Below are 71,338 nucleotides of genomic sequence, written 5' to 3'. Positions count from 1 at the left end.
GAATGGAATAGACGTATCCTCTGGATAGAATTGATTTTTCTTTATTTTGAAGGCTAGGAGAATCTCGTTGAGTTCTCAAATAATTTGTGTATTCACGATCATTTCTTTGAGCCATCATTGCTGGATCCATGTCCTTGTAGGAATTCTCTGGTTAGAAAATCTGGTAAAGAATTATTTTCTCCTTTAATAAATTCTATATCAAAATCAAATACAGATAAAATAGCTTGCCATCTAGCAAATATTTGTTTTGAAATAATATTTTGAACATCTTTTTGTAGAATTTCTTTTGCAGATTTGCAGTCTATTCTAATTAAAAATTTCTTATTGTATAAGTCATCCTGAAATTTTGATATACACAAAACTATAGATAGAATTTCTTTTTTAATAGTTGAGTAATTCTTTTGAGGATCTGACCAGGTTCCTGAATGAAATCTAACTAATTCTTCTTTTGAATTATCTATTTTTTGTTTTAATATTCCTCCGTATCCTAATTCTGAAGCATCTGTTTCAACTATCATGAATGCTTTAGGATGGGGTAGGCACAAACATGGTAATGATTCTATTTTTGCTTTTAAATATTTTATTTTTTGAGTATGTTCTTCTGTCCAAGGTTTTGGGTTTTTCTTTAATCTATTAAATAATATAGAACATTCTTGTCTTAATTTAGGAAAGAAATCTGCTATATAATTTAAGCATCCTAAAAATCTTTGTAATTGATTTTTCTCTTTTATCTCATCTGGAAATTTAGTAGCGAATTCTAAAGTTCTATTTATTGGCTTTATTGTTCCTTGATATATATTATGTCCTAAAAATCTTATTTTTGTTTGAAATAATTTCATTTTTGGAGCAGAAATAACTAATCCATTTTTCTTAACTATTTTTAGAAATATACTTAAATGTTTAAAATGTTGTTCTAATGATTCTGAAAATATTAATACATCATCTATATAGACTATGCTGAATGAACTATAAGGATTGAAAATATCATTCATTATATTTTGAAATTCTGACAAAGATTTTTAGGATGCTTAAATTATATAGCAGATTTCTTTCCTAAATTAAGACAAGAATGTTCTATATTATTTAATAGATTAAAGAAAAACCCAAAACCTTGGACAGAAGAACATACTCAAAAAATAAAATATTTAAAAGCAAAAATAGAATCATTACCATGTTTGTGCCTACCCCATCCTAAAGCATTCATGATAGTTGAAACAGATGCTTCAGAATTAGGATACGGAGGAATATTAAAACAAAAAATAGATAATTCAAAAGAAGAATTAGTTAGATTTCATTCAGGAACCTGGTCAGATCCTCAAAAGAATTACTCAACTATTAAAAAAGAAATTCTATCTATAGTTTTGTGTATATCAAAATTTCAGGATGACTTATACAATAAGAAATTTTTAATTAGAATAGACTGCAAATCTGCAAAAGAAATTCTACAAAAAGATGTTCAAAATATTATTTCAAAACAAATATTTGCTAGATGGCAAGCTATTTTATCTGTATTTGATTTTGATATAGAATTTATTAAAGGAGAAAATAATTCTTTACCAGATTTTCTAACCAGAGAATTCCTACAAGGACATGGATCCAGCAATGATGGCTCAAAGAAATGATCGTGAATACACAAATTATTTGAGAACTCAACGAGATTCTCCTAGCCTTCAAAATAAAGAAAAATCAATTCTATCCAGAGGATACGTCTATTCCATTCAGACTCCGAATGGAAGACAATTTATTCCAGCCTACCAAATTCCTAAATATGATGAAATATATATTCATAAAAGTCCATATGCAACCAGTACTCCAAAAGAAAGAGCCTTTATTCTACAAAGACAAATTCAGAAAAACACCCTTCGACTTCTTACTCATCAGAGATTAAGCAGAAGTGGAGATTTTCTTCACAACGAATTTATTCAGCACTATCAAGAACAAAACAGACAATTAACTGACCAACTTAAAGATGTTGTTTATTAATTTTGCAGGAACATGGATTCAAAAGCAGGAAGTTCCCGGCCAAAGACTCCTCAGGATTATGAGATGAGTCTTACCCCTGTAACTCAAAATAGATTTCAACTTTTATCAGATTTCCCAGCATTGACTTACAGTCAGGCTGCTACTCCAATTACTTCTCCAATTAGACCCATTCAACAACTGGTAAAATCCCCAGAAAAATCTCAAGGAAATACTTATTTTACAAAGCCATTTACTCAACATATTACTTTAACTAGATTCCAAGAAATACCCATATACTCTACTCTTCATCAAGTTACTCAAAGGATCTTTCCTCCAAAATGCTATTGGCAACCAGATGACCCTTCAAAAAATCTAGATTATTATGAATTAATCCTTACAGATACTCAATCTGTAGAGATTTACCCCATTCCAGATAAAAAGAATCCAAATATTATTAGTCATTCCAAGTGTATTATAAAGAAAGTTTGTTCTCCTAATGAATGGACTTCTCTTTATTCCAAAAAATCCTTTTCAGTAAACTTTATTCCAGATGGATTTACATATCAAGATTACAAAATGGCATGGTATCGTGCTTTCCTTTTTAGACCATTCAACCATTCCTGGTTCTTCACATTCAAAGATAGTTGCAGCAAAGAATTCCCAATTTGGTTCAATCACTGGTGGAAATGGTTTGGACCCCAACCAGAGATTCTACCTCCAAATGTTCTCATGGGATTTCAAACATATCTAAAAAGAGCAAAGGGGGAAGAATATACAAGACCAATTTCATTCCACATGGAATTCAAAGTGCCATGGATATTTTGCTGGAGTTTCAAAATTCATCAAGAACTGGAAAAACCTCTGCCAATGTCATTGGTAAGAGAATTCAAAATAAAATGGTGGACTGGATTCAATCAAGAATTTGGCGATCAAACTAATGTGATCAGATTCCTGACCACTGGAGACAAATTAAAGTGGACAGCTACTACCACTACTCAAAAGGAGACAAGACAGTCAACAATCATTCCAACCACTACACCAACTCCACTCACTCCAAAAAGAGACAAAGAAAAGGTGACGGAAATGGCATCCGAAGAAACAGCCAGTAACTTTTTAATAAAGCAAATCATGCAGAATCCCGAGATGCTGAAAGAATATCTGAATTATTTACAAAAGCCAAAAGAAGAAGACAAAATAGAGGAGCCAGCAGGATCATCAGAATCTACTTTTGATCCTTTTGATGACCCCATCGGTGGACAAAATCCAAACGACTTTTGAAAAAGAATGTCGGCCACAACAAATGAAAGCAAAATTGAAATGAAGATGAAATGCAGAACCGAGCCTCTATAAATAGATTCAAGATTCAGAAGACAGGCATCGGCGAAAAAATATCAGAAGTTGTAATAGACTTGTCTTAAGTTTTCCTACTACTCCCACTTACTCTTAGTTCTCCTACTATTCCCACTCACTCTAAAATAACCATTGTACTCAAAGTCTTTGTAGAAGTGGATTTCATCATTACAATAAAGTCTTCAAGGTTGGAATTCATTACAAGCTTCCGTTAGTCACTCAACAATCAAAAGTAAGTCCAACTACTTATGTTTATTGCATTTCAATACCTGAGGTCAAATTCTCTTGACTAATTCCAAATAATTGGGCAATCGCGATGTGTTGCTAGACACTGCTCGTGATTTATAATTATGGATTAATTATTTATTATAAGTATCCTAAAACCCTACTTTTAGTACATCATACGTAAAATCTAGGGTGATTCCTGGATGGTTTTAGGGAAAATTTTTTATTTTTCCGCTGCGTAGTATCCCTAAAATCCAACACAAACATCCTCAAACTGGATACCTGCAGAGTCTACTTCAGATTGGGTACCCAATGAAACAATCTCAAATCAATTCCTAGCAATTGATGAGACTTCAACAATAAACTGGATTCAGGAAACTGAAGAGGAAGAAAATCCATTTCTAATTCCTGAAGATCCTACAACTCAATCCTTCGAAGTCAAACTCAGAGATGATGCATTCTCGCTCCTCTGGACAGAATATCACTATTTGGAAAACGAGCACAAAGAATCCAGAATCAGAAACTTTGATAGTATATTCTTTAACCAAGACACCGGTGAAAGAATTCCTATCTACCATATACACAAATACAATCACGTTGGAGTAAAAGAATCAAATTACTCCATACAAACTTTGAAGGAACAATGCTTCATGCAGAGAAGATACATACAAAGAATGGTTCTCAACAAGTATTTACTCGAGAAACGAAGAGTAAATACACGACATTACAAACAATGGATCAAAGAAGCATTAGAAGATTTATCAGCAATGATTTGCTGAACAAATGCTTCTAGAAACATTCAAGCCGGCTCAATCGGAACAAAATTCAGAAAAAAATCATTTTTACTGTAGCACGGGAAGCACTGTAGCAATCCGGCAAGTTACTGTGCAAACACGGCAACAAAAGACAAACGTTGCACTGTAGCGGTACTGTAGCGACACTGTAGCAAATTCTTGGAATCTAGTTAAAGTAATATGTTGAGTAAATGGCTTTGTAAAATAAGTATTTCCTTGAGATTTTTCTGGGGATTTTACCAGTTGTTGAATGGGTCTAATTGGAGAAGTAATTGGAGTAGCAGCCTGACTGTAAGTCAATGCTGGGAAATCTGATAAAAGTTGAAATCTATTTTGAGTTACAGGGGTAAGACTCATCTCATAATCCTGAGGAGTCTTTGGCCGGGAACTTCCTGCTTTTGAATCCATGTTCCTGCAAAATTAATAAACAACATCTTTAAGTTGGTCAGTTAATTGTCTGTTTTGTTCTTGATAGTGCTGAATAAATTCGTTGTGAAGAAAATCTCCACTTCTGCTTAATCTCTGATGAGTAAGAAGTCGAAGGGTGTTTTTCTGAATTTGTCTTTGTAGAATAAAGGCTCTTTCTTTTGGAGTACTGGTTGCATAGGGACTTTTATGAATATATATTTCATCATATTTAGGAATTTGGTAGGCTGGAATAAATTGTCTTCCATTCGGAGTCTGAATGGAATAGACGTATCCTCTGGATAGAATTGATTTTTCTTTATTTTGAAGGCTAGGAGAATCTCGTTGAGTTCTCAAATAATTTGTGTATTCACGATCATTTCTTTGAGCCATCATTGCTGGATCCATGTCCTTGTAGGAATTCTCTGGTTAGAAAATCTGGTAAAGAATTATTTTCTCCTTTAATAAATTCTATATCAAAATCAAATACAGATAAAATAGCTTGCCATCTAGCAAATATTTGTTTTGAAATAATATTTTGAACATCTTTTTGTAGAATTTCTTTTGCAGATTTGCAGTCTATTCTAATTAAAAATTTCTTATTGTATAAGTCATCCTGAAATTTTGATATACACAAAACTATAGATAGAATTTCTTTTTTAATAGTTGAGTAATTCTTTTGAGGATCTGACCAGGTTCCTGAATGAAATCTAACTAATTCTTCTTTTGAATTATCTATTTTTTGTTTTAATATTCCTCCGTATCCTAATTCTGAAGCATCTGTTTCAACTATCATGAATGCTTTAGGATGGGGTAGGCACAAACATGGTAATGATTCTATTTTTGCTTTTAAATATTTTATTTTTTGAGTATGTTCTTCTGTCCAAGGTTTTGGGTTTTTCTTTAATCTATTAAATAATATAGAACATTCTTGTCTTAATTTAGGAAAGAAATCTGCTATATAATTTAAGCATCCTAAAAATCTTTGTAATTGATTTTTCTCTTTTATCTCATCTGGAAATTTAGTAGCGAATTCTAAAGCTCTATTTATTGGCTTTATTGTTCCTTGATATATATTATGTCCTAAAAATCTTATTTTTGTTTGAAATAATTTCATTTTTGGAGCAGAAATAACTAATCCATTTTTCTTAACTATTTTTAGAAATATACTTAAATGTTTAAAATGTTGTTCTAATGATTCTGAAAATATTAATACATCATCTATATAGACTATGCTGAATGAACTATAAGGATTGAAAATATCATTCATTATATTTTGAAATTCTGATGGTGCATTTTTTAATCCAAATGGCATAACTTTCCATTCATAATGTCCAAAAGGTGTTGTAAATGCTGTTTTGTATCTATCTTTTGGATCTATTAATATTTGCCAATATCCTGATTTCATATCAAATTTTGAGAATATTTTTGCATTAAATAATCTATTAAGCAAATCTTTTTTGTTGGGAATAGGATATCTAATCCATTGTAAAACTTTGTTTAAAGGTTTATAATTTATTACTAATCTTGGAACTCCTCTTTCTTTTTCAGCTTGATTCATTACATAGAATGCAACACAACTCCAAGGTGATTTTGAAGGTGTTATTAATCCTTTATCTATTAATATTTTTATTTCTTTTTTACAAAATTCTAGTAGCTCAGCATTCATTTGTATTGGTCTAGCTTTTGTTGGAATATTTTTTTCATTAAAATCTTTTTCATAAGGTAATTCTATCATATGTTGTTTTCTATCCCAAAAAGCATTAGGAATGTCTGCACAAATTTCTTTTTTAAATAATTCTTCTAATTCTGATATTCTTTTTTGTATTTTAATATCATTTAGTTGTTCCTCAATTTTTAAATAAGATTTTTCTTCTTTAATATAGTTTATTTGTTGTTGTACTTTAGTAATGGTATTTATTGTTTTATATATTGAAGATGTTTGTAAGGTTTGTAATTCTCTTTGTCTTATTGGAGTTAAGAATTTAAAGGTAATGATTTTTCCCATTATATTTACTGAAATTCCTTCATTGCTTACTAAAAATGGATAAATTTGAATTAAAAAAGGTGTTCCTAATATAACATCATGATTTATATTGTTTACAATTATGAAATTATGTCTAATGCAATATTCATTATTACATATTGATCCTTTTGTAAATTTATATTTTACTTCTAAATCTTCTCCATTTGCTGCCATTAGTTTTTCTTTTGTTCTTTCACAATATTTAGTTGGAATTATTCCTTCTTTAATACAACTTGTGTCAGCTCCACTATCAATTAGAGCTACAAATGTTTCTTTGAAATCTTCAACTGTGATAGTTACTAAAGCGAACCATTTTTGAAAAGTCATTTTTTCTATAGTATTTATATATTGGTCTTCTCTTACTGGGTTTTCTGCTATTAATATTTCATTCGTTTCAGTATTAGAAGTTGAAGGTTGATTGTTATTTATTAATGTTATTTTTGATTCTATTTCCAAATCTTTTAGTTTTAATTCTATGATTTCTTGTTGTAATTGTTTTACTTGTATTTTTAAATTATTAATTTCGGATTGAAGATCCTTAGTAGTTTCTTTTTTCATTATATTTATATTTGGATATTTATCTATTAATTTTGAAATGCTAAAGGGTTCTATTATCTTTGGCATTTTATCTTCTTGAATAATTAAGCTTTTTAATCTTTCTAAATATTCTTTTTTAGCTATTGGGTCTTCAATTTTTTCTATTATATCTAATAAAAATTCTTTATCTTCTTTTTTAGTTATAACATTTATATATTTTGGATTACAGTTACAATCTTCTTCACTTTCGGAACTAGTAATATCATCATAATAGTCTTCTTCAGAACTTTTATCTTTTTCATTTATTAACAAATTTATTAATTTATTTTTAATTTCTTCGTCATTTACACAGATTTCTGTAATTTTTTCTTTTAATCTACATTTGTTTGCTTTATGTCCTATTTTACCACATTTGTAACAAACAATTTTCTTTTTAATGAATTTCTTTCTTTTAGTTGGTTCATTTTCCTTAGATTTTATATATCTTGGTTTCTTGGAATATTTTTTAATTCTCTTTTTATATGCTGATGGTGATTTGATTCGTTTAATTCCAAATGCATCACAGAATGATCCTACTTCTTTTTGTTTTGATCCATATTTTATTTGTAATCTTAATTCTGAACATAATATTAATCCTTCTTTTTTCACAAAAGCAAATAATTGTCCAAAAGTAATATTTTCGAATGAAATTACATCTGTTCCCATTTCCTTTTGTAAATTATCCATTATCCTTTGAGAAAATAAACTTGGTAATCCTGTTATGAATCTTTCTTTCCAGAATGAAGCATTACAATCTGGTCTTCTTAATACATTTGTTAAAAACATATCTTTATACCATCTAAAATCTGATAATGTTGGGCATCTTAAATTTGTTAAGAATGTTTTATTTGAATTTAATTCTTCTTTAGGATTTCCTATAAAATACATTACTATTGTTACTATTAAAAATTCTGCAGCATCTGACTGTATTTGAATATTTCCTTGATCATCTTCTATTTCTTGTGTATGATCTAATATTGATAATTTATCTTGTAATGTTAAAGCATTATCCCACCAATTCTTTAATTGTCCAGTAAATCCTGAGACTAATAAAGTTGCAATATTTCTTTCTTGAATATTTTTAATTTTATAGGCTAATCTCGCCATTCCCATTTCTTGCAAATTGTTTAATACTTCATATTCTGCTTTGCCATCTATGTTCCATTCATATATTGAGTCTCCATCATATTTAGTTGTTCTAAATTTTGATCTTTCTTCATATTGAATATCTGGAGGACTTGGTCTAGGATAATAATTTTTTGAACTTACCATTTTCCAATTTTTATTATTACTATAGTTCTTTCTTTTTATTCTATTTATTTGATTATTTTCTTCTTCAAATTGATTTTCTATTGGTAAAAGTATATTTTCTTCTATGTCTGAATTTGCTGATTCTTCTGATAAATCTTCTAATTCTTCAGTAGAGTTTTCTTCTATTATTTGGTCTAAGGTATTTATTTTGGGTGTTGTTGGTTTTGAATCTGTAGTTAGATTTTGTAATGCATTAGATATTTTATTTAATAAATTATCTGTATTACTTATCTTTTGAGTACTAATACTTTGTACTAAATCTTGTTCTTTTTCTCTTGTCAGACTTCTAGGTTGAAAATGAGGTGCTGATATATCATTTGGGAATTTTAAATCTGGTTTCTTTAGTGTATCAATTTTTGTATTTAATACTTCCATATGTTGAGATATTGTATGAAGAATTTGATTTGTATAATTATTTTGTTGATAAACTTTTTTAAGATCTTCAAGATTTATTGAATTATTTGTACTTGATTCAGCTTCTCTTCCCTTTTTAAAAGGTGAGGCTATTACTTCTCCTTTTCCTAGATTAATTTTTACTTCTTGTAATGGAGGGTGTATTGATGTTAATATTTGATCATCTTTCAATTTCCATTTTTTATATAAATTAGTTTGAACATTTATTTGTGGAATATTATAAACATCACTTATTCCTAATTTTGATGTGTAAAATGTTAACCATGTAAAGAAAGGAAAGTCAAACTTTTGTTTTTCTATTTCTATTTTCCATTCTAATATTAATTTTTCTTTATATTCTGATTCTAATTGAAAAAACCAAATTCTTTTTTCTGTGTTTTCTTCATCATCAAAATCTTCTTGTAAATATTTATGATTTATTTTATATGGTCTATTTATAACATTTATTTCTCCTTGCATTTGAGAATGTGTTGGGGAATAGTCAGATTTATTTTGATTTACAACTTCTGGAATAGGAGTTTTATATTTAAAATTTGATGTACTTTCCATAGGGAAATTAATTTCAGATGACTCATAATTTGAACGTCTAGCTGGTAACCATGAATAAGATGATTCTGGTCTTTCTCTTAATGATGTAAATCTTATTAAAGTACTTCCATCCGATTTTTCTATAATATCTTCTGCAGTAGTTTGTTCTATATTTCTTGCTACTTGTGGATTTTTAATTTCAAATTCACTAGGTATAGTAATTTCATTCCATTTTAATCTTTTTGGAATATATGTAGTAGGTCGATCTGCATCTACTTGTAATAAAGTTGTTTCGTCTTTAAGAGTTGGAGTCATTATGAATTTTGGATTTAAATGTGAAGATAAAGGTCTATAATATATTCTGTATATTATTGCAAAATTCTTTGTATGTTTTTCAAATTCATTTCCTTGTAGATGAATATCTAGTATAACTGAATTTAATATATGAGGGTCTGTTAAATCTATTGAAAAATTTGGAGCACAGTTAAAATATATTGGTCCGTTGCAAACATTAGTTTGAATCATTGATAATAAAGATGTTTTATATCTTTTGAGTCTAGTGTCTCTTAAAGCTAGGTATATTGGAGCATCAACTCCTAAATGGAATAAGGGCTTTACAGCAATTTGTATTAATCCAATATGAATATAACGATATCCTTTACTTAAATATTTTTGAATTGTACTATGATTTAATAATTGTATAGTTTGATATTCTTCTTGAATAGATATTGTTTCTTCATGGGTTTTGACTGATAAAGCAGTTTTGAAATCTAAAGGGCCAATTCTATAAATGTGTTCAATTTTTTCTTCTGGGATTGTCCAATCTGAATTGTTTATAGGCATATGATATTCATGACTTTGTACTACATTTTCTTGCTTTGAATTAGATCCTATTTTTAATTGTCTAAGAAATGCAGCCATGCTTAATATTTAATTAAATTTTACTTAGACGGGAACAACCGAGCCTATGCCTGGAACATCCTATCCTGGACTTACCAACGGTCTAACAAAGCATCAAGTCTTACCAACGTTTTCAGTAAAGTTTAATAAAATATGTAACATAAATGCATGAAATAGCCAAGTTAAAATAGAAATGTAATTCAAATAAAGTAAATGTAAATGCAAAGTTTAAATATGCGTATGCAAATTAAACAAAGGTGTGGCTCTGATACCACTTCTACCCCAGGTATTGAAATGCAATAAACATAAGTAGTTGGACTTACTTTTGATTGTTGAGTGACTAACGGAAGCTTGTAATGAATTCCAACCTTGAAGACTTTATTGTAATGATGAAATCCACTTCTACAAAGACTTTGAGTACAATGGTTATTTTAGAGTGAGTGGGAATAGTAGGAGAACTAAGAGTAAGTGGGAGTAGTAGGAAAACTTAAGACAAGTCTATTACAACTTCTGATATTTTTTCGCCGATGCCTGTCTTCTGAATCTTGAATCTATTTATAGAGGCTCGGTTCTGCATTTCATCTTCATTTCAATTTTGCTTTCATTTGTTGTGGCCGACATTCTTTTTCAAAAGTCGTTTGGATTTTGTCCACCGATGGGGTCATCAAAAGGATCAAAAGTAGATTCTGATGATCCTGCTGGCTCCTCTATTTTGTCTTCTTCTTTTGGCTTTTGTAAATAATTCAGATATTCTTTCAGCATCTCGGGATTCTGCATGATTTGCTTTATTAAAAAGTTACTGGCTGTTTCTTCGGATGCCATTTCCGTCACCTTTTCTTTGTCTCTTTTTGGAGTGAGTGGAGTTGGTGTAGTGGTTGGAATGATTGTTGACTGTCTTGTCTCCTTTTGAGTAGTGGTAGTAGCTGTCCACTTTAATTTGTCTCCAGTGGTCAGGAATCTGATCACATTAGTTTGATCGCCAAATTCTTGATTGAATCCAGTCCACCATTTTATTTTGAATTCTCTTACCAATGACATTGGCAGAGGTTTTTCCAGTTCTTGATGAATTTTGAAACTCCAGCAAAATATCCATGGCACTTTGAATTCCATGTGGAATGAAATTGGTCTTGTATATTCTTCCCCCTTTGCTCTTTTTAGATATGTTTGAAATCCCATGAGAACATTTGGAGGTAGAATCTCTGGTTGGGGTCCAAACCATTTCCACCAGTGATTGAACCAAATTGGGAATTCTTTGCTGCAACTATCTTTGAATGTGAAGAACCAGGAATGGTTGAATGGTCTAAAAAGGAAAGCACGATACCATGCCATTTTGTAATCTTGATATGTAAATCCATCTGGAATAAAGTTTACTGAAAAGGATTTTTTGGAATAAAGAGAAGTCCATTCATTAGGAGAACAAACTTTCTTTATAATACACTTGGAATGACTAATAATATTTGGATTCTTTTTATCTGGAATGGGGTAAATCTCTACAGATTGAGTATCTGTAAGGATTAATTCATAATAATCTAGATTTTTTGAAGGGTCATCTGGTTGCCAATAGCATTTTGGAGGAAAGATCCTTTGAGTAACTTGATGAAGAGTAGAGTATATGGGTATTTCTTGGAATCTAGTTAAAGTAATATGTTGAGTAAATGGCTTTGTAAAATAAGTATTTCCTTGAGATTTTTCTGGGGATTTTACCAGTTGTTGAATGGGTCTAATTGGAGAAGTAATTGGAGTAGCAGCCTGACTGTAAGTCAATGCTGGGAAATCTGATAAAAGTTGAAATCTATTTTGAGTTACAGGGGTAAGACTCATCTCATAATCCTGAGGAGTCTTTGGCCGGGAACTTCCTGCTTTTGAATCCATGTTCCTGCAAAATTAATAAACAACATCTTTAAGTTGGTCAGTTAATTGTCTGTTTTGTTCTTGATAGTGCTGAATAAATTCGTTGTGAAGAAAATCTCCACTTCTGCTTAATCTCTGATGAGTAAGAAGTCGAAGGGTGTTTTTCTGAATTTGTCTTTGTAGAATAAAGGCTCTTTCTTTTGGAGTACTGGTTGCATATGGACTTTTATGAATATATATTTCATCATATTTAGGAATTTGGTAGGCTGGAATAAATTGTCTTCCATTCGGAGTCTGAATGGAATAGACGTATCCTCTGGATAGAATTGATTTTTCTTTATTTTGAAGGCTAGGAGAATCTCGTTGAGTTCTCAAATAATTTGTGTATTCACGATCATTTCTTTGAGCCATCATTGCTGGATCCATGTCCTTGTAGGAATTCTCTGGTTAGAAAATCTGGTAAAGAATTATTTTCTCCTTTAATAAATTCTATATCAAAATCAAATACAGATAAAATAGCTTGCCATCTAGCAAATATTTGTTTTGAAATAATATTTTGAACATCTTTTTGTAGAATTTCTTTTGCAGATTTGCAGTCTATTCTAATTAAAAATTTCTTATTGTATAAGTCATCCTGAAATTTTGATATACACAAAACTATAGATAGAATTTCTTTTTTAATAGTTGAGTAATTCTTTTGAGGATCTGACCAGGTTCCTGAATGAAATCTAACTAATTCTTCTTTTGAATTATCTATTTTTTGTTTTAATATTCCTCCGTATCCTAATTCTGAAGCATCTGTTTCAACTATCATGAATGCTTTAGGATGGGGTAGGCACAAACATGGTAATGATTCTATTTTTGCTTTTAAATATTTTATTTTTTGAGTATGTTCTTCTGTCCAAGGTTTTGGGTTTTTCTTTAATCTATTAAATAATATAGAACATTCTTGTCTTAATTTAGGAAAGAAATCTGCTATATAATTTAAGCATCCTAAAAATCTTTGTAATTGATTTTTCTCTTTTATCTCATCTGGAAATTTAGTAGCGAATTCTAAAGTTCTATTTATTGGCTTTATTGTTCCTTGATATATATTATGTCCTAAAAATCTTATTTTTGTTTGAAATAATTTCATTTTTGGAGCAGAAATAACTAATCCATTTTTCTTAACTATTTTTAGAAATATACTTAAATGTTTAAAATGTTGTTCTAATGATTCTGAAAATATTAATACATCATCTATATAGACTATGCTGAATGAACTATAAGGATTGAAAATATCATTCATTATATTTTGAAATTCTGATGGTGCATTTTTTAATCCAAATGGCATAACTTTCCATTCATAATGTCCAAAAGGTGTTGTAAATGCTGTTTTGTATCTATCTTTTGGATCTATTAATATTTGCCAATATCCTGATTTCATATCAAATTTTGAGAATATTTTTGCATTAAATAATCTATTAAATATTTGCCAATATGTTGTCTCGCGATCGAGTGCAGAGTCAGAATATAGAGTTATGGCACAATGAATATATGAAATCATATGGATAAATCAACTTCTAACTGTGGTAGGTCTCAAAACTTCAATGCCTGCAAAATTGTGGTGTGATAATCAAGCGGCTCCTCATATTGCATCCAATCCTGTATTTCATGAGTTAACAAAACACATCGAAATAGATTGTCATTTGTTCATGAGAAAATACAACAGAGCTTGATTTCTACAGGATTTGTAAGGACTGGAAAATAGTTGGGAGATCTCTGTATGAAGGCTCTACATGGGGTTCGAGTTGATTACCTTTGTAACAAGTTGGGCATGAGTAACATCTATATTTCAGCTTGAGGGGGAGTCTTACAGAATTAATATAGGAATTTATTATGAATAGCTTGACTATAGGGATAGCTTAATTATAGGACTCTAGCTGATTGACAGTTAACTTTCCTAACATAGAGGTGTTAGTTCGTGTATATATATATGTAACATTTTCTCTCAATAAAGGAGAGAGATATATATTCTATCCAAAATTATGTTTTCAGTACTTAAGCTATCTAAGGCACAAAAAGAAAAAAAAAGGAATCTTCCAAAATACTATTTACCTATCCATCTTTTATAAAACTTAATCATAAAAAATTACAGCGAAAACAATCAAAACAAAATACACTTATTGACTGTTATAAGCATAATAGTTCAATCTGATTTGTATAAAAACATAACCTTTTTCAACTTCTCATTTCAAATTATCACGATTAATATCTCACATATAAGTAAGCAATTCATAAATCCAAAAAAAAACTTAGACCTTAAATCAACTAAAAGCGTTAAGAACCACATCTTTTTCCAACTATTTGTTAATTTCGACAACCAACCAGCTATAGTACAGAAACAAGAATCCCAAAAATTACCATTTTACAACCCATGTACGTACAAATGAGTAATCAATTCGAAAAACTCATCAAAACCCAGAAATAAAATCCACCAAAAATCATAAATATGTGAGGATCAACAAAATTCATATAATAAAAGTACAACCATGGCCTTGACATACTCAGCAAAGGTGTTGCAGTCTGAGCAGAGAGCCAGACCAGTGAATCCCAGACTCTCACACTCTTTAGTGCTAAGTTGCTGCTCCTCTTCTCTTCTCATTGAAATCGCCCAAGCAATGCTAGCAACATCACGACGTAGATCAGTAACTTGCCCATTGTGGTGAATTTGCAAAAACATGCACTCACATAGTCCTTGCCTGGAAGGGAAAATCGAGGAAATACAAGAACAAAGTCGGTCAACGAAGGCCATTTGTCCCACATGTTTTACCCTTTTGGGACCACAAATCAGCAACAGGGATTAGTAGTTGACCCAGTAATTTGTGCAACTGCAAGTATCACAGCAAAACTTTAAAAAAAAACTAACAGAAAGGGAAAACAATAAAAAAGCTGATAGAAAATAAAATGCAAAAAACTAAGCTCATACCACAAGAAGGAGAGGAAAGAACAACACGATGCAACCCAACAGAAAGACATGGCTGAATAGGAGAAACTACATACATAGATGACATTAAAATGGCAAAGGCTGAAGGGAAAACAATAAAAAAAAAGCTAACATAATATAAAATGTAAAAAACTAAGCTTATACCATCAGAATGAGAGGAAAGAACAACACAATGCAACCCAGTAAAAAGACATGGCTGAATAGGAAATCTATCCCAACACTAAAAGCATTAAAAAGCTAATCTAATAAATCAGCATTCGTGGCATTATGCCTATCAAGGCCAGGAAGACCTATACTACTATCAGAGTGTGCTATATTGTGACACCATTATCTACAATCCTCACTATTACCATCTGAGAAAGGAACATCTCTCTGCACACAAGCAAGTGAAGATGAAGTAACACATTCCATATTTTTTTCTATTTTTCACAGGAGGCTCATTTGATGCAGAAAGTCTTTTTTTTTTTTTTTTACAGCATTAGCCTCACACCGACAACACAAAAGATCAGCTTTCTCATTCTCTGGCATTTCTGCTTATCATTCGCAATGTCTTGCATTTCTATCCATATTCTTAGGACAAAACACTAAAAAGCGTAAAATAAAGCAAACAACTGCAGGAGGGAAAAAGAATAACTGAAGACCATCCAAAAGAAACAAATCATAAAATAACAAACAAAGGAAAAACGAAAGTAAACAGTCCTAAAAGACTGCACTAAAGACTCCAATGATACGTAAAAACAATAAATAAATGAAGTAAGCATAAAAGGGAAAAAATTATAATAATGCAATCTAAACAGCCTATAACCTGTATAAATCATCAACAATAAAAAAACAGTTCCAATGACACTACAAACAGTCCAAACCATAAAAGTATCCAAACTACAAACAAGAATTACAAAATGAAACTTATAATGCAACTACTTACAAAGGCTCTAAAGAAACATTCTAACAAGCAGGCAGAGCACAGGAAAAAGAATTGGTATAAGAATAAAACCTGTAAAAATTTAGCTCAGCTATGATCAGTCGAAGGCTGGACAAACAAGCCTTCCAAGCAGAAGGAAAAGAAACAGCAACTTGCATAGCACGAACGCTGCCTGCCAGTAACTACATCAATAAAAAAGTAAAGGCACCTTCAGAAGTTTCAATGGTACTGAAACAGTAACTCATAGGCAAACGGGTAAATACGTAGCTGAATAAAACATTACAGCAAAAAGAATGCTAAGCAGAAACAGAACAAAAACACAACTATCACACTCAAAAAATACAAAATTCCATCTAAGCAACAAACAAAGCATCTAAAATACAAACAAAAAACCACAAAAAAGGAGGCAGGGATAAGAAGAAATGAACGAACAAGCAATAAGGTGAGCAAGTAAAGAATTTCCGCAATGCAATTCACTGACCAGGAAGCACAAAGAGCAGCCAGGACAAAAAATCTGAATGGGAAATGAAAAGAAAGGAAAGCAAATGGAACAAAAAGTAAACATCACCAAAAGGCTACACCATATATCCACCGGGCAAAACGAAATTACCTGTCATGATCGTACCAAGAAAGTAGAGGAAACAATGTGCTGTCGAGTGGACAAAGAAAGAAGCCAATTTCTCGGCTGGAACCAAAAGTGGTGGCAAGTGTTCCTAACAAACATGCCCATTCACCCAACATTTATTACAGAAAGCGGGTGACACAAAATATACAGCAAATATTTAGGAACATGAGGGCAAATCAGTCTTTTTAACCCAAAAATAATCTTAATAGCCACAACTACTACTGTGATGGAACATCAATATCAACGTCAATGTAATAATGGGTCTGGATCACTCCCATCAGGTTAGAATCTCCACCATAAAAATTAAAAAAAAAAAACAAAGGGCCCAGCACCAGCTCCACCTCGACACTTGCCAATCTCCAGCCGCCATGTGGCAGACGATCATGCTGAGATGTGAGGAAGCTGTTCATGCTTATACTATATGTTTAATAAGTTAAAAGAACATAACAAAGTTAAAGTAAATTTTATATATACTGATAGTGTATACACTATCACCGTTGAATCCATGAAATATGTGTAAATGTTGAATTTTAAATTCAAATTTTATATATTTGGCATTCATCCAACACTAACATTGTATATATTGTTAGTGTAAGAAAAATTAATCCATAAAATTATCACACATGTTGTACAAATGGATAGCTGATAGAAAGGATTGGTTCAAGATTAACACCGACTCATTACTAAACTAGAAAGCAAATAGAGCTGGCTGGGGAATTGTTGCTAGAGATTGGAAAGACAAGATCGATGGTAGCTTCATGGGCATATCCTTCATTTACCTGCTTCTGCTTCGAATCAAAACTGGATTGCCATTTACTGCCATGATGAAAGCAGTGTTTGAAGAATGGCCCAAAATGACTATAGAGTTGGATTGTAAATCCGTGATGGATAAAGCTAGAAGATGGAACTGATGATGATTAACCTCTATTGTATTACTGGACATTAGACTAATCAATTACAATTTTGATGAATGTTGTTTTTCCTTTTCTAGGAGGGAAAACAACTTTGTTAGCCACAAATTAGCAAAGTTTACTTTAAACTTAAAAGTTGTAACTAAGTGGAAAACTAATTTTCCAGTTTAGATGCTTGAGATAGCTCAAACAGATTTTATAGAGCAGTTGCTCTAGATTATGTAACTTGCTTATGCTCATATTAATGAAAGGTTGGTGTTTTGACAAACAAAGAAGGAAAAGCATAATACCTCTTGTAGTAAGGGAAGTCTAATCGATACGAAAAGTGCAAGTAAAATTTAATACATAACTGAGTCAAGCATGCACCCCAATTACTTTTGAAAGAAACTAATCTACAATCGTGATGATTGGCTTAAAAACTAAAAAGTGGTAGCTGTTTTTGGCTTACTTTGAGTTGCATCTCCAGCATCTAGCTCATGCAACATAGTACATGGGATTTAGTAGCTTGAAAGTCCAGTCACCAACATTGGACCTAAGTATATCAATCCATTGGTCTCCTATGTTTCCAACAATCATTTTTCCTGTTCTACCAGCTTATCCCTCTCCTGAGATTTATAAACTAGTGATGTTGTAGCGTTTGCAAATAGGACCAGCTGCAATTGAGAGCTAAAAAAGTTCTCTTGGGATCAAGACTCAACTGAAAAGCCCAAATTACTAACTAAAATGTATATATCCTAAAATGCATTTGCAGCTTATATATACAATTATTCACCACATAAAACTTCTTATCAGTAGGTAATATAACTTATCTTTTATCTTTTTCAGGTTCATTTTTTTGTAAATAGTGATGCATCAAAAATAAAATTAAGTCTACAAAATAATTTAATACAGTCATCTTTGGGATAGTAACACCTCTTAAATCATCCAAAAGAAATATGAGAACAAAATTAGGGCAAGATTCAAAATGTTGTATGAACATTATTGCCTCCTCCCCACTTAGCTAGTGTGGCTATGCATTTGTTTGCTTCGCGGTAGTTATGGTAGAAACATACTTGCTGGAATGTAGTCAATAGCTCCCTACAATCACATAGTTCAAGTAAGGAAACAATCAGCATAGAATCCAATTCAACTTCAAGAAAGGGAATGTTGAGGTCTTTTGCTAGTTGTAGACCATCTCTAAGTGCCCAACATTCAGCAATTGGCCAAGAATAGGAACCCAAGTTTCTTGTGAAACCAGCTATCCAGAATCCATTTGAGTCACAGATGATGCCTTTCACACTTGCTTTATTTGAAGGGCTGGTCACTAAGGCATCAGTGCTAAGTTTGGCCTAATTAGGTGCAGGGAGGATCTATGTCATGAACTTTTTCCTACTTTGAAACTCTTCTAGGGATAACAAGACCCAGTAAACAGAATTCGTGTTCAAGATTCAGACATAGTTTGACTGGATTTTCAGCTTGGGAACTGGTGCTAAAGAGTCTGGTGTTGCGAGAATGCCAAAGACTCCAACATCTATAGCTGAATGTGGTGCCCAAAGATATATGATTGTAGCAGGAAATGATGCAGGAAGTACAGCCTCTTTTGAGTCACTCATGGAATTCGATATTATGTCAGTTTAAGAAAGGGGTAGAGAGATTCTGGTCTGGAAGTTGGAAGCCAGATTGCAAGTTTTGTGGACATAGTCAATGTTCTTGGAATCATAATTACAGGAGGGCTAAGAAGCTTCAGTAAGGATTTTATAATGGGAGAAATATTCCTTAGAAGATAGCCTTTCTTGATTAGCAAGCCAAAGCAAGTGTTCGACTTTGGAAGAAGTGACTACTTTCCAAACCTATGAATAGTTATTGGAGGAGTCATTTGGGTTTGGAATGAGCCACAAGTATTATAGGCTAACTTAGAAGTGAAGCTTCCATTGTTGGAATAGAACCTTGGTGTATTTGGATTGAAAATTATTTGAGATATTTTTTGATATAATTACTGTAACACTTTTTGTGATGTGATATATATGAGATAAAAAGGTTGTTAGGAAGATAAAAAATTGACTGAAAATTGTAACTATAATGCAAGCATAATAATATTTGGATAAAATATGACAATCCAAATACACTCAGAGTCATGAAAAGATGACAACTCTTGTTGGAAGTGCCATGAATTTCTTCCAGCATATGAGTAGGCAGAGGAAATGATCGATGGCTATGTTTGGATAGCAAATTCTTTCAAAAAAAAATTTTCGCTTGCATCATAAACACATTTTTCAATCCATCTTTTTATATTTTCAACTACTCTTTTATCTCACAAACATCACATCACAAAAAGTGCTACATTAATTATTTCAAATAATTATTTGGAATAATACTCTATCCAAACAAAGCCAAGACCCCATGAAAAAGAGTTGAGGAAAAGGTCAAAGACCCTTAAGTCATCTTCTCATTCTTTAAGTGGTCCCTGAATTTTGCTTCTGAGTGTTCCAGATTTGAACCATTTGTCTTCCCAGACTCTCACTATTTGCCCATTTTTAATGGACCATATAATGCCCTTGTTGAAGGTTTTAAGTCCAAGTTGTTAGCTTTTTCTACTGATAGAGCCTTTTGTGAGATTCAATTGAAGCTTTCTAGAAGCAATAGATTGATATTCACCGATGTATCTATGTCTGAGAATTTTCACCCAAGGTTTACAGCTTTCCTGAGATATGTTCTAGAATAGTTTCATCTTTGCAAGTTGGTTGAGCAAGGCTGCTTGTTTCAACCCAAGGCCTCCCAAATTTTTTACCTTTGTGATAGAATGCTAGCCAACTAGATGCAGTTTTTTCTTCTCGGGTATATATCCCCAAAGGAATCTCTTTTGTTCTGTCTATGTCTTGATAGATTTTTTGAGATAGTGGGAGGCATTGGGAGTGGTAGGATAGGATTACAGCAATGGGTTATTGTACAATTATTTTCCTACCAGCAAGTGATAGGAGTTTGCCTTCCTATCCTTAATATTTCGCTTGAACCTTTTCCAGGATACATTTGTGGCTTTTTGTATAGAATTCCTATTTTCTAGACGGTGGTGGTAAGTTATATGAGTATCTATCCACTAGGGAACTTCAAAGACTTCTTTCCAGGTTTCATTGGATATTTCAGTGATAGGCAAGTAGGTAAGTCATGGTTGGATTGGGATATGGATTTTTCGAAAATGCTTGAATTTGAACAAAGAAGTTGTTTTTGTAAAGTTTTGATGAGGGGAATTGGTTGTTTAAGAAGGAATGGTAGTAGAAAGTATAAAAACCATTTGGTCAGAGGTACCAAAAGTATCATAGGCCAAGGTAGCAACTCTTTCTTTTTCCTGCAGGAAGGTTGATGCCATTTTGGTGTAAGGTTTCCTCTTTGACCGTAGAGTTAGAAGAGAAGGTTGCATTGAAAATGGGTTTTGGCATGGGAAAGGTCGTTGCAATTTGAGAAGGGAGTATAAAGAGAGCACAATTCGATGTAATTGAGGTTTAACAAATTTATGTTTTGGACTTCTTGTGCATTGACTGAGAAGGTTTGTTGGAGTATGGGCTAGTTTCTTGAAATTTGAAACTTTTCTAGGAGGAGGAAAAGTCCTGTTATTAGTAGCCTAAGAAGCCAATTTTTGTCCAGTAGGTCAAATTGTAACTTTCTCAGGCTTAGCTGGAGTTTGGGGAGGACACCAACCAGAAACAATATCGTTATGGCTGATAGCAAGGATGGGCTTGTCCAAACAGGAGGCTAATCATTTACTTTCATCATGGCCTAAGGCCCTATAAGTAAAGCAAAAATTCAGGCCCTCGTAGAGGAGTGGTTGAATGAAATGATCTATCCTGATCATGGATTGAAGAGGTTTGGCCAAGGTTGATTTGGATGTAAAGCCTAGCATAACCTCCACATTCAGGGTTTACCATATGGGCATCAATTTGAATGAGTTTTCCCAAGGAATTTCCAATTTGGCTTAGGACTCCAATTTCCTAATACCCATTGGAAATTGTAGGAGACAAATCTAGCTAGTTGAGATGTAGAAAATGCCCTATTTAACAATGAATTGGTTTCCAGATACGTACAGTAATGAATGTTTTATTAATATGCCATGGTCTTCTCGTGATTGCTTTGTGACAATCGGTCTAGTCCGAGAACTTCGGTATGAATTAGTAGCCTCCAAGATCTATAATGTCCAATTTTCCTATTGGCTTCCAAAGAATTCTGATTCTATTATAGCATGGTTCCAATCCAATAGCTTTTGATTCTAGATTTGACTCTGTCAGAGAGGAGGATGGGCATGGGGACGTCAATTTCAGAAGTATTTGTAACAGAAGATCTGGCTGTGTGGAAAAGAGGGTGGTTATAGAGATTTGCTAATTAAGGATATTAGGGAAGTTTTGAGACATTCTTTGTAAGAGAGACGGATGAAAGTTGCTTATTGATGATATAGAGGCTGGGAGGGGTAGAAAATAATTAGAAGCATTGCTAGGAATTGATGTGGTTAGGAGAGGGGAATCGGTGAATAGGTAGGTTGATCAGTGGCTACTGCACTTGATTCCTCTTCGGCTGTTTCATTTGTGTCAGCTCTAATATAAATAGTTGCAATAAACCCATGATATCGAAAAAAGATAGAATCCCACCCCCACGAGTTGTCCAACTGATTCTGTAGTTTGGTAGTTATCAGTAAGTCCCATGATCGACCCTTGTGTGCTGCCTCACTGTGTTTGTTGGGACAAGATTTTATACAGCCGAGGCAAGGCTCTACACAGCCTTAGGGAATCAGTCCGACCAAAAAGTTGGAATACCCTTAAGTGAAAAAAAAAAAGAAAAAAGGTAGAATCCCACTTGGAATTTTGACTAACTTATGTACCAACTACCAATTACTCTTGAACACAGTGCTTACTCGTTTGGCTAGGCAAAGGAATTAGTAGTTGAATAATAATAAAAAGATCGAAAGATTTCAATAGACATTGATAAAGATAGCCACAGGTAGGGATGTAATTGAATCGAATCGAACTCGAGTATGGCACAAGTAGAGCTGTTAAACGAACCGAGCTGTTCGGTAGCTCGGTTCGTTTCGACTCGTTCGTGTTCGTGAAAGGCTCGTTCGAAATCTTAAACGAACTGAGTTCGAACGAATATTTTTGTTCGATTAATAATCGAGCGAACACGAGCATGTTCGCGAGTTTTAACGAACGTTCGCGAACATGTTAAACGAACGTTCGCGAACACGAGTATGTTCGCGAGTTTTAACGAACGTTCGCGAACATGGACATAATTATCATTTGATAAATTTTAGGGTTAATTTTATGGCTGGACTTTTATATTTGGAGGGCAAATTGCTTTGTTTTATTTGTTATTTTTATGTTAATGTTAGTTATATAGTTAATGAATAATAGAATTTAGTCACTTAGTGCTTTAATTGTTTTTGAGAATGGTTAATAATTTGCATGGCATATTTAAGGCTTAAAATAATTTGGATTCGAGCATTTCGAGCATGTTCGCGAACGGCTCATTTATGTTAAACGAGTCGAACACGAACTCGAACTCGAACACGAATTTTGCTTAACGAGCCGAACGCGAACACAAGTTTGGAGTTCGAAAATTAACGAACGAACACGAACGTTGTTCGAACTGCTTAACGAACAGAGCTCAAACATGAGATACTCGGTTCGATTCGGTTCGTTTACAGCTCTAGGCACAAGAAAGATGCTCGAACTTGAGTTCGACTCGCATTGGCTCGAGTCAATACGAGCCTTATCGAGCTCGAGTCAGAAAATTTCATTTTCTTGATAATTTTTGAGCGAAAAGACATTATTGCCCTTTAAAAATTTTTATATGATCTGAAACATTTCATAAATTCAACAACTCATTTGGGTATAAGGGTAATTTCATAATAATAATATATTAAACAATTAAAATTAAAAAACTCGATAAGGCTCGACGAGCCTTCGAGCATTACATCTGGATACTCAAACTCGACTTGCTTGGCTTATCGAGCTACTCGAACTTGTCTCGAATTCAGTCAACTCGAATCTGAGTCAAGATTTTGACCGAACTGCTCAAGAAAAGTTCGGTTTGATTACAGCTCTAGCCACAGGTAGTTGTTTTCTTTTTGGTACATGTGTAGTACACGTATACATTAACTATCAAATCTATCTAAAATCAAAACTAGTAGAAAAATAGGTTAAAAAAACTAGTTTAAACCTGCAGGAAAAGTTGGGCTACAGCACAGCTAAAAGACAGACCAGTAAAACAGCTCAAACTAAACCCAATACCAAATGTACCAAAAGTTTAAATAATACCTTCCACTAGTTATCAAATTACCAAAACTCACAAGTTCGGAGACTGACGAAAGGTTCTTCAACTTGAGGCAAATTTGTTTTTATTATCTATGCAAGAAAGTATAACATACATAGTTATCAAAACCCAGATCAATCCAATAGTTCAAACAGTCAACCTGATGAATTAACCACTTTTACTAGGTTGTAAGTTGGACCTGATAGGAAGTAACCTATTGAAAATTCAATGACTCGTTGGTTTAATCGGTGAAAATCATGTATTGGGGTAATGTTTGTGTAACTCGACGGTTTTCAAATAAATTTAAAGTATTGGGATTGTAAGTTTCGGACATGCAATCTCTAAATTAGTTAGTACGCTAAAACGTATAAAGTAAGTAGTAATTGTTGGACCACAAGCAAGCCTCACATGATTTGTTTACAAGTTTTACAAGATTTGTAGATATATTGGTGACATCTAGGATCGTCAATGGGGCCGAGCCAGCCTGAACTCAGCTTGCTTGGCTTGAGAAAAAGCCCAATGAACCCGATCATTTAGTATGCCGATATGAGTTTGAACCTAAAAATTAGACTCGAATTAAATATGAGTTGAGCTCGGGGCTCATTGGGCCTAAACTCGATATAGGTCCAGTCCTTTAATTACTTTTTATATTTAATGATATATATATAATATTTATATTTTGATATTGTGTATAATTATATATCCAAATATATTATTACTAAATACTAAATATATACAAATTATAAAATACAAAAATACATCTGAAAACTCCTTTACTAGCTTTCTCGAGAGCTAATATTGGTAATACATAACTGAAGTTCTAACTTTAGTAAATTTTTGTGTTTACATAATATTGGTTGATTTCTTTTTTATCTAGAATTTCTTGCATAAATACAAATCATCAAGCATGTTTGGATTCAAGTCACAACTATGAAGAAATTCCAATCTCTGAAAATGTATTCGCTTATGACCGCATGCTTTATTATCATTTTCCATGTACTGTGAATGAATTAAATATAAATATTGTTGAAAAATTCTTGATTTATGTACTTTTTAAGAACTATTATTTATTCATATTTAGTTTTAATGTTGTAGTCCTGTGAATGTTAAATTAGTTTGACAACTTCATAGTTATAACAATTATATTAAGAAAATTGAGGAGTAATAAGTGAGTTTGGACTAAACTCAAATAAGTCTTAAAATCTAAATATTTTATGAGTTGAGTATGATCTTCATATTTATTTACCCAAATCTCGTGGCCCGAACCCTAAAAGTATTACAAATTAAATGAATTGAACTCTGAACTTGTGAAAGTCCGACTTATATGCCCCAATTGACATACCTAGTGACATCCTTAAAATTTTCTTAGATTGGGTTTCAAGCATGGAAGATATCTATCTTGTTCATATTTTTTGTTGGACTAGTGAAATTTTTTTTCATATTGGTCCAATTATCAAATATTTTGAAATAAAATTCATGAAATTGGTCATAATTATCTCTCCCCCACACCTTCTCACAAAATCATTTTTGCGTTGTGGGTAGTTGTCACAGAAGTTAGTTTTGAAGAAAAAAAAAAGCATTGCGAAGGGTCAATGAAGATTGAGTTCAAGCTCAATAAGCGATCAAGTCGAATTCAAGCTTTTCATTCAATATATCGACGAACTTGAGTTTGAGTTAAAGTAAGGAAAGTTGTAATGAGCTTGAGTTTCGAACATAGTGATATTGAAGTTTGACTTGACTTGATTTCAATCCTACATGATCAGGTTCTATGGTCCTTATAGTGTTAGTTTCAAAACTTTCGATTTCAGTTTCGATGCCTTCTAATTACAAATTTGGTTCCTGTTGGTTACAATTACGGCTACAAATTAATTTTAAAGAAATAATTAGAAAACAAAAACAAAGATAACGAAAAATCTATGAAAAAGTATCTTAATTATATTATTGATTCTTCTCAATTTGTTTTAAGAAAAAGACATAATTTTCTTGTTTTTTGCTAGTTGATTATTGAAAAACTATTGAAAAATATACATCAAATACATCAAACCTAGTACAAAGAGCATAATTTACAACTGTTAAAATTTGAAGAAGTTTTTGACAATGGTAAAAAGTTAGTGAGAAATGATGAGAAACTAGCCTAGACTTTAATTTGTTTTGTACGTATTTCTTTTTTTTCCCCTTTCCTTCGATTAAAATCGTGCAGAAGAAACAACCAGTTCCGGTTCCAATTCCCAAATGAAGAACCGGAATCGTGAACCTTGTCCTGTCACAATTCCGGTTCTAAGATCGATCTGTTTCCGGTTCTATTCCTAGTTCGATCTCCGGTTTGAACCGCACTGAAACACTGGCCTATGAAATGGATTGACACATGAGTGGCCCGTTTCTGTTGGGCTCCGATTGATTTTTTCAGTGTTGCCCAAGAGAACGATTTATATGTGGCTTACGACTTCTTTCTTCGCCACGGTGGCGAAAACGTTGAAAGGCAATTGTCAGATACAGTTAAACTGGCTCTCGTCCGTCTCTTTCCGTCGTCCGTCGTCTAACTCTGCATTTCAAGGTCCCGCGAAGGGCTAAAATTAATTCTTGTGCAAAACCCAGAAATGTTTACGGGGCTTAGCCATTTATCCAGCAGCTGAAATCTATATCTTTGTGTTTTTTTTCCTCTCAGGTATTATAACAAATACTTAGTAGGCTTCAAGTTTACTCCGTCTTTTATACCCAAATATTGTGTGAAGAATATATCTTTTCATTCTCTAAAATTCATCATGTATTGCTTTGGTTGTTTTCTTCTTGTTTAACAGCATTTGATTTGCTTCTGTAGTGTGTTTTGTTAATGTACAAACGAAAGAATGAAAAAAAAAGATGTGAATTTTCATCTTGTAGATGGCTTAAGATGCCTTTCTATTCTTGGGTTGCCTTTTAGTCTAATGGGCTTTCAGTTATTTTGACTTTTGAGTTTTGATTGGAGAATTTGGACCTGCAATTTGAAGACCTAAATTTAAGGGCGTAAACATTTAATTGAGACCTTATCGTGATAAGATTCTACTGTATGCAGTTGTTCTCAAGCGGGTTAGTTAGAGTTTGTTGGTCTATGGAAGTTGGTTGTGTAATTCTGTGATTAATACTCATTATTTGAGTATTTCAGTTCAGCAGGTATTTTTGGTTGGAAAATTGTGTTGGATATAGACTTGGTAAAATATGGAACATACACTCAGAAGCTACTTGATATTGCCTGATGAGACCCTCAAAAGTATCTGTTGCTTTTTGATTATTTGTATATCCTCTTTGGCTCTGTTAACTTCATTTCAGGACACCATTTTTATTTTGTTCATTTTTTTTATAGTTATTTTACCAATTTTCTATGTTTTCAAGCTCCTTTGTGAAAGTCTACTGATATTAAGAGTGGCAAATATAGAATTATTGGTAGTTTGGGCAACATAACTGTTTGTTGTTTGGGTTCTTTTGAGATGATCTTAATGTACTATAAACTGAAATCTTTTGTTTTCTTTTATTGATGAGAAGTTATGTGGTTATATTCCCCTTATTTTTTCTGTGAATCTGAATTTCTGATGTCCCTCTAAATAAAGAGCTGTGGCTTTGTAGGAGTATCTATTTATTCTAGACGCTGTTGCTAGCAGCTCTGATGACCAATGCCTGTATCACTAGATTCAATAGCTTTCACAAGGCAACGGTGGCAATCCCTCGAAGAAGAAAGTTTGGAATTGTTTTTCTTAGATCATTTTGCACGTGTGCATCAGCATGTCTCTCTCAGAGTGTCCCCCTTTTTCATCACCCTTCATTATTCTTGACTGCACACCTCAAGGCCTCAGATGCTCCACAGCGTTCTGATGAATGGTTTGCACTTCGCAAGGACAAGTTAACTACAAGCACATTCAGCACTGCTCTGGGATTCTGGAAAGGGAATCGTCGGTACGAGCTCTGGTATGAGAAAGTGTTTTCACCAGATGAGCAACTAGTGGAAGCTTCTAGAAGGTATGCCATGGACTGGGGTGTTCTGAACGAAGCAGCAGCTATAGAGCGCTACAGAAGCATCACTGGTCGTGATGTTAGCTCCCTTGGTTTCGCTATCCATTCAGAGGAGCGCTTTGAATGGATTGGTGCCTCCCCAGATGGACTTCTCGGTCACTTCCCAGGAGGTGGGATTTTGGAAGTGAAGTGCCCGTATAATAAAGGAAAGCCAGAGACATGTCTGCCTTGGAAAAGAATGCCCTACTATTACATGCCTCAAGTGCAGGGTCAAATGGAGGTAATGGATAGGGAGTGGGTTGATTTGTATTGTTGGACTCCTAATGGGAGCACAGTATTTCGGGTATGCAGAGATCGTAAGTATTGGGAATTGATACATGGCATCTTATGGGAATTTTGGTGGGGAAATGTGGTTCCAGCAAGGGAAGCTCTTTCATTGGGAAGGGAGGAGGAAGCCATGTCACACAAGCCAACACCAACGCATAGACAAACAGGTCTTGTAATTAGTAGAAGCTTGAAGTTGGCTGGTGAGGTGAAGTTGTTGTGCAGGGAAATAGGAGGCCATGTTGAGTTTTATCGATGATGGGCTTTTGTGTTATGCAAAAATGATTAACATCTTCATGAGGATAGTTGTCCCTTAATATGGCACCTCAATTGGTAACTTAATTGTATATCAAGGTTATAAAATATGGTGTAATAGGAGGTGACACTTGATTTGCCAGAGTACCATGTAATATCAAATTTATTGATTCTTCCATGCAGTTGTCTTAATCTAAGCATTTTTATCTGAATATGCACTTAAATTTAGTCTTCAACGACAAAAAAATAACAGTTAATGTTTTCTTTAGACCAAAAAGAAAAAAAAAAACTTTAAAGAGTCCCGACTCTAGAGTCTAGACTGCCTGCCTAGTGGGGGCATTAATTCCAGGGTAATGAAGAGAATTTAAATCATCAAGGGACTGGTTTTATTTGTTGGAAATGTTTTTAGGCTTGTAATTTGTGACACTTATTGGAAATATTCATCAGGAATGATCATTCCCCTGATTTTAGACCTGCTCTTGGAGAAGAGTGAAAGTTTTTGTAATCAACCTGTAACTATCCTGTATAGGCAATGCGCAAACTGCTAAAAGTGGAAGTCTGAGGAGACTGAAGAAGAATGAATGTACATTCATTGGGGACCTGTGTTGGGCTGACAAGCAGATGTTATACCTTTTGGGGAACCTTTCTTGGGCTGGAGAAGGCCTTTCTGACAACCAGAAGATTGGAAAATTTGACCATCAGCAGGATTGATAACATTGCGAGAAATACTTTTCCCAGCTTTTTAGCAATTTTGTACTAATTATGGCATTGTCACTTTTCAGTGGCCATAGAATTTGAAAAATCGTGCAATCCAATTTTTTCATTGCGTGCTTGCGTGTGTGATTTCTTTCTTCTTCTTCTTCTTTTTTTTTTTCCTTTTGTTTTTAGTTTGGTTGCTTGTATTGATTTCCTTTGCTTTGTTGAGGTCATCGACAACTGGGAATTCAGTTTTATTACGGATGTTAAGAACTTACATTAGATGACAGATATATTCTTGCGGAAAATAAAACATTTTTTCCCATGATTGTACGTCATTATTTTTGTTGTTTTCTATACTTGTTTGTCAAGATTAAGGCCCACGTGATGGGGTCATGGTATACCTTCAAGACAAATGTTTCTCTAACAGGCCATATGTGCCGAAACAACATGTTAATTTGAAATGCGTTTAAATGTTATGCATCTAAACTTGTTAGTGCTAAAAAAGTATTTTCCATTTATAGTGGGAAATAATAAATCCATTCTTTGTAAACTAGTCTTGTTTGATAATTTAATTCAGCATTTAAATTTAATAGATTCGGATTTTAACATGTTTAAACGCGTTTGATACCAAAAATTGAACATCTGAATTAATTAAGTGGTACTAAATTTTCTAAACAAAACTTGCTTCCAAAAATAAGTGATAAGCTATTCATTTATTATTGAATGTGATATACACTCAAATGTATTACATTTAATACTTAACAATTTAATAACTTAATATATTCAAATTTCAGATTTTAGATTTTAAATTTTAAATTTCAGCTTTATCAAATGCACCCTTAGCGTTATCACATGGAATAAGGGGAGAAATGGAGATTTATTGAAAAATTCATTGAGACAATGCTAAATCATTTCTTGCTTCAATGCTTTATCATCATGATGCACATGTATAATTCGTTATTTAACTGGAAATGAAATCTCACCATACTATTGACAGGTAGATACGTTCCTAGTTGTTAAGAATTTTAGTTTTTCGTTTCAGATAATGATTCACATTCTTTAAGATTCTATGTTAAAAAAAGAAAGAAAGAAAGAAAGTAAAAAACAACAACCAATGAGTTTTGAGTGGAATGATAGATTTCCTAATAAAAGTCATGACTGTTTTATTCACTCTTTTATTGCAAACTTGCACACGAAATTTTACTTCTGAAAAAGTTTTCGTCCTCTATGGAGTGAACTTATTCAGATTGGAAGAGAAATCTCAAATTTTATATTCTTTTGACATGACATGTTATTCCAAGTTCTTGTAACAAAAAGGAAATTCCAGCCTCTTAACGAGGACTTCAACACGGCACAAATTGGTAGTTGACCATCAAGTGACCTTGAGCATTGCCCCTTCCATCAGTATCAAGTCTTTTAAAGACAGCAGCATCCAAATCCAGCCCTCCATTGCTGCATTGATCAACAATTCTTGCAGTAACTTGAGCTCCTGTTGCTCTATTTGTGACCTGCAATTTACAATATTGAGAAGGATTGCATCAATTTGTTTCTTACTCATTAGGCTCCTCTCCATTTATTGGAGAAAATTTCCATTGATCACACTCTGGTACGTATAATTTTATAATCATATGCACATAAATTAAACCCTTCATAATATAATTTATCACCAATTTTAGGTATGCACATAAAGTGATATTAAATTGATTATATTCCGCCTTTTGATTAATAAATATAATTTCTCCATGATATTGGCCCATCCTACACCGTCCAAATATTTCGTGCAAATGGAGTGATGAAGTGTAGTTAGATGGATTTGATTTTTAAGTGTGTTAATGTACTCATCAATATAAAGATAATGAAATCACCCAATAATTATTAATTTTGGTTAGTTGAGTGTAAGCAAATATATGGATGATTAAAGTTAAAAGTAATAGAGGAGCTTGATATCTACGATTAGGAGTACATCCATGAAGTTCAAATATTGAAAGAGTGTATATGTTCTATATATAAACATATTAATGATGATTTTAGAAAAATTAACTTATATTCAAAACAAATTAATCCACAATTAATTTGTGTTGAGCGCCATGCGCTATTTGCTTTTATGTAGCCATGGAAGTCTCCCACAAATTTTGGGAGCCCAATGTGATTAAATTAGTCCAGTTTGTTCGTGATTATTTTTGGCTAAATCATGCAGGCTGCTCTCTGGTTATACATTCAGCTACTTTGTTATTAATCGTTAGATCAACCAATAACTGAAGTTACAAAAAAATGGGAAGCTTCTCAGAAAAAAAAAAAAAAAAAAAGAAGTTCATACCCTTAAGCACCTCCCACAAGCAGCTTGACCATGAGGTCCAACCGGTCCACAAAAAGCTGTCCATCCATATTTTTTCCTCCATGCCAGGGGTTTATTGGCATCCCATGTTGAACAATATGCACTAACTGCATTCAGATTCCATCCATTTTGTGCAGGATTATAGAAATGGTATGTGGCTCGAACATTTGAGGCACTTTGTGCAGCAGCAAAGCTCAGAAAACACAGGAAGATAGCAAGGAAAAGTGTTAGGTTTATCCTTTCCATTTTTGAGTTGGAAGAAATATGTTGGCAGTGCAAAAAGTAGTTGAGATGATTTCTATTTATAGCGGGGAAAGGTTGCTATAGTTTTAGTTCCTGGAGTTATCTGCAACTAGTATTATAATGATTATAGACTAAATATAGAAGTCAAACAGACAAATATACACCAAGTCAAGATAATGCAGCAACGTAAATTAAGGAAGCTTAAGTCCACAAGTAAACCAACCAAATTAGGATATAAATAGTTTTTGTTTTTGTAGACAAAGAATACCTATTTGTGCATCAGCTGGCCACACATGTTGACTTGCTCAATCTTTCCTCCAAAATATCAACAGTATATATTGGCTTGAAGTATTTTTTTCAGATTGTGACTGTCCCAAACAAATGACGGTAACAATTCTAGCACATTTTCAGAAATCTATCAACAGTTAACTTAGTACATGCATACTCATTTCTAAAATGCTTGTGTGCGTAATGTTTGAACATAAATTTTGACTATGAAAGCTTAAATGTAACGAGATCTTCTCGGTACAAACAACGAAGTAGATAATAGCTTCAAACAGTTGCCTGTCCGAAATTGTTCGAAGTCTTTCACAACAGTAAAGAGGTGAATTTTATAGATTCTTCTTGTATAGATGTATTTTATAGATTAAACTTGCATGCATTGATAGTGTATAATACTAATATTCTTAAAATGCATGACAGATATATAAAAAATAAAGTTCAAATTCAAATCAAAATTAAATAGTATCATTCAATAGTGCTAATGTCTACACTGTTAGTTAGTGTATATAAAAATGATCTATACTCTATAGGGTGAAACTTAACAAATTGAGTATCAACGCATGTTGGTTTAATTAGTAAGAATGATTGTGCGTTCGAATTTAACTACTGCTATGAGAAATATATTGCCAAGTAATCAGTAAGTATTTCCATAAACGACTTGTAGTCTCGAGACGTACCTTAGTCACCGGTGATGGTGACTAGTTCCCAAAAGTATCAACAAGCAGTATGGTAATGACGTGAACAGAATAATTCCAGTCAAATAAACCAACATTCTACTTTGTCCGCTGGTGGTCATGGTTTTTTAAGTCTATGTACTGGTGGATACGTCAACATATGCAGCTCTTAATATTTCATACTCATACTCTTGGCAGCTAGCCAAGGCTCTTAATTCTTCGTGCTCATAATTTAGTACTATTTTCACGTAGTCGAGGAAAAGATAGCTACTTTTACCGGGTCATTGGCCTCCGAAAAAGACAACTGATAGGAAAAATGGCTTCGCCTACAATTATAGTTTAGAAGCAAAGAATTTTTTCCCAGTAGCAAAAGATTTATAGATGAAGTGTAATAAAATATGATTGCTGCTACCAAGCTTTGCCTATAAGGACACAGAGGATTTAGAATGCCTGCTTAGACCGGATCAAATCAAAATAATTTGCACATTTTTTTATTTGAATTTTTAGTCCAATTGGGACCATAATGGCCTCGATCATATCTAGATCATAATAGCTTCATACGAGTGCACCTACAACATTTAGGCTTAGATATTTGAACGATTTTGAAGTCTGTTCGCTTAGGATGTGTTTGATAAAATTGAAATTTGAAAAATGAGATATTTAAAATCTGAAATTTGAAGTCTAAATTCATTAAGTTGTTGAATTGTTAAGTATTAAATTTGATACATTTGAGTGTGCATCATATTAAGTGATAAGTGCATAGTTTATTACTTATTTTTGGGAGCAAGTTTTGTTTAGAAATTCAATATTCTTTAATTAATTCAAATGTTCAATTTTTGATTATCAAACGCATCTGAACATATTAAGATTTGAATTCATTAAATTTAAGTATTGAATTGGATTATCAAATAGGACCTTAGTTATTACCTAATCAGAAAGCTACGACGACGGAGGCTTAGCTATTCATTGATTCCAAAATTTTTTTTTTTTTTTGTGATTTCTCAAATGAACCAGCTGCCTTATTATTGTATGTAAAAGAGGGCTACAACAATGATGACTCTTAGGACATCACAATAGAAAAAGGATTAAAGAATTTTGATCTTAACGAACACTTAAATGCATAGGAGGTTTACAATCTGTGTGAAAACTCAAGTTCGTAAGATATATGTTAAGAAAAGAATAATCCTTCATCCTCTAAAGTAGTCAAATTTTATTAAAATATGTAAAAGTCGTTAAATAAAGCATCCACTTTATTCTTGTATGTTAAAGATTTGGAGACAAGAATGGTGATTCCCAGGATTTTTTTTCCTAAAGAAAAGGATAAATGATGTTTAAGCTTAGTTAAAATTCAAATTTGTTGGGTATTTGTAAAGAAATGGATTAGTTAAAACTTGAGATTAAATTTTTAGGTCATATTTAAAGGAAAGGGATAATCTTTTATCCTCTAAAGTCAAAGAGTTTTCTGTTTGTGTTGTCGAATAAACCAACCACATTATTGTTGTGTGTAAAAGAGTTGCAATGACGCTGACAATCCAAGATTTATATTATTAGTTTAAACATAAATTTATAGGATTTTTTTAATCTTCCAACCTTTCTTCACATCCTTTTCATCCCCAACGGTCAGGATTCAAACTCTGAATCTGATACTAGAAAAGATTACAATAACCTTTTCCTAACCACTGGGTCGACCACAATGGCCAAGGATATTTGTAAGGAAAACAATAATCTTTCATCCCTCTAAAGTCGTAAAACATTTTTTTCTTTTTTTTATTATTTGTGTTGTAAAAAAAAAAAAAAACAGTTTTATTCTTGATGTAAAAGGGTTGGCAACTAGAATGATGATTTATAGGGTTTTTGTAAAGAAAAGGATAAAAGATGACTAGTTACTTAAAACTAAAGTTCGTAGGGTATTTGTTAAGAAAAGTATGAAAGCCTTGTAGTCTTAGTTAAAGCCTGAATTCCTAGGGCATTTGTAAAGAAAAGAATCATCTTAAGCCTTAACGTCCTCAAGCTGAGTCAAGCATTTTACTTTCTGTGTTGTCAAGTAAACTAAATACATTATTCTTGTACTTAAAACACTTAACTACAGTTTTTGGTTTAGAATTTAATGTGATTGACCCAACCATTTTACTGGTTTAAACAAACAAATTTCTGGTTGTAAATGCTTTACCATGATTAATGGGAATCAAATCAAGATTACTGAACTAGATACTTTGCCATAACAATTAACAACACAATTGGGATTTATTTTGAGTTAATGCAAAGAACAACTATTAAGTCCATTTCTTATCTGTATTTGGCATCAATCCTAAGTTAATCACAATTCTCACTCACATGGGTAATTCCTAGGCGGAAAATTTTTTTAAGCCTCTATTTAATTTGAACACTTTTTTCTCTTATATTTCAGAAAAGATCAAAAGTGGAACTCCAATTACTAAATTTTATCTATGACTCATAAGTCAAAAGGGAAACGTCTTACTAATTAAACCATTGAAAAAAAGAAAAAAACTTTTTTTCCATTCTAAGATTTTCCAGCCTTCGCACCACACAATTAAAAGATCTAAAATTACGTCCAAATTTGATGGCAATGCAATAGTATGTAGACATATAGGACACCTTGGGTATAAATTATATAGTTCCTTTTTATTTTTACCAAAGGTATAATCTTGTACTTTTAATGGCGATTGAAGGCAAATCCTAAGCTAAGTTGGGATGTTACTGACGATCTCAGATATTGAAATAAATTACATGGGAAAACAGATTTTTACTTCTTCTTCTTTCCTTTTTATCATTTTTTTAGTATGTTCTCATATTCTTCAGCTTTTCAGAAAGCCGAGGAATTAGGACTTTAGTTTAGGAGGCAAACAATCAAAAACATAAAAATAACAATAAATAAAAAAAAGTTTTAAGTTCAAAACTTACAATACAATAAGTAGTATTCAAATGCTTTAAAATGCATGTTCTTAACGTTAGCATTATCTAGGTAACAACTTATTAACGTTTAAAGTCTCTATTCATTTGGGCGGAACATAGCATTTCTTTTGATCGGTTACTATTTCAAAATTTTTTTGATTATATTATAAACATGTTTTTCAATCACCTATTCATCTTTTAAACAAATTTTTTTATTTCATATATACCAATCCAAAATTTTTTTCAAATAATTCTCCATCCGAATATAACGATGCTTATTAAACTTGGCCCCCTGATAGTTGAACCCTGCCATAGCCACGATTCCAAAATCGTCGATTTCGGTGATAGGGTGTTAATTGTTAGTAATTTTATTGTTAATTCTCCTCTTTATCCTTGCCAAATATTGCTTTAATTGTCAATATATATTTATATTTGGTATTTGGATATACTTTCAGAAAGTGGAGCAGAAACCTTCTTGAGAAGATTATTGTGAAACTCTATACAATTGGCCCATATGCATGGTGTAAACCAACGTCCATTTCTTTCTATAATGAAAAGGAATTGAATTGCATTTGGCTGGCCAACATCTCAATTAGGTGGGGACCGCGAAGACTTGACCATTGTGTAAAGACCATTTCCTTTCTTGATTCACGGTGCCTTTGTGGAAAGTAGCCTTTGCTTTTGTTTTCGGTGGAGTTGATTAGGTAGGGAAAGGAATGTTTTCTTTGGTGAGCGTAGAGTGAAGTTTGGAATTGGCTTGTTTTATGGGGAGAGCCGCACATTTGGCCAGAGTGAGTTTTTCTTCTTCTCTTCCGTCTAGGCAGAGAAGTTTTTAGTTTTGGGGTGAAGATTTCTTGCGTGTCTTGTTTTCTTCCGTCTCTTCCATGAGACTATTTTTATTGTATTAGACTACAGAGAATACAATTCTTATTTTTAATTATTAGTAAGAGATAAATGTCTTTGAGTTCAATTAAATTGCGTGGGAATTTTCTTATGAGGCGTGGCTAATTTTCTCATCTAGTCAAGGATCAACGCGAAGACGCAGTCCCAAATATCTGTGAGATCTAATTAATTTTACGTGTTCCTTAATTTGTTAATATTTGCATGTTTTCTATTTTAATTTCCATGGGATTATTTTGTTAATTGGATATCAAGGGCCCGATGTGCAATTTGACTTATTAATCTCCTGTCAAATTAATCAATTAAATCCGTAATTGTTTAGTCGGTTAATATTAGTGACAACTAGTATTTTCACATACTAGGGGGACATGCAATCTGATTTAAATAACCCTCGTAGCGTGTTATTAATTTGGGTTAGGCTTTTCTAGTTTTTAATGCAATTAGGAAATTAATTCCTACGGTCGTACCTAGGAGTATTTCCTGGTTAGGGGTAATCAACGGTCGTACCTTGATTATCAATAAATTAAGGAAAAGTTGGTCGTTAGAGTTTATCGGCGACTATAACTAACCTGTTAATAAAATTAAGTGAACCTTCTTTGCATCAATGATCGGATGAATGGACTGTGTCTGCGTAGTTGTATCCTTGGCTAGAATTTATTTATTATTTATTTGATTGCTATTTAAATTTGTATTAATTAATTAATTATTTTTAGTTAAATTGTTTAATTATTTTTAGTTTATTTCTGATAAAAATCCCCCGTGTCCCGAACTTGAAAAGAATCGAATTTTTCCCAGTCCCTGTGGATTCGACCCTACTCACTACTATACATAGAAAATTCATTTTTCTCGAGTAGGTATTTATTATTGCACAGGCTCGACACCTGTCAATTTTTGGCGCCGTTGTCGGGGACTGGCGTTAATCATTTGTTTCTTTTTAAGTTCATTTTTTTTTCTCTGGTATTTTTCTAGTTTATGCCTCGCTCTTCTCGTACAGGCGAATTAATTTTCGACCCTGAAGTAGAGAAGACCGCGCGTAGAACGAGAAAAGAAACCAGGCGGCTCAGGGAGGAGCAATACGATATTGCTCCTCAGGAACTTGATCCAGAGGTTGAGCCGACAAATTTGTCTGGTGACAATTCAAGTGATTCAGACCAAGAGGAAGTCACTATGGCAAATGCACGAACACTAAGGGAGTTGGCTGCTCCTGATTTAAATCAGCAGCCCTTGTGCATTACTTTTCCACATTTAAATGATGACACTCCCTTTGAACTAAAATCTGGTCTAATTCATCTCTTGCCATCTTTCCATGGTCTACCAGGTGAGGAGCCCTACAAGCACTTGCAAGAGTTCGACGTCGTTTGCAACAGTATGAAGCCTCCGGGAATTACAGAAGAGCAAATAAAGATGAGGGCTTTCCCCTTCTCTTTGAAGGACTCTGCAAAAGACTTGCTCTACTACCTACCGCCTGGTAGTATCACCACGTGGGATCAATTGAAGAAAAAATTTCTGGACAAGTACTTTCCAGCGTCTCGAGCTGCGAGCCTGAGGAAAGAGATATGTGGTATCAAACAACACCCTAGCGAGTCTCTCTATGAGTACTGGGAGAGATTTAAGAAACTGTGCACCAAATGCCCTCAGCATCAGATAAGTGAGCAACTGCTCATTCAATATTTCTATGAGGGGTTGCTTTTCAGGGACAGAAGCATAATCGATGCTGCAAGTGGAGGGGCGTTGGTGAACAAAACCCCTCGAGGAGCATGGGAGTTGATTGAAGGGATGGCTGAGAACTCACAGTAGTTTGGTTCAAGAGAGGACATCCCGACGCGTAGGGTGAATGAGGTGGAAACGTCCTCTATCCAACAGCAGATCTCCGAATTAACATCTTTCGTAAGACAATTAGCTGTGGGGAGTGCTTCACATGTCAAAGTGTGTGGGGTATGCACTGCCGTGGGTCATCCTACGGAAATGTGTCCACTGGTTCAAGAAGAAACTGCAGAACAGGTGAACATGGCTGGCCACGCGCCCGCGCCAAGAAAGCAGTACGACCCGTACTCAAGCACCTACAATCCTGGTTGGAGAGATCACCCCAACCTTAGCTATGGAGGAAATAGGCAGTCTAACTTTGTGCCAAATAGACAGCAAGGACACCAACAGCAGTACCATCCTCGCCCACCACCACCACTTCCTTCAAACTCAAGTCCGTCCATGGAAGAGATGATGAAGCAATTACTTGCTAATCAACAAAAGACGGATTCAGACCTGCAAAGCATGAGAAATCAACTGGGACAGGTGCAATCATTGCAAAATCAAATGAATCAAATGGCTATAACAATCAACCGTTTGGAGTCCCAAGTTCAAGGAAAATTGCCATCTCAACCTGAGGCAAATCCAAAGAATGTAAGTGCAATGACTTTAAGGAGTGGCAAGGAAGTTCAAGGACCCGAACCGGTGATTCCTAAAGACAAGGACGAGGAACGGATTGAGAAAGAATTGGAAGAGGAGGGCACAGACAACAAAAATGCAAAGGTACCCTCGAACCCAATTCCTACAGCTAAAACTAATCCACCTCCCTTTCCTAGCAGGTTAGAGAAACCAAAGAAGCAAGACAAGGAAAAAGAGGTCCTGGAGATCTTTCGCAAGGTGGAGATCAACATACCCCTACTGGATGCGATTAAACAAGTACCCAGGTACGCAAAATTTTTGAGGGACCTGTGTGCCAACCGCAAGCGGTTGAAGGGGGATGAACGAGTTATAGTTGGGGAGAATGTTTCAGCAATTCTACAAAGAAAGCTTCCACCGAAATGCGGAGATCCAGGTATGTTTACTATTCCTTGTAGGATAGGTAATACTTTGATTGGAAAGGCCATGTTAGACCTGGGAGCCTCAATTAATGTCATGCCAAAGTCCATTTATGCTTCCTTAAACTTAGGCCCTTTGAAAGAGACTGGGATAATAATTCAATTAGCTGACAGGACCAATGCATACCCTGACGGGTTGATTGAAGATGTTTTGGTAAAAATTAATGAATTGGTTTTTCCAGCTGATTTTTATGTGCTCGACATGGAGGATGAACACTCCCGTGATCCGTCACCTTTGTTGTTAGGTAGACCCTTTTTGAGCACAGCCCGAACCAAAATTGATGTTAATAAGGGTACTTTGTCTATGGAATTTGATGGTGAGATTGTTCACTTTAACATCTTTGAGACCATGAAATATCCATCCGATTCAAATATTGGCTCTGTTTTCTCGATAAATGTTATTGACCCTGCTATACAGGAGGTTTTTGAAATTGAAGGCAGGGATGAACTAGAGGTCGTCCTGACCAGGCACTTTGAGTCCGAAACAACCTCTAGGGTAGAGTTGAGTGAAGAGCTTAAATGCGTGATTGGATCGTTGCAAACGTTACCAACCACGAAGACAAGGTATGATCTTGCACCGATTTTCATACCCGAACCTCATCAAAGGTTACTTCCATCTGTGGTGCAGGCACCTGTCTTGGAACTAAAACCACTGCCGAAACACCTAAAGTATGTATACTTAGGTGAAGGGGAGACACTTCCAGTGATCATCTCCGCGGGTTTATCAAAGGTTCAAGAAGAGAAACTACTTCGAGTTCTTAGGGAACACAAGCAGGCGATAGGATGGACCATCGCCGACATTAAGGGAATTAGCCCTGCGGTGTGTATGCACCGAATTCGACTCGAGGAGAATGCTAAACCCGTACGGCAAGCTCAACGGAGATTAAATCCTCTCATGATGGAGGTCGTAAAGAAAGAGATTTTAAAACTGCTGGACGTTGGAATTATATTTGCAATATCAGATAGCCCGTGGGTAAGTCCAGTACAGGTGGTCCCGAAGAAGGCAGGGGTGACAGTGGAATCAAACCAAGAGGGTGAGCTCGTACCAATTCGAAAGCCCACCGGATGGCGACAGTGTATCGATTACCGAAAGCTAAATGCCGTCACGAAAAAAGACCATTTCCCCCTCCCTTTCATTGACCAGATGGTGGAGCGATTAGCATGTCGAGCTTACTATTGTTTCTTGGATGGATTTTCAGGTTATTTTCAAATTGCCATCGCACCCGAGGACCAAGAGAAGACTACTTTCACCTGCCCATTTGGAACATTTGCATACCGAAGGATGCCATTTGGATTGTGTAATGCACCTGCTACCTTTCAAAGATGCATGGTAAGTATCTTTTCAGAATATGTTGAGAAGATTATTGAGGTTTTCATGGACGATTTTAGTGTATATGGTGAAAGTTTTGAAAACTGTCTAGATAACCTGAAATTGATCTTAGTAAGGTGTATAGAAACTAATCTCGTGCTTAATTGGGAAAAATGTCATTTTATGGTTGAACACGGGATAGTTTTGGGTCATGTTGTATCATCTACAGGTATTGAGGTTGATAAAGCAAAAATAGATGTTATATCTACTATACCTTACCCAGCGAGTGTGCGGGAAGTTCGTTCTTTCTTGGGTCACGCAGGTTTCTATAGAAGATTCATCAAGGATTTCTCGAAAATTGGAGCACCCTTGTTCCAACTTTTGCAAAAAGATGTATCCTTCGAATTTGATGAAACATGTAAGGGGGCATTCAATAAGTTAAAGGAGTTATTGATCACCTCACCTATTATCCAACCCCCTGACTGGAACCTCCCATTCGAGATCATGTGCGACGCCAGTGACTATGCAGTTGGTGCGGTATTGGGTCAAAGAGTAGGAAAAGCAGTTCATGCTATTTACTACGCATCTCGAGCCTTGAACGGAGCTCAATTGAACTATTCAACCACCGAAAAGGAGCTTTTAGCGGTTGTTTTTGCCTTAGAAAAATTTCGGTCTTATTTACTTGGTGCTAAAGTTATTATTTTTTCTGATCATGCAGCTTTACGGTATTTATTGACCAAGAAAGAGGCAAAACCGCGATTGATACGGTGGATATTGTTGTTACAAGAGTTCAACCTGGAGATCCGAGATAAGAAAGGGGCGGAGAATCTGGTAGCAGATCACTTGAGTCGAGTACAAGTCGTCGAAGATGACATCCCATTGAGAGAAGCATTCCCCGAGGAGCATTTATTTTCTATTAACTCATCTTTGCCTTGGTATGCAGATATTGTTAATTTTCTAGTCACTGACAAATTTCCTACAGGATGGCCTAAGGCAAAGAGAGACAAGTTGAGGAGCGATGCAAAGTTCTACATTTGGGATGATCCTTACCTCTGGAAGCGGGGTGCTGATCAAATCATCCGTAGATGTGTAAGTGAAGTTGAATTTCAATCTATTCTAGCCTATTGTCACTCTTTTGCATGTGGAGGTCACTTTGGACCGAAGAGAACGGCTCGTAAGGTGCTAGAGAGTGGATTCTATTGGCCAACTCTATTCAAGGATGCCTACTCATTTTGTAAGTCATGTGATAAGTGTCAAAGAGTGGGTAATATCTCTCGTAGGGATCAAATGACTCAAACCCCAATGATTTTTGTTGAAATTTTTGACGTTTGGGGCATTGATTTTATGGGTCCTTTTCCTTCGTCCTTTGGTTTTTTGTATATATTGCTTGCTGTAGATTATGTTTCGAAGTGGGTAGAAGCAAAGGCTACCCGCACTAATGATTCCAAAGTGGTTGCAGAATTCGTTAAGTCTAATATTTTTGTTCGCTTTGGGATGCCGCGAGCAATTGTAAGTGATCGGGGTACTCATTTCTGCAACAAAACGATCGCTGCAATTTTTAGGAGATATGGTGTCTTGCACAAAGTCTCTACATCCTACCATCCTCAAACAAATGGTCAGGCGGAAGCATCGAACCGAGAGATCAAATCAATTCTAGAAAAGATGGTCCGACCCGATAGGAAGGATTGGAGTGTGAGACTAGATGATGCACTATGGGCATATAGGACGGCATATAAAACACCCATTGGCATGTCCCCTTACCGATTGGTATTTGGAAAGCCATGTCATCTCCCGGTCGAGTTTGAGCATAGAGCATTTTGGGCGGTCAAACAATGCAACATGGATATCGAGGAAGGCGGAATTCAAAGAAAGTTACAATTACTAGAGTTGGAAGAAATCCGAAATGAAACATACGAGAATGCAGTGATCTATAAGGAGAAGAATCGGATCTTTCATGACCAACAGATCTCTAGGAAGACATTCGTTTGCGGGCAAAAAGTTTTACTATACTACTCCAAATTGAAACTATTTCCAGGTAAATTACGTTCTCGTTGGATTGGCCCTTTTGTTGTGACTAATGTCTTTCATTATGGTGCAGTAGAGATTCAAAGTTTGAAAACAGAGAAGAAATTTGTGGTGAATGGTCATCGTCTCAAGCCGTATTATAAAGGATTTCCAATTGAACGGGTGGAGATGATGCAACTGGAAGACCCGATTTGCTTAGTTTAAGCAAATTCTGGACTCCGTCTAGCCAAAGACGTTAAAGAGAGGCGCTTTTGGGAGGCAACCCAATTTTTTTTTTAAGTTGCTGTTACTTTGGAGTGATTTTATGTTTAAAGTATGAGTTTGAGTAATTTTGTTATTTTTTCATTTGTAGGTTTTGGAAAAGTGACCAAATGAGGCAAAAAAGGCGAAATTTGATCAAAGATCTCAATGCCTCAAATTCAATAATTGTGGTTTTTGATGCATTAAAGAGGTTTAGAATGCATGTTTAGATCTTTTTACATGTGCGTGAATGGTTTATTTTGACATAGAAATGATCTATGATGTATTTTGGGAAATTGGGGTATCATTTGTAATTATTCAAAAGTTGAATTTCTGCTAAATTTTGCAGCAGAAAACGCGTTTTTCAAGAAAACACGTTTTTCAAGAAAACGCGTTTTTCAAGAAAACGCGCCACTGAATCGCGTTTTCATAGAATCGCGTTTTCAAATCTGCGCCTTCAAAACGCGACAGGAAGTCGCGTTTTCTACCAAGTCGCGTTTTCCAGCCTGTTCAGAAACCAAAAACGCGCCTTCAAATACGCGACTTAAAGTCGCGTTTTATCACGTAGTCGCGTTTTCGATGCTGCAAGTTTTGTGAAAAAAACGCGACATTCACAAAACGCACCTTGAGGCGCGTTTTCTTGAGCCGCGTTTTCTGAGCACAATGATCCGACCTCGGATCCTTTTAAAAACGAAGGCTTGGACCACTTTTCAACTCTATTTTTCTTCATGTTGGCTTGTTTTTAGTAAGTTTTAGTTCTTCGATTAATGTTTGTGTGTTTTGTAGGTGGCAATGGCAAAAGTTCATGCAAATGATCTCAATTGCAAGGGTGTTTATATTGAAAAAAAAAAAAAAAATTGCATTCTTTCTTTCTTTCTTTCTTTCTTTCTTTCCTTCTTTTCTTCTTTCTTTCTTCTTTTCTTCCCCGCTGCTTGCCCTTTTTCCCCCTTTTCTTTTCTTCTTCATTCGCCGCCGCCAGAAGCTCCGCTGACCCACGGCAGCCGCGGCAACTGGCTCGCGCGCCGCTCTTCCCTGCCGCTCGTCGACGCTGCCCACGCCGGACGCCGCTGCCACAACCGCCGCCCACCCCAGCTCTTCTCGCCGCTGCCTCGGCTCTCCTCGCCAAGAGTGACCACCAGCTCATCTCACCTCCTTCACCCTTGTCATAGCCACCGCCTCCAAGATCCGCCTGAAGCCCCGAAAGCCGCGCACCACCAGATCTAGCTGCCGCAAACTCTTCTCTCTCACAGCCACCACCTTCATCGCACCACTGGCTTCGTATGCACGCGCCTGTCTCAATCTTTTTCTATTATTTTTTTTTATTTTTTTATTTTATTATTGCAGTATGTTTTTATTATTTTTAGTACAGTACGTTTTTGAAAATTTTGCGTGTTTGGACTACCTGACATTTCTATTCCTCCTTAGTTGGGTACTTCTGTGTTACTTTGCTTGTTTCTTTTTACTTTGCTTGATTTTTATTTATTTAGTAGATTGACTTGTGGTTAGTCGTGTGATTTACTTATTGTGTTTAAACTGCTGTACTTTGTATCTAACTGTGGGTAATTTGTTACAGTTGTTTGTTCAATTGGGAGGTGCCTTTAACACTTAAATTTACTTAAACTGTTGTCTATTGTGGTTTGGAGTGATATTTGGAGAAAATGGTGAGACTCAGATCAACCCCAGGGGCTAATCCACCGATGTCTTGACGATTCAGGGGAATTTCGTTGCCCATCTTCTTATTCACTATATATTTGTTACATTGAGGGCAATGTATACTTTAAGTGTGGGGGAGATTTGGATTTGATTGGAGTTTCTTTAAATTATTGCTTTTCTTATTGTTGTCTTGATGAATAAATGTGGCAACTCACTCTTCTATTGCTGGTTGTGATTTATCCTATGAATTTTGTTTAGATGGCAAGTAAACGCATGTTATCTTGGTGAATATCATGAATTTAATGACTTGGTGCAAATTGTGGTTAAATTGTTTAGGCAATATAAATATTTTACTAGCAATTGTTGTGTGGATTAGGCAATTGTTGATCTTAGTTCTCCATATTAGGAGATGACGTGGGCCATGATCTTTAATTATCTGGTTTTCTGGTGCTTTAATTGTGATTAATAAATGACCCTACTCCGCTAGTGTCGTCACCCAGTAACCGGGAGTCTTCACCACAAGTGTCGACTTTCGCGTCAAAAAGTGACTATATATATGAGTAGTTAGTCCTGAAGCTGTGAAGAGTTGAGTAACTGGGCTCTTTCATCTAAAAATGTCAGAGTTCACGTCAAAAGACTTGAATAGCTTGGGACTGAGCATTTATTGGAAAAAAAAAAAAAGAAGAGAGAAAAGAAAATAATAAGTAAGTTTATGATCATGTTGGCCTGCCGATCCTTGTTCTTCAATGTTGAGATTTTGATTTTCAGTTGACCCAATTGCTAACTTTTGCTAGTTTAATATTTTTATTTCTTAGACGAGTTAGCTATGAATTGGACGAGTCTATGATTTCAGGAGCTAACCGGGAGAAATATGTCTTGACACTTAGCCACTAAAACTTGATTTTGGGATAAGCGTAGCTTGGCAGTAAATGAAATGAGAGTTAGCCATTGTTGAATTTAGTTGTTCCCATGCTTGAGGACAAGCATGATTTAAGTGTGGGGGGAATTGATAGGGTGTTAATTGTTAGTAATTTTATTGTTAATTCTCCTCTTTATCCTTGCCAAATATTGCTTTAATTGTCAATATATATTTATATTTGGTATTTGGATATACTTTCAGAAAGTGGAGCAGAAACCTTCTTGAGAAGATTATTGTGAAACTCTATACAATTGGCCCATATGCATGGTGTAAACCAACGTCCATTTCTTTCTATAATGAAAAGGAATTGAATTGCATTTGGCTGGCCAACATCTCAATTAGGTGGGGACCGCGAAGACTTGACCATTGTGTAAAGACCATTTCCTTTCTTGATTCACGGTGCCTTTGTGGAAAGTAGCCTTTGCTTTTGTTTTCGGTGGAGTTGATTAGGTAGGGAAAGGAATGTTTTCTTTGGTGAGCGTAGAGTGAAGTTTGGAATTGGCTTGTTTTATGGGGAGAGCCGCACATTTGGCCAGAGTGAGTTTTTCTTCTTCTCTTCCGTCTAGGCAGAGAAGTTTTTAGTTTTGGGGTGAAGATTTCTTGCGTGTCTTGTTTTCTTCCGTCTCTTCCATGAGACTATTTTTATTGTATTAGACTACAGAGAATACAATTCTTATTTTTAATTATTAGTAAGAGATAAATGTCTTTGAGTTCAATTAAATTGCGTGGGAATTTTCTTATGAGGCGTGGCTAATTTTCTCATCTAGTCAAGGATCAACGCGAAGACGCAGTCCCAAATATCTGTGAGATCTAATTAATTTTACGTGTTCCTTAATTTGTTAATATTTGCATGTTTTCTATTTTAATTTCCATGGGATTATTTTGTTAATTGGATATCAAGGGCCCGATGTGCAATTTGACTTATTAATCTCCTGTCAAATTAATCAATTAAATCCGTAATTGTTTAGTCGGTTAATATTAGTGACAACTAGTATTTTCACATACTAGGGGGACATGCAATCTGATTTAAATAACCCTCGTAGCGTGTTATTAATTTGGGTTAGGCTTTTCTAGTTTTTAATGCAATTAGGAAATTAATTCCTACGGTCGTACCTAGGAGTATTTCCTGGTTAGGGGTAATCAACGGTCGTACCTTGATTATCAATAAATTAAGGAAAAGCTGGTCGTTAGAGTTTATCGGCGACTATAACTAACCTGTTAATAAAATTAAGTGAACCTTCTTTGCATCAATGATCGGATGAATGGACTGTGTCTGCGTAGTTGTATCCTTGGCTAAAATTTACTTATTATTTATTTGATTGCTATTTAAATTTGTATTAATTAATTAATTATTTTTAGTTAAATTGTTTAATTATTTTTAGTTTATTTCTGATAAAAATCCCCCGTGTCCCGAACTTGAAAAGAATCGAATTTTTCCCAGTCCCTGTGGATTCGACCCTACTCACTACTATACATAGAAAATTCATTTTTCTCGAGTAGGTATTTATTATTGCACAGGCTCGACACCTGTCATTGTTAATGTTGAGGTGGTCAATGTTGAGAGCTTTGTTTGTAGTGTAGTAAGTGGTATATTTCATAAGTTACGCATTTCATCATCCTGCACTTTGAAGTAGAAGGCTTGATGTAGCATATAAGCATCTTTCCATGTAGAATAGTCTGGAGATGCTGAGCTATATCCATGTTCTAGTGCGGACAAAGCGAGAAAGCAATACAAGCTTTTGAAAAAATAGAGGGAAACAATTGTTTTGTCAAAAAAAATTGATAATTACTTCTATTTGCAAACATTAGAGCTCAGTCATTGAAAACTGAGTTAGTCTTTCGACTTCAGAGGACATAGCAATAGGACACAGAGTTCCAGTTAAATCCGTGATCCAAATCGAAATACAAGCCTTGGAATTAATAAACAAATATACAAGTGATTGGAGGCTTAGACTGGTTAACATAAACACTGTACGCTATTTATAAGTACCTATGTTGGAGATCAACATTAGCTTGGCAGTTCTTGCATATAATTTTTCACTCATCCATACAGCTATTTGGGTGATTACAATTGGGACAAGCTGTATAGTAGGTTAGTTTCTGAGGTTTATAATCAAGCTCGATAACACCTCTAATCCATGTAGTCCATGGTTTCTATAAAATAAAAGCAATAGAAGAAGAAGATAGAAAATAGTAATTAGTAAATATAAAGAAGTTTAGATGGGTAGTTGTGTTGCAGCGTTAGAATTTTACGACGTGGAGCGGAGCGGCTATATCATGGATTTGACTGTGATCAGGGGGAGGAGGAAGGATGCTTGGATTAGTACAACTGTGTTCATCGACCATTTGTGCTAGTTGAAGTGCGTTGTGATGATACCTAAAATAAAAAAGGAAAAGTTAAGCTGGTGTAGAATAATTGTGGTGATGGTATGTGGAGTAATTGAAAAAACTCTTACAACTGATGCAGATCTATTGGCTGTTGTACAACTGGAGCTATCAAAAGAACGGTTGATAATGCTGAGTTGAAAGAGTAAGATGTGGGATTCAAGGGAAAAAAAAATAGAAAACATCGTCCATAAGAAGAATGGAAAAGTTTTTCAGCTAATAAATGTGCTGATGTATTTGGTTACAATTTTGTATTGTGACTTTCACTCTTATGGCAATGATGATTCGAAAATGGTTTCGAGCAGCTGCAATGGCAGGACCATCATTTTCTTCGAACTCATTCCACCAAGTTAAAAGCAATGGTCAATGTTAGCAATAAAGGAAGAATAAATGTTTTTGTGAGCAGCTCACTTGTGTATATAAAACATGGAACAACGAATTGGATTAGCAGGCAAGATGGTTACTCTTGATTGGCAATTACATAGCTCGAGCAATGGATGGCTTTCCCCGAAAATAAATAGTTTTGACAGGTAAAGCATGTAGTACAACTCCCATGACATCTAAGGCAGTCCAAAAAAAAAAAAAAAATGAAGCCTGTCATAGTCCAGTCCACATTCACCAATTGCCGCCAACTTACAAAAATTAAATTGTCGCATTAAGAAAATTGAGGAAGATATATGCATCGAAAGTAATCTTTTCTCTGTTCTCCTAAATGCAGCACTTTAGTCTACCTTTCCTTTCTCAACCCCCTCTTTAGCCAATGAGAGAAGAGAGTGAAAATGCTTTTCGGGATCCCCACTCTCGTCAAATTCCTGAATCCTTCACAAATGTATCCATGCATTCTCATTCTCACACATTCAATAACTTAAGGACAGCATCCAGAAGAGTATCAACATTCACTTTGCATCTTGTTGGGTGCGCATCAACCGTGGAAAAAAGTCTTGCTGCAAGGGAAAATGGATTGCCAAGAATATAGGGTATAAGGCACCAAGCGAGAGACAAATAGCAGAGAGAAGAAAAATGTAACAAAGGAAAATGTGTCTCGCTAACCATCGATTTCAGCCATAGCAAGAGCTTCATTTGATTCCTCTAGAGATCCACCAATAACCTAGGACAGAAAATGCAAGACAACTAATGAATCATTTAGCATGATTAGTCCCGATTACAGAAGGCAAATAACCAACCTTACCGACAAGAAATAAGCCTCTCAGTTCTGTTACTCCAATAAAATGGAATGAATTACAAATCAGCAAATTTTACAAGCCCATCCATCCTCTATGACATTAAAAACAACAGGTTGAACTTGTCCAAAAGTGGAACTTCAAAAGACCCAAAGTTCATATCCTCTCAATTTATTGAGCAATAATGCCATTGGATGGCTCAAAACTATATTTGGCTTTACAAGCCCAAGCTCAAATCTAGCATTCCAATAAGCTTACATGGAGCTTGCAGAAGTATTCTTATTATAATGACCATTACTGACCAGCATGGTTGGTGCCCTCGAAGCTCCATATATTCTGACAAACATGCGCAATATATTGAAATTATTCTCCAACACATCATCCTACCAAGTGAAAAACAATCTTTAATATTCAGGATAGTCAACATAAGAGGAAAAAAAACAACAGAAAATGATTTACCTCATAGTTAAATCTACAGCATCACTTTGTCATCCATTAATGATAACACATGGTACATGCTTCTTCCCATGCATCGAAAATGGAAAGTTATATCTTGCCAATAACAATACAATAAATTTCCTTTTATACACAAAACATTAAGGTTTATATGAAAACTACTCACATATCATCGGATAGCTCAATCAAGAACTCTGACATTGATATGAATTCCATATGCAATTCATTCACCTTCATAACAGCTTCAAAGAAAGCAAAACAAAGTGAAAAATACAATGTAAAACAGCAATAGTATTACTATTGTCACAAGTATTTGATTCATAATCCTTTCCATAACCTTTCAACTTTTGTTGAAAGGCGGAGGACTCATTCTACAACAGTTCCTAAAGAAACAATTCCAATCATAAACTTTATCATTCAAGGAGAGTCCCCCGTCATCTTTAGCATAAACAGCATTTATTCCAATCAAAAGATAGCAGAAAAAGATGCAATAAACAAGGTCAGTCACAGAAATTGAAAGCAAGATAAGCAAGTAATTGTAGGTATTTGAGTGACACGTATAACCATATCATCAAAGATAAAGCTGGGCTAAATTTCATAAACTGGTGAGCTAATAAACTAGCTTGAAATGGAAAGGACATTTATGTAAAATAATATTTTGGCCAGAAAAGAATTGGAAGTTCAAAGATAGTTTCCAAATGCCAATTAGGAATGTACCTCTTCACCCCGCAATTGATACAGCAAAAGATTAAGTACCCGATAATCAAAGGATTTCAGATGAACAGCCCTCATCATATCTCCCACGCAACTCTGCACAGTGCAGAGTATGTTATATAAATATAATCAATATGATGCTACTAGGCTATACTGATATCTTGCTGTAATTTATTAAGAGAAGAAAAATGTTCCAGGAATAAAGTAAGTGGCAAAATAGGATTCCCTGAGTTCAAAACTGGAATTCATCTTGTCCAGGTCAGGATACTCTTCCTAAATATTTGGCTTCTATAACAACTTTCAAGATAACCATTTGACTTTTATGCAGCCAAAATGGATTAAATATCATGCACTTTCATGGTAATATTTTAATAGCAGATTTTTTTTGGTTGGGGGTGGGGGGGGGGGGGGGGAGGAGGTGTGGGGGTATTAGGTTTCAGGAACTGAGCTTGTAAATCAGAACAAACTGGAAACCTTATCAACAAAATTTGCTTTCAGTATCTATGTCTTTGGGGGCCAAAATAATGATGACAGGCTGCCAAAGACCAGAAAGTTTTTTGGTAGCTAGAATTATAAGCTCCATTTGATGTTTATCTGTACCATGAAGAAATAATAATTTGGCATGCAAGTATAGTTTTCTGCCCCTAGCTTCTCTTTTAGGATTATGGTTTTCAATTGATATATTCTTTCTACATCTCCCTTAAAGTAAAGGGCCTTTCCAAGGGTTATTTTAATAAATTAATAACTAAATTGAAGTTTCCCATCATAAACTTCTTACATTTTTCTTTGCTTTTTTAATAAATATATGTTCTTACATTCTCCCTGAAATACTCTTTTCATTCCATCAATCTTTTCCCACACATGGGGCCAGTTTCTGTACTTATGATGCTAAAAGTAGCAATAAATCTCCGTAAGTGCAGAACTTTATTACTCAAATTAAAGAAATCAGATACAATAGATTACGAATTTATGCATGTGTTAAACAGATATCTGCACTATGTAGAATCTGATGCCAATGGTTTAGTCAAACAAGGAAAGGAAAATGTCTCAAAAATTTATTTGTCAAAATATAGAATGCACTTGTGTTAATTTTACCTCAGTTCCACTCAAGGGATGACAACACAGTTTTCTTTCAAGACTCCAGGACCCTACTCCAAACAAACCAAAGCTCTTCTCTTATCCTGAAAAAATGGAGGGGGGCAATATAACCTTTACGATTCTAAAAGCCTTTAGAATACTGTTTAAGAACCACACGGAGGGAACATAAAGGAAACTACAAAAATCATAACAGAAATAGATATAGACCGCTCCGTGAGAAGGCCTTGATGCTCAAGTAGGATAATAAGTGGGAAACGGGTCAGCTTCTAACATCTTCAAGGATCTTATTGCCCTTCTTCCCCCTGTTTGGCAAACCTGTGCCAAAAGGACAATGAAAATCAAGCTTTAACCTAAATCCTGGAAATAGCTTGATACAAAGATCTTCTAAATTGTGGTTTTACCGCATAGGATTCTATTTCTCCAAGCTGAACTCCATAAGTTGGTGACTTACGTAGCTTCGCATTCAAAGTATCCAACTGTAAATTCAAAATCAAGATAATAGGAAGCATGAATGAAACATATTATGGAATTAAAATCCTTTATAACAGCATCAGTTATTTATCGAGAAAACTAATTGTAATCATGCAGCATGTTGACACTTGACATTAACTGAACCGAGCCAAAGAACTGCTATCATGCCCTTCCACTTTGTCTAGCCGAAAATCTGAGAAAAGAAAATCAAGCATCCTCCAAAACCTTGTAATCAGAGTTGGCATGATGTTTTAAGGTAGAAACTTCTCAGTCAAGCTTGACTTGCTGATTTACACAACACATGATTATACCTAAGTGCTTATTATCATCCCTAAAGAAGATTTCTTCACCATACTTTAAAGTTAATGCCAGCTCTCACTATGCTATTCAGGTACATAATTGACACATTACTTATAGTAGCAAAAAATTGGAACAATTACTGTCACAACTTTTCACATTTATAGGTACCAAGCAGTAGGCACATTCACATGTACTGGAAAAAGTAATGCAATTTTTTTCATGTCATAATGATTTGTTGGTATTACCGTATTCCATTCTGAAAAGGGGTAGTGGAATATGTAACGAAGCTTGACATTTATTTAGGACACATAAGGAAGTCACTGAGCATCTATTGTACAGGTAAATGGACCAACAATGTATGGATTTGCAAGTTAATGTACACACCAAAATGCAGAATATAAGCCACATATAGTATGGGAAGAGAGAGAGAGAGAGAGTTGCATTTTGTTTACCTGATAAACGTAACTCTCTGTAAATGAAAGTATGGGTAAGTATTTGAATATTAACTGCAGCTGGTGAACATCCATCTTATGAAACATAAAATATGACCTGCACCGTTCATCAGTACCGTCAGTCCAACAATGTTGAGGACAATCCCAAAGGAAAAGTCTTGCCATTGCGAGAACAAGGATATCCTCCTATAATATAAAGTAAAACCAGCCTGAATAAATTTTAAACCCAATTCTGAAGGCAAAAGAAAAGACTCCTACAGTACTGTAAAAAAAAGGACTTTTGCTAAAGATTGCATGGTTTGGTTATAACAAAGAACAATATTGCTCACAAAATCTGCCAATGTAGAATTTGCTCAAAGCATGGAGTCCAGCCCAATTGTAGCAGCTCCTTGGAAGTTGTCTCATGATCAACCAACATTTTGCTCATCATCACAATGTACTGGCACGGCATTTTCAATATGTTCATTACCTACAAATTAAAACAGAACAGTCAGCTAAATAATTTGCAGAAAGAATTAATAAACCTAAAAGATATACCCTATATGCCTTCCAAGAAGTAGTTTAGCTCAGGTGACATTTTGCAGAAGTTAATTTTTTTTATTTTAAAGTGACATTATGCAGAAGTTTCAGACAATTGATACAAACGAGCAAGTGACCTGATTTTTTCAGATTCATTTAAGTCATATATGGCCTAGACTCAGCTCCACTATGTAATGAAGCTGAGGGCACAATCCATAAGAAGATAGTCTACAAACAAAAAATGTTGAGAGTAGAACTGGAAAACTTTACCTTCTTCCCCAATACATTGCACTGTTTCGTCCAAAAATAAAGTTGAAATCTGTCAAAAGGATAATCACAAGCATAAGCAGAGTTCTTGCATTCCATTTACTCTAACCTTAGATCACGCAAAGAAGCTTAGGCAAGTTATCATACAACACAAAAAAGTAACCTTTATCATATACTCTGAAATCAGTTTGCACTTCATTTCCGTGTCAAGCACACTGCAAGGTTGAACCTTCACCAAATTGATTCAAGGTCACAAGGGGAGAACAATGAAACAAACAGGTGAAACAACTCGAGACTTTTTAATGCATGGAAAATAAGAGAAAATGACATGCAAGCTTTAATGAGAGAAATTGTGGTTAATATTATCTGGTTCATTTGGACTTGGTTAACAGCAAAGATTTCACATTGCTCAGGAAATAACTTTTATAGCCTCATAACCACTCATTTCGGCAGATTTACCACATCCAGTACAATATGACTCACAAGACATCATACAACAACTCATATAGTGCATGTAAGAGACATATCCTTTGCAACGAGCTAATGGGGTGCAAACTTATCCTTTGCAATGAGCTAATAATAATAGCAACCAGAAAAATAGTCGCACGAGACATATCCGTATGAAAAAGACCAAAGTTTTGTTCAGGGATATATACTTACAATAATTCGATCAACACTGGCGCTCCAAGTCCTGCTGAGTACTGCAGCAATATCTGGCACATGGTATTTCTTGCCGTTGTATATTCATCTGAACATACCATCTGTAATTGAGATTCATTTATGCATTAAAAGTAGATTTACTCAAAAAACTATGTTCCACAAAAAGTGTTTTAGAAAGATTTCAGATTTGACATACCAGTGAGATTGACTGCTATATCTGTTCAAGTTAAAACCCCACAAACACTATATCATTAAACATGATTAAAATGATTCGGTGTCTTATTCAAGACAAATACAAAAAAGGGTTAATTGCCAATCATCCGGATAGTCGGCATTAGTGAAACTTGGAGTCTTTTTGGGTGTCTGTCTGCCTGAGAGTCTGATTGAGATGAACTGGAAGTCTGGAACAGCAAATAAAATTTAATAGAGAATAAAAGAAAATTTAATCAAGGGGCAGGAACAGCATACACAAAATTAAAATGGAGAAAGCAGTGGACTTGAGAGACGAACAAAAAACAGAGAGATGCAGAGAAGAATATTGACTTGTGTTGAAGAAAAGAGGAGAGGGACAAAGAGCAGAGGAAGAAGATTGATTGATTGAGAAAAGGAAAAGGGGAAACAAAGGGGAGAGGAGTACGTCTGCACTCTGGAGATTGGAGTGGGTAAGAGTTGGTGGAGCAGTTTCTGATTTCCAGTGAAGAGTCTGAAGACCTCGACGCCAATGCAGAACCAAATGGAAGGAAAGTTGAAAAAAAAAAAAAGTCACGTGCTCAGAACACGCAGGACGACAACGTTACAGCCCATCACGAACTGACACGTCAGCAGAACCACCCACCTTTGTAGAGTTTCTAAGCAATTAGTCTACATATGGTTAATTAATAAATATGGTTAATAAGGCAAGCCCATAGTCCATAGAGGGCTTACAATTGCAACTCAATATCCAACTTTCCTCCATCTGCAAAGTGTTTGTACTCTGAGTATGGAGAAATTGGAGATTAATCGTTCTGACTTTGGGAAAGATTTCCTCTTTGGAACTGCAACATCTGCTTATCAGGTTACTACTATAACTTTCTTAAATTTCAGCCTGCAACTTGCGTTGACTTTTGTGCGACAATTTTTTTGTTCTTATTTTTTTGTTGGGTATACATCAATCATCATCAATATAGTTTGATTTGTACGTGCATTTGTTGTATCTACGAACATCTTGATAATGTTGTGTTTTGTTTAATGTGTTCGATAGGTTGAAGGTGCTACGAAGGAAGGCGGTAGAGGCCCTAGCATATGGGACGAAATGTGCAGAAAGAAACCAGGTTTTTCTTCCTCGTTATTTTTTTTTCCCGTTTATTTGTGTGAACAATAATTGCATAGGTGCTTGTATGCTAAGAGAAACAGCTAAATTTCAGACAAGGTTAGAAACTATGACAATGGAGATGTAGCAGCGGATTCATACCATCTGTATAAGGTACTTCTTGGTAATTAAGAATATTTTAGTTGGTGTTTCGTATAACATCCTTTAGACTTGTCTTCTTTTCTAAATTGGCCTATGGAAAATCAAGATTAACTTTTGCTACTCTTTCCACTAATTTACTCTCCAGGAAGACGTGCAATTGTTGAAGCAACTTGGTTTTGACTACTACAGATTTTCAATTTCATGGACTAGAATACTGCCAGGTTGTAAGATTATCAAATTACCAAATTCATGAGGCATTGAAAAAATTTTCAATTTTTCAAAAGCAATAATGTAACCTTTCATATTAAATACGCAAAACATGTAGTGTATAATTCAACTTAAAATTAATACTGATCTTGTTTTTTCTTTTAATTTTTCAAAATTTTGATCGTTAGGAGGAAGATTGAATGCCGGAGTGAACAAAGAAGGGATCCAGTACTACAACAACCTCATTAATGAACTCTTGGCTAATGGTAAGACTTTGATTACAGTTTTCATTAATCTCTAAAATCATATAATTGATTGGCTTGTCAAAGTTCACTAACATTTCATTCCATATACTATTGAATCTGTTCAGGCATTCAGCCTTTTGTTACCCTTTTGCACTTTGACGTGCCTCAGGCTCTAGAAGATGAGTACGGAAGTTTCCTAGATGAAAAAATAGTGTAAGTGATTCAGAAACTTTTCTTATTGATAGTTGAATGATAGTATCTCTGTATTCATTGCATGACAAAAAATGAGGGCATTGATAAACAAGTGTCGAATGCCCACAACTTGAGAAATTCATATTCCTTAAATCTTAATACCATTTTTTAACTTTATTATAGTTTTTCTTTTCATAAAAAGCATGATCGTCTCCAATAATAGCAAACAATAGAATACCCCACATGGTGCAAAAGATTTCACATCCAGATGCTCACATCTCCTCTCGGTGCAAGTAAACTAACATAGATAGCTTAAAGACAACACCGCCACTGTACTACAACTTTAAAGACAATAAACGAATATACAACATGGAATGGTGTATAGCAGTTTAACTAATTGACTTTCTATAAGAACATTTAAATGTGTATATCACCATGTGGAGGTAGGACTAAAACCGTCTCACAGCTTTATTAGCATGATTATTTTTTGGGGCGCGTTATTTCTTTTGGAAAATATTGTAGTGTAGTACTTCTTTTGGTGAGTATAACTATAAGATAAAAACTTGTTCGAATTTTTGGAAACCAAAATTGCAAAATAAGCCCATTATGCCAAAAATTTTAAAATTAGAGAACTAGAGTCTAATATACGGTTCTTTAGCTATGTGGGCATATTTACTATCTCTATATTTAACTTTGCCCTTATTGTTCTTGACTACAACGAGGTACAAAAGGGTTATTGCTAATAGTAGAAACATACATGTACCTATATTTACAAATTCGTAAACCAAATTAAGCGAGACATATAGTACATTTATGGAACAACTTTTTCAGGGCCGATTTTGCTGCTTTTGCAAGACTATGCTTTTGGCATTTTGGAGATCGAGTGAAAAATTGGATCACAATCAATGAGCCTTGGACTGTATCATGTTTTGGCTATGCAGCTGGGACATTTCCTCCCAATCGAGGTTCAAGTTCAGCGGATCATGGGTCCCTCAGCATTGTTCAGCATAGATGTGATGTTATGCATCCGCAAATTTGCCAAAATGGAGATCCAGGGACAGAGCCGTACACTGTAACACGCAACATGCTTCTTGCTCATGCTGAAGCTGTTCGAATATACAGACAAAAGTTTCAGGTGGTATCCACACACACACACTTACACTGACACAAAAAAAAAAAGAGCATATTGAAATGTCCCTTAGCAAATTCATTTTACAGATAAAGAATCATATATGTGTGTGTATGAGAGACATAACTATACTTTTCGCTCCTAGTTTCTAACACTTTGCGTTGCAAAAGGATTAAATCACGTCTCAGTAGATTTCTTCTTCTCCCTTTCGTCCTAGTATGCTTCCTTACAATTTGCAGTACTAGCCTCAACTAGGACAAATATCATAGTTTTGGGAAGGTTATTATAGTCATGTGATAGCTATGAAGGAAGGTCAGTGTAATATTGAAAATTATACGGGCATTAAGTAAAATTGTCTGAAACGGGGAGGGGAGGTTTCTGAAAATTTTTTGTTTAAATTTCTTTAAATTGAAAATAATTACTAAAGCTTTTCAAGTATATATGTTGATGTTATCTTACTTATGTCGAGCTTTTAGAGTGCTCAAGGAGGCCAAATTGGAATAACCCTTAACACCACTTGGTTTGAACCATACAATGCTGAATCAGCAGATGATGCAAAGGCAGCTGGCCGAGCCCTTGATTTCACGTTTGGCTGGTAAGTAATTGCCCTCTTGAACCTTGGAAATTCAAGCTTTGGTGCTTATTATAAATTTTATTACCTTTTTCAGGTTTCTAATCTTAGTCATTGAGCATCTTTTTCCAGGTTTATGGATCCAGTAACATATGGTCAGTATCCCAAGTCAATGACTGATCGTGTACCAGAAAACCGTCTTAAACGTTTCTCGGATGATGAATCAGCCAAATTAAAAGGATCATATGATTTTCTGGGGCTCAATTATTATACTGCTAATTATGCATATAATGATCCTACTGTTTATCCAGAGCCTAGTTACTTAACAGATTCGGGTGCCAAGACTACGGGTGAGCTCATCCGAAATATTTTTCAATAGCTAATTGTTTCATTTTTGTTACTGTAATATTATGATTTTATTACAATCTATGCCTACTTATTTCCCTCATTCAACATCTTGTAGCGACCGGTCCTGACGGCAAACCCATTGGTGAACGTGTAAGTGTTTTTTGCATTTCTGCATAAAATTATCGATCACATTTTCCTAAGAAAAATTTAAGTAGGGATTGATTGTACGTCCATTCAAATGAATTGAATACCATCAGTCCTCCCCTCAAAATGAACACCATTGGTTTTCCAGTTTTGTTTCGAAAACCAAACCAGTCATCAATCTTTTAGTCACGCCCGGAGTTTAAAATTCAAGAACTGTCGAAATCTTAGTGTCAGTGACTGTAAAATACTATTATTATTTCAATACTTTAGCATCTTAACTTCGTTAGACCCATAGTGGTGCAATTTGAATGTTTATTTTATACAAGGAGGTAAATCAACAATAGTTTCATGTTTGAAGTTTCAAAGTAAAGCTTGATTGGTGGTATCAGTCTTGTCAATCTAAAAGGTTTGATATTAATTTCAAATAGATAGATGTTGAAAAATTTCTCAACAATTGCTTAATGTCTTCCTTCTGTGATTCTCAGACATCTTCTGGTTGGATATACATTTATCCAGAGGGACTTTTCAAGCTCTTGTGTCTCATCAAGACGCGTTACAATAATCCAGCAATTTACATCACTGAAAATGGTAATTTACATTTTACGGCCTGGAATATTATTTACTTCATAAAACTAGTTTCTTGATATATCACTTTTTCTTGGCATTTCAGGTGTCGCTGATGCTGGTGCTCTAGATGGTACGATTTACCTTTCTCTATCCGATGATATTAGGATCAGGTATCACCGCGATCACCTAAAGGCACTAAAACGGGCAATCGACCAGTAAGTCCTTGCTTAATTGCCTTCATTTTTACTAAATGTGTATTAATATTAATCTTAGAATTAACTTTATCCCAGCTTTAAAATCCTCTATGTTGTCATATGTAACACATTTTATGTAGGTATTCTGTCAGCGTGAAAGGTTATACCGCGTGGTCATTACTTGACAATTTTGAGTGGGCAGTGGGATATAAAGACCGTTTTGGCATTTGTTATGTGGACTTCAATGATGCAAATTTGGCAAGATACCCAAAGGACTCAGCCATATGGTTTAAGAACTTCCTCAAACCTAGACCTGTAAAGGCACTTTCGACATCTGACAATGCGCAGATGCCAGCTTCTGCAATGGAACTTCCTGGTTATGAGACCCCTGCTAAGAGGGCTCGTGAACGTTAGTAGTCCTTTTTAATTTATGCCTGCTGATTAAAGTCAAGTGGCTTGGCTTTGCACCACAGTTTCTGTTGTAACTAGTCATGGAAAAAATTAGGTTTAGCACGTACGAGACCTTTGTGTTGTTTGAAACCTGGTGAATGCTTTGCACCAGAGTTTCTGTTGTGAGTCGTGAAATAATGTTTAGCCTTTTCAGGCTGGATTGTCAAGTCTTCCCTGCGTTTAGTCTCTCATATTTGCTGTCAATGCTAATCGCGATGTAAGAAGGTTGGTGGGGAGCAAGCTTCCTGCCTCATGTCTCCTGCAGCGTGGATCAGCTAAACACAAAATCTTTTCTACACTGTACATTTGACGGAGTCTAAAGTTTATATTGGGATTAATCTTTTCTACACTATACATTTGATGGAGTTAGATGAATGTCACATTATTTGAATTTGAATTTCAAATTTAGTATACGTGGCATGCATTTAAACCCGCTAGTATATATATTGTCAGCAGATAAAATTCAGACATGGCATGTTCCATCTTTAATTATCTGTATGTCATAAAACTCATATTTCTCTTTACACTATTTTCTCCGTATCCAGTAAAACATTACTTTGCAAAGCAATGATGTGCAAAATCCTTTTATATAGGTACTTGCACATCGGCACATGGTGAGTATTGAAAAGCTTGGTTTTTACTTAATATTGCCCTAAGCACTGTATTTGTTTGTTTATATGCTGTTAAAGGCAATAAAAATAGCCTATCTTTGACGCCCCAAAATTGGGGGCTCATCGACGGATTTCAAGGTATGGGATGTTGTCCTCGTGAGATTCTCATGATGAACACAAAACAATATCATAAAATTGCTTGCACAAATTCAACCACTGCAAATAACAACCGTTGAATTCAAGAATAACACAACAAACAATGATAAATGCAGAATTAATAGGACTTTGATTGCAATAAATTTACGTATCATGGAAGCTAAACTACTAATGTACAAACTCAAATTTCCAAATTTATGAACCTGAGCTGCAACACTCACCCATAAAACAACAATTCCACAGAAAGTAATAGAAACCATCTAAACTTGAACTCTGAATCCTCTACTTTTTTTTTTTTTTCTGCAACGGTAGTATTTGTATTGATTGGCAAAAGATGTACACTTATATGAGCAAAGGCTCAAAGGTTCTATACAAAAGTGTTAAACACACTGAGAATTGATCCATTCCTCATCTTGAAGTATGCCTAAGGCATAATCACTAATCAAATCACATCTTTTATCTAATCTCCCGTCTAGACAAAAGGAGCATTTCTGGAACAATGCTCTGAGATTGTTAATGTCATCAGCCAAAGTAGACATTTTGATATCCTTAGCCACTCCCGACATAATCACTTTCAGCAACTGTGGGCTGGGAACATGGACTGTAATTTTCTGCCATTGCTGATGTCTGGCTTTTATAATGGCCATCTTCACTGCTTCTGCTATAGTCTGCAACTGATTTACTGCTTTCCTATCAATTAGTCCCCAGGCTGACATCACCTGATGGCTGTGGTTAATTGCTAAAATCCCAATACCAACACATTTGGTCTGTTCCTGCACACTAGTTGATATTTTGATCTGCACTTCATCACTTCGTACCTCCACTGGTTCTACTTCTCCTCCTTCTCTTCCAGCATCCTCAGGGGTCATTATCTCATTACTCCAAGCTGAGACTTGCTCTTGCCATTCCTGTTGAGCCTTGTTAACTGTTTTCCAAGGGTGCTCTCGTTTAGCATTGAACTTCCATTCATTTCTCCTTTTCCATATTTGCCACAGGATATTCGTAGTAAGCTCTATATGCTCCCTCCCCTCTATCCTACCTGAGGCTTCCAGCATTGCATTCCACCAAACTCTAAAATTCCCTGTCTGTCCCGTTAATCCATCCCACTGTATTGGGGCCATCTTCCATACCTCTTGAGCTCTGCAGCACTGAAAGAACATATGTTCAATCGACTCATTTTGATCTCCACAGCCATCACATATTGGATCTCCATGGTTTGTTCTATTAAACACCAAGGCATTAACTGGAAGTAGCCCATTTAGACTCCTCCAAATGAAGTGTTTTATCTTGCGTTTGACTCTCAGCTTCCACAACCACTTCCATTGCTTTCCATTGGAGTTTGCTGAGCTCGTTTCTGCTTCATCAGCTCTTCCTACTATATGTTGGGTTGTTTCTCTACTCAATGTCTTGTACCCAGAATTGACCGTATAGATGCCATTGCCACTATGTAGCCAGTAGTTGCCGTCTTCCCTTCCTGAGATACTTATAGGGATATCCAGAATTTCGTCAGCATCCTTCCTGTTGAAGGTTCTAGGTACCAATGGTTTCCTCCATCTAAAGCCACTAATCAGCTCATCTACTCTTCTTATGGTGCAATCCTGAGGCCTAGTAGATGTGACTCTTCCATCCTTATTTCCTGGAATCCAGTTATCCTCCCAAATGTTTGTAGCCTTGCCATTGCCTATCTTCTTCCTCGTTCCTTTTTGCACAAAATCTCTCACATTCATCATACTTTGCCAAATCCAGGAAGCACACTTTGGGACTTTGCACTTAAAGATTGAGTCCCTATGGAAGTACTTTGCCCTCAAGACCTTGCTGACTAATAGATTTGGTTTGGAAATCAGTCTCCAGACCTGTTTAGCCAACAAGGCTTTATTGAAGTTCTGCAAATCCTTAAATCCCAAGCCTCCCTCTTTTTTCTCTTTAGCCAATCTCCTCCATGAGCACTAGTGCATCTTATTTTTCCCATCATTTTCTCCCCACCAGTAGTTAGCAAAAATGGAGGTCACTTCTTTACACAATTTGTTAGGGAGTTTAAAGCAGGACATTGTATAAACTGGCATTGCCATGGAAACTGCCTTCAATAAAACTTCTTTCCCTCCTTGGCTGAGCAACTTGTTTTTCCAACTATTCATTCTTCTACTGATACTATCCTTAATGTATCCAAAGACTTGCTGTTTAGATCTTGTTATCACCATAGGGAGCCCCAGGTGTTTTCTTTGAGTAGCCACCTGAATTGTGCCTAGACTTTGTATCACTTCCCCTTTCCTCTGATGACTCACATTGCTGCTGAAAAACACTGAGGACTTTTCCAGGTTTATAGATTGACCAGACCCCTTCTCATACTTCCTCAAAATTTGAATGAGTTCCTTGGCTTCCTCTCTTTCAGCTTTACAAAAGATCAATGAATCATCAGCAAAAAATAGGTGAGTCATGCTTGGTCCAGTCCTACTAATCTTCATCCCTGAGATCCTTTTATCTTCCTCAGCTTGCTTCAATAAATTGGAGAACCCTTCTAAACATAAAAGGAAAAGATAAGGTGACAGTGGGTCGCCTTGTCTTATTCCCCTTTCTGGAATTACAAACTCTTTTGGTTCACCATTAATATTGAAGGAGTATGTAACTGAGGAGAGGCAACTCCATATCCAGTTCCTCCAGACTGTACAATAGCCCATCTTTTCCATCATGGCATCAAGAAATTTCCACTCCACTCTGTCGTAGGCCTTGGACATGTCCAGCTTCACAGCCATAAAACCATTCTGTCCTTGTTTCTTATTTTTCATGTAATGCAAGTACTCATGAGACAAGATAACATTGTCAAGAATTTGCCTGCTTGGGATAAAAGCTAACTGATTTTTACTAATGCAATGACTTAAAACATTCTTGAGTCTATTGGCCAATATTTTTGAAATCACTTTGTACACAACATTACAGAGGCTAATTGGCCTATAGCTCTTCAGATTGGTAGGATTCTGAATTTTGGGTATGAGGGAGATGACCGTATGATTCCAAGACTTTGGCAAATTGCTAGTTTGGAAAAAATGCCTAATAGCTGCAATTAAATTAGATTTAACAACATGCCAGAATTTTAGAAAAAACAAGGGAGACATACCATCTTGACCTGGTGCCTTATTAGGATTCATGGAAAAAAGAGCTGATTTAATTTCCATCTCATCCACCTCTCTAGTTAACTTAGCATTCATCTCAGTAGTGATAGTAGGAGGTATACCATGAAGAATCTCTGTTATACCCTCACTCCCTGAGCTAGAGAAAAGGGCTCTATAGTAGTCAGCTACTTCCATTCCCAGCTCCGCCTCACTGTTTGTCCAAGTTCCATCCTCCCTTTGAATGTTAAGCATTCTGTTTTTTCTTCTCCTTCCCTTCACACAAGCATGGAAAAATTTGGTGTTCTTATCTCCTTCTCTCAACCAATCAATCCTTGCTTTCTGAGCCCAATACTGCTCTTCATCAGAGTAAGCCTCTTTCAACTGCTTCTTCAAATCTGCAATCTTATCCTTAACTCCTGAATCCTTAGAGTCCTTGATCTCTTTAATCTAAAGCTTAGCTTGATTGATTCTTAGCAAAGAGTTTTCTGTGAAGTTATTTTTCCATTTGAGTAGAGCCACTCTGCAATTAGCAACCTGTCTAGTAATCCTATACATACTGTTTCCTTCAACTGGTTGTTTCCAAGCTTGCTCAACCACTTGATTAATGTCTTCCCTTTTGAGCCATCTCTTATCAAAGAAGAATCTTGATCTTCGTTTTTCTACTCTAGGCCAATTATCTATGAGCAGCATGCTATGATCTGATCCCAGAGTTTCCACATGTTCACATTTAGCTTTATCAAAATTTTGGCCCCAGCTTATGGCGTTCAAACCCCTGTCCAATCTTTGCCTTATCTCCCCTTCCCCTTACCAATTGTTACTCCATGTCCAGGGGTTACCTGTAAATCCTATGTCCACAAGGCTGTTATGCTCAATAAAACTGTTAAAATCCTTGAAACTTCTATCATCTCTTGCTCTCCCTCCCCACTTCTCTTCATTAGAAAGAATGTCATTGAAATCCCCTGCTAAAAGCCATTTATCCCCCACAATTGTTGTCTCACAGTCAAAACTTTCCATTGATGTTTCCTTATATTAGCATCACTGCATATGTAAACCCCAATAAACCACCACTCCAGCTGAGTATCCGGGTCAATCACTAGTGCCTCTATAGTGAGGGCAGTTGTAACAACTTTCCTAACCTCTATATCATTGTTCCAAAACAAGGCCATGCCTTCTTTCCTATCCATAGCTTCCAAATCACACTTTCCTCAAATCTCAGAATTTTTTGGACCTTTTTCATATAACTATACATGTTTTTTGTTTCACTCAGAAATATTAAGTTTGGGGAGAGGAGGTTGTTAGCCTCCCTCAACTGGGGAACTGTCAAGGGGCTCTCTGCTCCTTGGCAGTTCCACACCAGAACCTTCATTGAAACATGAGGGGCCAGTTGAGGTTGGCCCCTACCCCCTCCAGATTCTCACTCAGATTCTCCTCCCCCTCTTTCTTTTTGTTTCTCTTAAGACCAACTTCATTCACCTGCACTTCTACCATGTCTTCATCCACCAAATTCAGTTTCCTTTTCCCTTGTTGAGGTGTCAGAGGCCTGTTCCCCCTCAGTTCTCTCAATGGCTGTCTTGAGATCTTGGGAGATCTCAACTGTTTCTTCATATTCCTGTTATGTTTCTAGGCAGCCTTTGAACCCACGTCAGAAGATCCTGGATCAATTTGCATTAAGGCTGTTTCAAGTCTACCAGAATCTTCCTCCACTACTGTTACTTGCATTAGCTCCTGTGCTATTTGCTCAAGTCCATTTCTCTCCACTTCACCCTTATTCTTCCCATGATTCTCTACCTCCTCAGATATACTCATCCTTCCTTCTTCAAGAACACTGTTGCTCTTTCCCCCAATGAGGATTTTTGAAGCTTCTCTGGAACAACTTTCCTTCTGACTTTTGCTGCTGTTTGAATTGAAGCTATACATTTTCTCTATACTGCAGTTATCTTCAACTCTTTGTTGCTGTACCTCATCTCCTCCAACCTCTTTGGACTTTTCCCTACTTGTCTGTTTCTCTTTATTACCCTTCCTATTGACTTCCTTTCTCCCTGGCATAAAGTCTTTTTGACTATATTTCATATTCCCCTTTTCCTTAGGATTTAACAAAACCATCTCCCCATCTTTAAAGCCCCAATGATTCTTCTCAGAGTTATACCTATTCTGTTGTTCCTTTTGGGGTGATGATTTCCCTGTATTGGCTCTCAGCCAAGGACCGTACTGATGTTCCTGTTTCCCTTTGCAAATCTGTATTACTTCCTTACATGACTTTTCTCCATGTCCAATTACTCCACACTTGTAGCAAAAGTCTGGACATCTCTCATATCTGAAGTTCAACCATTTTAGAGCTCCATTAACTTTAACTGTCGATCCCCTGAGTAGAGGTAGGGAAGTATCTAGTACCGCTAATAGCTTTAAGTGTCTACCTTCCTTCCCTCCAACTTGAGGCACTAGAACATCCTTTACTTCCTGAAATACATAACCAATTTTCCACCCCGCTTCTTTTGTTATCCAGTGTACTGGTAGATTCCAAACTTGGACCCAGAGAGGTGCCAGGTCAAAAGCAGATATGTCTTCCTCTATACCTTCAAACCAGTGTTTCATCACCAGCATTTGATTGTCCATGACCCATGGTCCACCTCCTACTATCCTATCTCTGTCCTCTTTATTTGGAACATAAAACTGAAATATGTTTGGACCCAATTCTATGATCCTCAGATTCCTTGGATACCCCCAAGCTGAGTTCACAAAGTTCTTAACTCCAACAAAATTCACCACTTTCTCCCCTTTAATTCTCCCCACCAAACTTAACTGACATTCTTGAATACCTCCATCTAACTCTTCACCTCCAAGGTCAGTACTTTCCAGTTCTTTATCTGAAAGGGCAAACTTTCTTATCGCATCTTCTAGTTTCTCCGCCATGGGGTATAAACAGATTCTTAAGCTACCTCCTACTATCACTATTAAGACCAAGACTAGTCAAGCAAAAGACCAAAGAAAAACCCAGGCAGACTAGGTCGTTTAAAAGGAAGGAGGACCTCCCTCCCTGATTTTGAAAGAAACCAACAAAATCTTTTTTTTTTAATAAATCCTTTAACCAACTATTTACTATTTTTTTTTAATTATGATCTTCCTTCTCCTTAAGAAAAAAACTTTTGGAAAAAAGAGACACGAAAAACTCTAGCAGATATGAAGCACATATCAAGGAACAGTGGTGATAATGGCTCTGAAGGTACCTGTCAGCACCCTTACGTCTTCCATGGAGTCTGTTTCCTCGTACCAGATTAGCTAAGATCGCCACTGCTTGCTCTCGTATTCCGACAGTGTTGCTAAAACTTAGGTGCAAACTTTCCCCTGAGTGGGGAACAAGATTCTCTCAAAGTTCTCGGCTTTTGTTATCTCACTCTTAAAAGTTCGATCTTCTTAATTTCATCAACGCGTAAAGGATTCTGGTTGATGTCCGAATCTTGGGATTGTGTATGTGTCTTTGCAGAAATTTTGAAGATTTTGAAAAGGTTTGAAACTCTCAAGGTTGAGAGACTCGCACTCTTACCTAGAGAGAGAAACTCTCACTTTTGGAGGGAATTCTCGTTCGACAACTTTATCGATTATCTTTTCCTAACTCTGAATCCTCTACTTGTCTTCTCGTTTTTCTACTAGCCACCAAAATTGCCGTGCTTACACATATCATACTCATGTTACTTCGCAAAAGTTTAATCAACATTTGTTAAACTCTGCATGGCTATGTTGTTAAACTCAGAGCGGATCCGTCGGTTTGACCAGGAACTATTTGTTATACATCGGGACTATCTATCATCAGCTAGGACCCCATTTTTTTCATTTTCGACTTCTTCACCTTCAGCTTGCAAAATCCAAACCACAGCACTATTTTCTCACCTCAATTGTTGCTACTGCAAGTGAAAATGAGATGCTTATCAATGATTGTTGTTGCCTTTATGTGCAAGATGGCCAAAAGCTGAAAAAGTAGCCATTGTGGAATCAGGTGCACTAGTCGCTTATCCAGATTTGTCAAGAAAGATTCTGATGTTTACTTCAAAACTACTATTTGTACTTATCTCCCCTCAACTTTATTAATTGTTTACAATTGATAATTGTTTTTGCTAGTACGCCTTGACTGGAAATCATAAGGGGCATTTGTGGAACAAAATTTTCATCTCTCTCCTAGAGGTAATTTTTTAATCATATTTTTTTATAGACAGACTGATTTTGTCACCAAATCATAAACTAGGTTAGAGTAATTTTCCAAACCTCAGGGGAGATCAGTAAAATTATCAAAAATCTCAGGAGAAGTTTCTAAAATTATCCTTTTGCATTAATTGCTAGATCATATTTTTCTTTTTTGTTTTAATGTGGTTTATCAACTGAACCAACTATCTGCAGTTATGATGAATCTTAGGGTTTTCGTAAAGGAAAGGATAAAAGAAATTTGATCTTAGCAAAACTTAATTCCAAAGGAGACTTAGAATCGTAGTTAAAAGCTAAACTCGTAAGATATTTATAAAGGCAAGGATAAACTAATTTTGATCCTAGTAAAAGCTTAAATTCTTAGGAGATTTATAATCTCAGTCATAATTTAAATTCGTATCACATTTGCAAAGAAAAGTACAATCTTTTTCCGTTCGAAATCGTCAAGCACTTTACGTTTTCTTTTGTTGTCAAACTAACGAACCACTTTACTCTTGTATGAAAAGGACATGACTAACCACTTTATTCCACCTGCATGTTAAAGAGTTGGCATCAAGAATGAAGATTTCTTGGTTTTTGTAAAGAAAAGGATAAAAACGATTAATTATTGTAAAAGCCTACATTCCTAAGGAACTTGTAAAGAAAAGGATAAAAGATTTTATAATTGTAGTTAGAACTTAAATTCGTGGTGCATTTGTAAAGAAATTGACAATCAATTATCCTTTAAAAGCCTTCAAGTATTTTTCTCATTAATTTGTGTTGTATAACACACTAATTACATTATTCTTTTGGGCAAAAGGATTGGATACAATTTTCGTCTTTCAAGTGAATATGATCAACCTACCAATTGAACTGGATTAAACAGCCAATCCTATCCTAGATCCCCTAGTTCATCCATTATTAATTTTGTTTCTCGGGAAAATTTAAGAAAATCATCAATTTAGTCCTTCAACTTTTTTTGGCTAAGCCAATTTAGTCCTTGCACATTAATATTGTATCCAATTTAATTCTTTTTAAGGGGTCACTACCATTTAAATTTTTTCCGACACATTATCTCCACCCAACCAGTAACAGTATAGTCTTGAGTATTGCACATTGTTTGTTTTGCTATCAAACCTTGTGCTTTTTCGTTACCATCTCATATATGGAAATAATGGTTGAGATAGGACCTATAACCAATGGGAGCAATATTATATATAAAGAGAAATTTAAATGAAGATAATGTTTTTATACTTTCCCTCAGGCGGAGGAAAGTAGGTTAACCTAAGAGGTTGGCTAATTCGGGATTCTTTAGAAAGAAGTAACAGATAGATTTACTGCTTTAGATACAAGAGTTGGTGCACTCGTACCAGTTGCTTGATAGTATGAAGGTCCTGGTATACGAAAGGGTTTGATGATCATTCATGGGAACCTGCTGACCGTCTTGCAAACATTGGAGTGGAATCGCGAATTACTTCAATTTATGAATCATTCTGTGAACTGCTTCTCTAGCTGAGAGGGACTTTGCTCTTCATCAATTGGGATTTCCAAACTTTCGTAGAGTTAGAATATAGCAAGTGGCATGTCTTATTTTTCTTCAATTTGGGTTTGTTGGCAGGGAGTTTTGTCCATTTATAAGGGAAAACTCTGTCAAAATTTTCTCAAAGTAAATAAAATATTTATTTAAAAAAATGAATTTTTTGTGTTGTGAAATTATTGAATATATTTCTAATTGAAGTAGTAAACAATTTTGGTTTTGGCTATCAACCATTTGTATTCTAGGAGAGATGTTTCAAAAATTGATTGTCATTCCCCTCATACGGTTGTCAAATTAATGGATACCAAAGTAGCCATTGAAGTGGAAATGCAAAGATTAACATTAGACCCAATTCTTATTTGTAATCGGCATCAAAGCTAAGAAATCACAATTGCCCATATGGTTAATTCTTAGGTGGGAAATATTTGTTGTCCTTGTTTGGAGGTTTTCTAGCCCTCTAGCCATGAAAACTAATGATTGAACTAAACTAATGATTCAAGCATATGCCCAACATTTGATGCTAATGTAACTGGATAAATGGGATTAATAGTTTCAACATTTGGCTGATTTCAATTGCACGGTATAATTATGAACTAATATAATAGATCTAGATACAAAAGATTATATAAAATATCCAAAAAATTTCCATAACTTTTGTTACTCATCAAAATTTGTGTTCCAAAATGAATCTCGTCCGGTGAATTTTAAATCAGTCGCATCTTTAAACCATCAATTGCTCTGGAATTGCATGCTGACCGATGTAGGGGTGAGAATCGAATTCGAATTCGGTAATTCGGTAGGTTGAAATCGGTAATTTTCGGTAAATGGTTCTGGAAATATTTGACCTAATTCGCATTTGAAATAGAAATATCGAATTCGAATTCAATCCAAATTCAATTCGCAAAACGGAAAGTTACCGATTTAACCGAATTCCAGGAAACTACTTCTTTGACCATTTTTCATCAGCAAACAGCACGTTACCAGAACAAGGCAAATGCCCAATTAGAAACCATAAAGTAGAGCCAGATATCTAAAAGAGAAAGCGCACGTTATCTCATGATTACTGAAAATTAGTTTGTCTGCCTACTTTCTTTTTTATCAATCCCATTGCCAAATTTCTCAAGCCTTTCATCCGTTTTACTACCTCATCATTTTAGGAAACCCCAAGAGCTGGCCAGTGGGTGTACATTACAGAAGTCAATTGCCATTGATGAAGACCGCCCCCTCTTCCTCTCTTCCTCTAATGATTAATATTTCTGTCCCCACTTGAAAGACGCCAAATAGGAAACAAACAAAAAACTAGAGAATCCATGTGTAACCTCTTATTCAATGAGCTGTTCTAATTTTTAACCAAACCTTTAAATGGACCGGCTGGAGGAGGTGTGACTTGCGAGGAGCCGGCTAGAGGAGGTTTAGCCGCTTAGGGTTTCTATCTTCAGTTGAGAAACCAGAAACAGAAAGCAGAAAGCAAGCAGAAAGAGAAACAGAGAAAGTTAGGGATGAACCTTCTGTAATTGAGGAGAGGAGAGGAGAAACGAGAAACTGAGAAAGTGTCTTCAATTGAGGAGAGGAGAAACTCAGAAACAGCTTAGGCTTTAGACTTCAGTGGGCGGCGGCATAAAGGAACGAAAGGAAGAGGAGAGCAGAAATAGTGAAATTAGAAAGTGTACTAATTAGAGTACTGAAATTGGAACATACATCCGGACATATTATTTCCTATTTAACTTTATTCGGAATTTCGAATTTGAAAACGGTAATATTTTACCGTTTTACCAAAATAAATTTGAATTCGATAAATCCGAATTCAAAAACTCCAAAACCATTTTCGATCCTAATTCGATTCTTTCTAATTCGATATCACCGATTTACTGATCGAATTACCGACTTACCGACTTCGAATTACCAAATTCAAATCGATTTTGGTCGGTAATTCGGTAATTACCGTAAAAGGGGTGATTTAAACTCAAACCCTTTAATTCTTGGATTCTAAAATCCCCCATCCCTCTCCGCCTGATTCTTAAATCCCACCATCCTCTACTACCAGAAAAAAAAAATAGTACTTATGTGGTCTTACAGAGTTTG

At 35.2% G+C, this 71,338-nt stretch overlaps 5 protein-coding genes and 1 non-coding gene across 30 annotated transcripts; 2 read left to right on the top strand and 4 right to left on the bottom strand.

The window, feature by feature from the left end:
• Positions 1-26,253: 26,253 nt before the first annotated feature.
• On the top strand, positions 26,254-28,800 carry LOC113732656 (uncharacterized). Of its 2 annotated transcripts, none has more exons than XM_027258572.2 (2): positions 26,254-26,724; positions 27,660-28,800. In XM_027258572.2, exon 2 carries the CDS (start codon positions 27,700-27,702, stop codon positions 28,624-28,626), a length of 927 nt encoding a protein of 308 aa, XP_027114373.1. In that variant the 5' UTR covers positions 26,254-26,724; positions 27,660-27,699; the 3' UTR covers positions 28,627-28,800. The 2 variants fall into 2 exon arrangements, with proteins under 2 accessions (XP_027114373.1, XP_027114374.1); XM_027258573.2 differs by having other exon boundaries at positions 26,519-26,724; positions 27,644-28,800.
• A 1,659-nt stretch (positions 28,801-30,459) lies between these two features.
• On the bottom strand, positions 30,460-31,925 carry LOC113729607 (barwin-like). The gene is made up of 2 exons (XM_027253877.2): positions 31,639-31,925; positions 30,460-30,829 (listed from the first exon to the last, which is right to left on the bottom strand). The coding sequence occupies exons 1-2, from the start codon at positions 31,900-31,902 to the stop codon at positions 30,665-30,667; spliced, it is 429 nt and encodes a 142-aa protein (XP_027109678.1). The 5' UTR covers positions 31,903-31,925; the 3' UTR covers positions 30,460-30,664.
• A 6,282-nt stretch (positions 31,926-38,207) lies between these two features.
• LOC113733501 (small nucleolar RNA R71) lies at positions 38,208-38,314 on the bottom strand. The gene has a single exon (XR_003459015.2). It is a non-coding gene; the product is annotated as a small nucleolar RNA R71 (small nucleolar RNA).
• A 10,187-nt stretch (positions 38,315-48,501) lies between these two features.
• LOC113732654 (uncharacterized) lies at positions 48,502-54,910 on the bottom strand. Of its 24 annotated transcripts, none has more exons than XM_072080686.1 (14): positions 54,372-54,904; positions 54,176-54,276; positions 53,679-53,744; positions 53,519-53,567; positions 53,059-53,198; positions 52,730-52,915; positions 51,908-51,982; positions 51,714-51,821; positions 51,504-51,589; positions 50,412-50,504; positions 49,861-49,925; positions 49,541-49,574; positions 49,108-49,165; positions 48,502-49,001 (listed from the first exon to the last, which is right to left on the bottom strand). In XM_072080686.1, the coding sequence occupies exons 10-14, from the start codon at positions 50,487-50,489 to the stop codon at positions 48,907-48,909; spliced, it is 330 nt and encodes a 109-aa protein (XP_071936787.1). In that variant the 5' UTR covers positions 50,490-50,504; positions 51,504-51,589; positions 51,714-51,821; positions 51,908-51,982; positions 52,730-52,915; positions 53,059-53,198; positions 53,519-53,567; positions 53,679-53,744; positions 54,176-54,276; positions 54,372-54,904; the 3' UTR covers positions 48,502-48,906. The 24 variants fall into 24 exon arrangements, with proteins under 24 accessions (XP_071936787.1, XP_071936767.1, XP_071936771.1 ...); XM_072080666.1 differs by lacking the exon at positions 53,679-53,744 and adding an exon at positions 49,698-49,759 and having other exon boundaries at positions 49,541-49,621; positions 49,861-49,936; positions 52,730-52,826; XM_072080670.1 differs by lacking the exon at positions 53,679-53,744 and adding an exon at positions 49,698-49,756 and having other exon boundaries at positions 49,541-49,621; positions 49,861-49,936; positions 52,730-52,826.
• A 173-nt stretch (positions 54,911-55,083) lies between these two features.
• On the top strand, positions 55,084-60,063 carry LOC113729295 (raucaffricine-O-beta-D-glucosidase). Its single transcript, XM_027253607.2, has 13 exons — positions 55,084-55,229; positions 55,416-55,485; positions 55,579-55,637; positions 55,771-55,846; positions 56,021-56,098; positions 56,203-56,290; positions 57,101-57,404; positions 57,875-57,993; positions 58,102-58,319; positions 58,433-58,467; positions 58,947-59,049; positions 59,132-59,243; positions 59,363-60,063. Exons 1-13 carry the CDS (start codon positions 55,155-55,157, stop codon positions 59,634-59,636), a joined length of 1,611 nt encoding a protein of 536 aa, XP_027109408.1. The 5' UTR covers positions 55,084-55,154; the 3' UTR covers positions 59,637-60,063.
• A 756-nt stretch (positions 60,064-60,819) lies between these two features.
• Positions 60,820-62,166, bottom strand: LOC140036401 (uncharacterized). The gene has a single exon (XM_072077790.1). It carries the CDS (start codon positions 62,164-62,166, stop codon positions 60,820-60,822), a length of 1,347 nt encoding a protein of 448 aa, XP_071933891.1.
• Between the last annotated feature and the right edge of the window lie 9,172 nt (positions 62,167-71,338).

This window comes from Coffea arabica, chromosome 2e, assembly GCF_036785885.1.
Source record: "Coffea arabica cultivar ET-39 chromosome 2e, Coffea Arabica ET-39 HiFi, whole genome shotgun sequence".
In the NCBI taxonomy this organism is placed as follows: Eukaryota; Viridiplantae; Streptophyta; class Magnoliopsida; order Gentianales; family Rubiaceae; genus Coffea; species Coffea arabica.
The sequence above is the reverse complement of the archived record's forward strand: the minus strand, read 5'-3'. Positions and strand labels throughout refer to the sequence as shown.

Coding starts and splice junctions, on each gene's coding strand:
- LOC113729295 (XM_027253607.2), top strand. CDS start 55,155: ATGGAGAAATTGGAGATTAATCGTTCTGACTTTGGGAAAGATTTCCTC. Junction 55,230..55,415: donor CTGCAACATCTGCTTATCAG/GTTACTACTATA, acceptor TGTGTTCGATAG/GTTGAAGGTGCTACGAAGGA. Junction 59,244..59,362: donor CTAAAACGGGCAATCGACCA/GTAAGTCCTTGC, acceptor CATTTTATGTAG/GTATTCTGTCAGCGTGAAAG.
- LOC113732654 (XM_072080662.1), bottom strand. CDS start 54,276: ATGGTATGTTCAGATGAATATACAACGGCAAGAAATACCATGTGCCAG. Junction 53,199..53,518: donor GCAATGTATTGGGGAAGAAG/GTAAAGTTTTCC, acceptor TTTAATTTGTAG/GTAATGAACATATTGAAAAT. Junction 51,983..52,729: donor CAGAGAGTTACGTTTATCAG/GTAAACAAAATG, acceptor TTGAATTTACAG/TTGGATACTTTGAATGCGAA.
- LOC140036401 (XM_072077790.1), bottom strand. CDS start 62,166: ATGAATGTGAGAGATTTTGTGCAAAAAGGAACGAGGAAGAAGATAGGC.
- LOC113729607 (XM_027253877.2), bottom strand. CDS start 31,902: ATGGAAAGGATAAACCTAACACTTTTCCTTGCTATCTTCCTGTGTTTT. Junction 30,830..31,638: donor CTTGTGGGAGGTGCTTAAGG/GTATGAACTTCT, acceptor TGTAAATTGCAG/GTCACAAATAGAGCAACAGG.
- LOC113732656 (XM_027258572.2), top strand. CDS start 27,700: ATGACCAATGCCTGTATCACTAGATTCAATAGCTTTCACAAGGCAACG.